Consider the following 72,089-nt stretch of genomic DNA (forward strand, 5'->3'; position numbering starts at 1 on the left):
GTAAACCATCTTATCAGTGAAATAATCCTGAGTAGGACGCATTGGTACCATGTCAGACTGGGCTGTTAGTTCACTGTCGGGTAATGAGGGCATACAATACTTGAATGAGGCTTACATTTTACAATCAGCCGCGACGCTGTGTATTGTGAAATAAGCATTCCTTGGCGATTTTGTGTTTTCAGCCCCAAAGAGAGACCAGCCTTCTATCTTCGCTCCCTCGATTGTCCGAAAGGTGAAGTGTGGTTTTCCTCCCAGCCTATCGGTGTTAAAACTTGGGCGAAAACGGTTGGGCGCTTATGCGAACAGGCAGGCATGAAAGGCTTCCGCTCGAACCACTCGCTGCGTGCTACTGCCGCCACCAGACTGTACGAGGCCGATGTGGATGAACATCTCATCACCGACATCACTGGCCATCGAAGTGTGGCAGTGAGGGAATACAAACGAACCAACGACGACGATATTCTGTGGCACCTTTATTATTGCTGGTAGAGTTGGTCGCAAAAATCCTGTTCCCGCAAAAATTGTTAAAATTGACGACGGTTAAACTTCGACTACATGTTTGACTGTAGAACGAAACCTTACTATGCCACATATAACTGTAAATGTTAATGTGAAAAACTGAAATAAATGTGCCCAGTAATAGGGCTGTACGTAAACTTTCACGTACATTCTGTTCACCCCATTGTATTGAAATTCAGTACTGCTTTACTTAAAATTTGAGTAATATCTGGAGAATCGTGAATAGGAATTTGAAGTGTAGTTGTAGTCCATGTTCTAACACCAAGATGACTTTTGTATTGGGTTGATGTCTTACTTGGGCAACAATGACACCCGACCCTGTATGAAAGCCATCTTGGTGTCAGAACACGGACTAGTATAGGCCCAGTTGATGACAAAACACACCTGTCGATTCGCAAACAATAATCGGCAGCGCACACAATAACGTGACGTCACTACTGACGTTTAAATAAGAGAAACGCCTTGCAAATGATGATTCTTGAAAAACAATCGGCTCCGCGCCTCGCCCATTATTTTTCAAGAATCGTCATTTACTCGGCGTTTCTCTACTACGTAAGACAAACGCATGGGCTAGAAAAATACAGATCCTTTTAAATTGTTCACATCTCGAAAGAGACTAAGCAAGCCTTTTGTACATCTAGACCAAGACTTAGCAATGTTCTGGCAACAGCACAGTCAGCTCAATAAATAGGTTCATTGTTCATGTCAATAACAAGTTTAGTGATAAAAAATACATGTACTGTTAGATTTATTTTAGTACAAAGGAAGGTCTGGTGGAATAGAAATTTGTAGATATCTGACATTAAGAGAAGAATAAATGTGTCGATTCTACGTCTGCAGGGTAATAAACAACAGTTTAGGGCCTATCTCAGCTAGGCTGTGTTGTGAATGTCATTTGCTCTTCATTGTTGATTGCGTTATAAGGCCACTGAAAATTATCCTCTTCATTGAAACCAAATAATTTGATGGTGATTGTAAGTAGGTTAAGATGCATATTTGAACTGCATGGAGAAATGTTTATTTTGCAAGCTAACTTATTTTCTTAGAACATTGTTTGTCAATTTTTAAATACAGAGAAAATATGTATATATTTTTATATATATACACGCAATATAAATATATGGATACTTTTAAGAGAACAATAATTTTCAATGATTTTCTTTGAATGTCTTGACTTTTCTGGCCTCTGTTCTGTACGTGGTTTTCCGAGTGTGTGCAATCCCTGTTGTCCAGGCTGTCTTAATATAGGGACCTGGAAACTCACTCTGAAATTGTGACGTTATAGTATATCCCGCAGTGCAGAAAAGAAAACAATGAGCTCTTCACTGATTACATCCGCTGTTTGGACAGGCAGAGCCCCAAGGCGAGGGAAGCCGTTGTAATGGTTTATATTAAGTTTAGTTCCCTCTCAAGAGTCCGTGTATTAACCGGGACCATCGCATAAAACAGAAATGGGCATGCCAAAGGCGTACAGACCGCTGGGGTAAGCTTTATTATTCCAGGCTAAATTGATATCCGATTGCTCTGTTAAATTGTTGTTACAGTCCAGGACACAGAATGATCTAATGATTTGCCGTCTTGAAATGACGAGCGTTGTAGGAATTGCCCGCTGTTCAGTTCCGAGGACTACAGGTACATGTGCCTCTTGACATATCATACTCACAGGCGTACCGTATGATCTTTTCCGGTACCTTATTGAGATCTCACGTACGCAGTTGTTACTCTCCGATAAACATAGTTAGCTTAATTCACTGAAGTTTTAATATTTAGGACATGTATAGAACGAAAAACCACAGTTGGTTTCTGCTTGTAAGTATTCTGTATATCGCGCCTAAGGTAAAAATATAACCAGGTAGCCTGCATATTCCTCGCGTGGGCGTAAAAGTTCAAAAGCTTCAGGTTGTACGCCGAATGTACGCTGTGATTTTACCATTTTTTAAAAAAACTTTCATCTCTAATTCACCGTCATCACCCCGGTTGAGGTGACAAGTATGTAACCTTTTTATGACATTGGATGGCTTAGTCCTTAAGCACCAAGGTCGTTAAGGAAACGGTGAACTGATTTCCTAACGAATAAAATTTATTGGCGCGGCAATCGTAATGTGGCGTAGCAAACCGCAAATCTTTAGCAAGCAACTGACGAGCCTCTCCGCGAATGTCTTAGAAATATTCACATAATATTAATCAAACATAAGTAGTGTTCAATAAACTTTACAGAGATTACACAAATGGGCACACAAGTGTTGCTGACCGCTAAAACTCACCCATATCCTTTCGAACTGCGGCAGCGGGGATTCTGCTCGTTCCCAGCTCAAAGCTAGGTTTGAACCCCACCTTCGTGTTTCCTTCCTTCACAAATGCATGTGAATAGGACCTGAGCGAATGACTATATCACTAATCGATGATAATTTTAGTTCATATTTTTGTTACTTTTTGGGGCAGTGAGTTAAGTTTTTGAAGCTGCACTTTAAAAATGATTTCATAACTAAAATAATAGGATCTAGTGATACTTCACGGCTGTTTAGATATAACTATGTATTATTACGTGACTTACACTCAAAACAATCCGTTAGTTTTAACAGAAAGTCTGTTATCAGAGTGATATATTACTTCTCTATAACATAATACCGTGTCATATTCAACATTTTCAGTCTCATAGAATCTTTATGTTCAATAAACAGAAATTTGTGCTGTGTTTAACAGAATAATCTGCTGCAATAACATAATACATTCTAGCATAACTCAGTCAACCGATTTTCTGACAGATTTAACAGGTTATTTTTTTGAGCATACATGAACTTTAAGGCGTTGTAAGAGTATATTCTGTAATGATCTTAACGTTACAAAACATAAGGTATCACTGAACCGAAATGTTGAAAAATAAATGTAAATGAAAGCATTCAACTATATTTTTGGCTAAACAGATAATGTGAGCATAAATGATGTAGCGACGCCAGTACCATTTAAAGAGCCGGAGAAAACTTTGCCCAAAACTAGCTTCATTTATTTTTACAATTTTTATTGTGCAATAGAATGCATTTAAACTAGGACAAAATATGGTGGCCTGTTCGTACCACATCTAAGTGATGTGACGTCAAATAATTTTTTTCAAAAGAATCTCCCCTACTTTTCTTGAACATTTTGAAAATTGCTAAATCGTTAAATAAAGCTAAAAAAGACCTTGTTGCAAAACTACGACTTTTCTCTAGGGATTAAACGCGAGGGCGTCACTTTCTTATCGTCAAGTTGCTGAGCGTGTGGTAATTACCACGTTGACGAAGTTCTCGTAAATTTAGGCTGGACGTACCGTAGTTATATGCTATCTAGCGAAAATGTACCGCAATCCGTAATTCCCACCCTGATTTCGACCTCTAGCCTTCATATTATTTATTTATTTATGTATGTATTTATTTATTTATTTGGTATTATACGCCATACTCAAGAATATTTCACATATACGAAGGTGGCCAGCATTATGGTGGGAGGAAACCGGTCAGAGGGGATTTATTGGTTAACTTTGCAATTGCAATTGGGTAACTTTAGGTTTGCCACAACTGCTCCAGTAGATACGAACAAACGTCTGTACAATCGCCGCAAATGTCACCCACGTCAAATCTGCAGAGTTGACCGCCGCACCTTTCGGTTTAGCCCACACAACTGTGTTCCAGGTCAAGGCAGAAGCACTAGGGAAGGCCGTTCCCAGATCTCATCTCTAATCCGCTAGCTCACCTGAATATGTTACTGGCCATCATCGTGTTACCACCTTCTAGTGGGTAATGTGGACAAGTCTTGATTAGAGAGCGAGTTTCCCTAGTGCTTCTGCTTGATATGGAGCGCAGTTGTGGTGACGCGTGTGCTGAATTTAAAGGTGGGGATCAACTTTCAACTTTAATTTACAGGGTAACATTTACATCGATGGTACATACGTCAGTTTAGTATCCGTTCGAGCAGTTACCCCAGCACTATAGATGTATCTTCGAACCAGGGTCACGTTTCACAAAAGATTAGTTCAGTAAATTGCTTAAGTACGTAGTTTTTTGCCTGGAATGTTTCTGGATAAAATTTAAGTCAAACACTTCATAAACATAGTATTAAGAAGTTTCATGTTACTGGGGCCAAAGCAGAAAGTTTGTTTACTTAGTATCTCCTGGGAGACCAGTGACAGAATATTTATCAAGTAATCTAAGAGCATGTATAGCAGTTGCGTCACTGTTTATGTATTCTGAAAAAAAAGAGGATACTTTATAACGTTGTAGCTTTTCGTAGATATATCCCTGGGGATGGTAGTGATGTCTTTGCCATGGATGTATTCCGGAAGGCTTATATTTTAAATAATTACTGTGTACTGAGCTCTTAAGGTGATGGACACTTGATGAACCTCATACACAGATGCTGCAAAATTGTGCTGCATAAATGGCTTGAATAAAAAATGCGGGTGTGACATTTACATAAGAGAACACTTGTTTTTGCAAAATTCCACGGGGAAGGGCTAACCAGTGCTAATGTCGTGAAGTGTAAGTAACTAACTGACAGAAAAATAGATTTACCACAGCTCAAACCACTGACTTTATGTCGTTAATGTGTCATCCGGGGGAAGGAATTTGGGAAAATATTGCACTGATTTCATGTCGAAAATGCATGTACTTTTCTAACTGAGTGTACAAATATCAACCATGACGTGATTCACACAGTTATGAAGTTATCACTGTCGTATTTTTATAGCACTCACTATAACTGCGTGACTTAAGGTATTTTTGGAGACTGGGTTTGCCTTGAGTCATGTAATGTTAAATTACAGCATTCCAGCCTCTAGTGAGAAACAAAAAAAAGGAAAGAAAGTGATGTGCCTGGAAATTGACCCAGAAAAAACAACATTTTGTTCTAAGGAATTGATCAAAATGACAAAAATGAAAACACAGAATCGGTTGTCCGTGACTTCCTAGCATCTGAAATGGGCTTAGACAAAGAATGAACACAAAACTTACTGACTGGTAATGTACATCGTCTACCTAAATATAATAATCCATGGACTCTCCTCTAACAATAACAATGAAACTAGTACATGTCAAGGATAATGATATGAATCTTAAACATACTATTGCTCTTCGTAGAAAGAAAAAGAGCGTTCGAACCACCTGAACTAAAGATAGATAGGGTTAGGCTGGGCAATGTAGCATAAAACCTCCGGACATCTCAGGGCAAACAAATCAGGATAAGGGTGGCAGACACAACTGTGGCATAGAACCACGGAAAAGCCATACAGGATAAGATACATGTGCTATTATGGGAATCTTTATTGTACATGTATCTTTGATACAGTCATGGTGATTATAGAAGAATTTTCCCAACAGCTACCTTCCCCAAGGGAAAACATTTGATATCTTCTCTGAAATTATCTCCCTGCAGGGATCCTGAAAATTACTGCGTAAACTACTACCAGTCATTTATGTGTAATACTTGACGAATTCTCGACAAATAATACACTGTCATCTAATTTTGTTTTGGTAGATCTCTGTGTAACACGTTCATAACCTGAATGCATTACCCAGTGTTTTAACTGTAGCAGTGCATAAAATGACAAACATTACAATTACCTCCCTTACCTCCTGTGGTAAATATCGGTTTAGAATTGTACAGTGTCATAAGCCATATTCCTGGTGGCCAGATATTTCATCCTCGCTTCCTTTGCAGAACACCTGACGAATGCAGAACACCTGACGAATGGAGAACATCTGAGGAATCTTGACCAAATCCCTTACCTAAATATCTATTGACAACTATACACAGTTTCATACGTCACATATGCATATGGTGGGCGGATATTTCATGCCCACTTCCTCCACAGAGCACCCGATGAACCCTGACCAAATCCCTTACCTTCTGTATTTTGTAAACCATGTGTGTTATGTATGCCTGTTGAGTAACTGTCTTGTGATATGTTCAGTAAGTACTTGTAGCTGGTGTTTATGAACCCTAGCTGTGTTGTGTATGACTGCACTTGTACTTGGTGACTATCCTACTTGTATATGTCTGATAATTTCTGAGTATTATAAACATACTTACAGTAGCACACTCATCAAATACATAATAATCTGTTTTACAATTTTACTCTTTGTATGATAGCTGCGTGTATGGTGTGCTGGACATACGCATGTGGTTTGTTTACCACTGCACATAAGCCTCATGTGGTATATATGCTGATGACAGTGTATATCTAATGTCATAAGCATTCCGTGGTTGTCTCCATCTTCTTTGCATGTTGTCAAGACTAAGATATGAATCCTAGTACAGTGCCTGTATCTATCATGCCTATGCACTCTTAGTAAACATTTTATAATGCTGAATTTTATTTATTAGTATGTGGGTTACGCCATTATGACACAGCCGTTATGTCCATCAAGAATTCTACTTTGTGACCATTATGAGTGTGTAATCTTAACGTATCCCCGTGGGGTCAGTCTATTCAAATCAAAGCCAGGTTTCTTTGAAGGAAGCCCACCACGGTGCCTCTCTTGTTCTTTTTAATTATTTGCATATACGTTTGTTGTGGAATGTTATGCTGTGAACGACCCTTTTTTTGGGAGTGGCAACGCCAGCTCGTGCTCATTCAAGCATTATTCATTTCACTATGGAATACATACATGTTATCTCTCAGCTGTTTGTCACGTGCCTTGTACTGGGCTCTGCATGTGTGTGTCGTTTGCACTGAGTGTGTGCAAAACTATGATACTTGATTATTACTCTCTGTTCTCATTTGATATACCTTCCTATTATATGACAAATAATGTCTGACACGCCCACACCTTACCATTATCAACTGATAGCTCTTTTAATAGTGTTACGCCTCAATCTGAGCTAGATCTACATCCTTACAGTCCTGATGACCTATTTAATATGTGTTTTAATCCTATCCAGCTCAATAATGTTAACGACTTTAATGTAGCCCACTCCTCTTCTTTCTCACAGTCGTCGTTCCTTAAAGAACTTCTTCTCCGTAATTCAGCTGACCAACTATCCTTTTTACACTTTAATGCAAGAAGCTTGCGTAAGCACTTTACAGACATTTATGTTTCCTATATGGCCTTAACTATTCTTTTTCTGTTCTTGGCTTCTCTGATTGCTGGCTTTCACCTTGTACTAATACTATTTATAAATTTCCCGACTATAACAAATTTTCTCTGCAACGTTGTACGCGAACAGGCTAGGGCCTAGCACTGCTTATATCCTCTCTCAATGAGTCTTGATCTTTGATTTATCGATGACTCTGCTTGCTGTGAACATATGTTTGTCGAGGTCTTACATGGTGGGAAAATATATCTCCTCGGTTTAGTCTACTGCCCCCCTGGTACGAATGTTAATGACTTCAAAACTAGGCTACTGTCTATCCTAGAAACATGTCGAAGCGAAGGGAAGAAATGTGTAATTGTGGGAGATTTCAATATAGATTTGCTAAAATGAGATAATCATCATCCGACAAAATCTTTTTTCGAAGTCTTGACCTCACACTACTTTTTACCCAAATATCGAAACCAACCAGGATTCAGTCCCGTTCGGCAAATCTTATAGATACTATTTTTACAAATTTCCACAAAGATTTACTCTCTGGAATTTTACTCTCTGATATAACGGACCACTTTCCAATCTTTCATATTATAAAATCAAGCCACACCAAACACCTTGCAAGTAAGCCCATTACATACAGAAAACATATTGATGATGAAATACATAATGTTGTTACAGTGGTCCAGGACACCGAGAATTGGAAGCAATATCGAACGTATAGGGACAAGCTAAACAAAACATTTCGCTATGCAAAGAAAAATTACTTTGAGGAAAATTTTAATAAACATAATAATAATAATAATAATAATATAGAAAAAAAATCACAGAAAATTCTGAACTAACTAATGGGTAGGTACAAAAGTATAAATTGCCCTCCTCCTTCAGCATAAATGGCGCTAATGAAGAGGGCGCTGAACACATTGCCCAACAATTCAACAAGTATCAATTCCCACATCCTAATCAATGACGGTAGCTTTTTAAATTACCTTTGTGCTTACAAAGTAATTCTAATTTCGCTCCTGTAACACAAACAGATGTTGAAGGTGCCATCCACATTCTTAAACCATCTGCTCATTCTGGACTTGTTACATCCCTGTCCCATTCGCCCGTATTGCTAATCTTTCATTCTCTTCAGATTTTTTTTCCTGACTGCTTTGAAGCCGCTAAAGTTACACCTATCTATAAATCCGGTAATTCTGATTTTCTGTCAAATTACCATCCCATCCTTGTTTTACCCTGCTTTAGCAAAATTCTTTGAAAAGTTAATTACAAATATGATACTTACGTATATCAACATTAACAATATTTTATACAGGAACAAGTATGGATTCAGATCCAACCACTCTACCTCTTTTGCAGCATGTTTTCTGTACGGCAAACTGAATTATGCAAAAAACTATAAACAATTTAGATTGTTCTCCTTCCTAGACTTACCCAAGGCCTTTGATACGGTCAATCACACTATACTCTTTCGAGGGGTGTCCATTGAATGGTAGTGCGCTAACCAACTGGTTAGTAGTATTCTCCATTTTATTTTATTTTATTTTATTTGCAGATGATGTGGCTCAGTTGGTTAGCGCGCTAGCGCAGCGTAATGACCCAGTAGCTTCTCACCAATGCGTTCGCTGTGAGTTCAAGTCCAGCTCACGCTGGCTTCCTCTCCGGCCGTACAATTCTCAGTCAGCAACCTGCGGATTGTCGTGGGTTTCCCCCGGGCTGTGCCCGGGATCCTTCCACCATAACACTGGCCGCCGTCGTTGAAGTGAAATATTCTTGAGTACGGCATATAACACCAATCAAATAAATAAATCCATAAATTTGCAGATGACACTAGTTATACATGTTCTTCTAATGATGTCACTGCAGCTATTAATACGGTGTCAAAACTCCACACTTGGTTTTGTATAAACCATTTGTTCTGGAATGTAAGCAAAGCTAAACTCATGTTAATTCGGCCGGCAACAAAACTAAGGCAAACTTTGCTTCCTCAGCTTACTATTCTTGGTGTAAAGAATTGAAAGAGTTTCTAAACTTAAATTTAAAAAAAAAAATTAATAAACTTAATTGGATAGACCATGTTAAATATATCTGTTCCGGAGTGTCATGAAACAAAGGGGTACTAAACCATATAAATCATTGTGTAACCAAAGAAAACCCCCCAAAACATTACACATCCTTTATTATTCTGTAATTTATCTTTATCTTTCTTATGAAGTCACCATCTGGGTTAATACATTTCCCACCCATTATAATCCTTACAGCTTGCCCAGAGGCGGGCCATTCGTGCCGTCTCACTTTCTAATCGTCTTCATGACACCTCTCCTTTGTTTCGTGATATGCAAATCCCCCCTCTTTTAGATCTTAATATATTTTCTGTCATATTACTCACGTACAGATTCTTCTATCATCCAGAACAAATCCCATAAGTTTCACTAATTATACATCTTAACAGTCTACAGTCCACAATTATGTAACAAGGGGATATTTTTCCGATCTTAATAAGCCTATCTATAAATCTAATCTCTCATAGTATTAAGTGTACGGGTCCCCGGGAATTTAACAAATTGTCCGTCATCAAAATTTCTCTTTAAATCTAAGCTTAAATCATACTTGGTCAACAATCGAATAACTGCCAGTGACGTACAGTGATGTAGGCCTAAAACACTATTCATAGCACACGTGTTTTTGTTATTTCACAAAATCCCGCTACAACATGTAACTCCTTCGTGTATATGATATTTATGGATGTGTGTTATCTGTGTCTACAAAGTTGACTTTTCCTTTTTTTTCATTTGTACTGAATTGGTGAATAAACAAATCAAATCAAACAAACGAAATTTCTGACTCGAGTTTAATAAATGTGACACTACAGGGCCAAGATTGGGAGATTCTGTTGGTCCCACAAATGGAACATCGAAAAACACAAAACTATGCCTATACAAAACTATACTATACAAAAAATACAAAACTATGAATCAGCGAGATTATTTTTTTTATCTTGTGTCTCTTTACAGAAGCTTGAAGAAACTTAAGGATGTGAAGTAAGTCATTCGTCCTGAGAATAAAGCGCGATATTTCTGTGCAGAATGACACATACACCTTCGTTACACAAAACATATATCCCTCGCCACACAAAACAGTTCATTTTCGGAACTACACTTACTGACCAAAAGTCGGGTGAATTTTTTTACATCATCATCTACACAATTTAAACTAAGTAGCAGATAATTGTTTTTAGTTTACGAGTATGATTATCAAAAAGAAGGCTTTGAGGAGTAGAGCGGAAATCAGTGACGACACGAGTGCGCAGCGTGCATGTTTACAGTACGTATTTGAGAAAGCCAGCTGAAACGCGCCTAAACAAACCAGACAAAAACATTAAAAGACTTCAATGGCAATATTTTGACGTAGCAATTAGAAATAAAACTGATCACAGAATTTCCAAAGTATCTATAGCTATGCTGTCAACATACCTTAGAGGTTTGCCCCCAATGCAGACGACAAAGACGGCCGCGTGTCCAAAATCCAGGTAGCCTTCTAAAAATTGAAATCCCCTTGTACATGTAATATAATAACAAACATGCACAAGCAGTAAGAATTTTTTTCAGTGTAATTTATGCATAAAATTGTTATGAAAATGATGCTAAAATGATCTGATTATGTCATTACAGATGTAAGCTTCATAAACTCTGCAGATTATTTCTGTACAACCCATAGTTCTCTCAGAATGTTTCATGATATTGATTGCAGACGCGGGTGAAAAGGTTGAAGAATTAAGTAATTTTAATATTTAAAATTTCGTTTCTTGCTTATATGTGTTCGGTCAGTTGGAGATTTTTCCGTCAGTTGCCACTCTAACCGCCTCTATTATGATTTACGGAATTATATCGTCAACATTCCCTGTAGCTGTGTTTGCATGAACTCTTCAACTGAAGACACACAGGAACTACTAGGGTAAACAATAATTACAAAGAACATACAGACAGAAATTTTGGTACTATAATATATCTTGATTAACACTTCTATCTTTTAGAACTGCTATGGAAGACGGATGTGGCTACTCGCTTTCTCTAGCCGGGCGTTTTAATAATCCGCGTGTCAAGAACTCGAGAAGGCCACAACAGCTAAAACACGCGAAATTGTAACATTTTCTTGTTTTCTCTACTCTAAAAAACACGAGGGTCGAAAACTCTAGAATAAGGCAGGACAGAAAGGGCAAGTTTTCCGTGAGTTCTTACCTTCTCTTACCCTTAAATCATTCAAGAACATTGTATTTATCCGAAGTATCAACAGTCTTTCAAATTCAATGACAGTCATGCAGTTTTAACATGGATGCTTCTCATAGTCATTGTAGAGCAGTTGGGTTTTGCGTTACTATTCATAATTTATTTTCCAATGTGATGAAGTTATTTTGAAGTTTTGTTGTGGCGTGGACTGAAGAAAATCTGTTATTTCACGCTAGGCGCAAATCCCATGACGTCAGTTCGCTTCTGGTGAGCTGCCAAGTGAAAATGTTTACGAAGATAATCCCGCCCCCTCCCAAGAAAAAACACGGCTAATCTTTATTAGAAGTTACTTATACCATAAAATGTTTTTTTTTTTCATTTTTCACATTTTTTGCCTGAAATACATGCTAACATCTACTCAAATATCATGCCAATTCACATTCCATGGTGAATTCTTTCTTCTTCAGTTTAAAGCATTCACACCGAGGCTTCATACATTCTTTTGAGTCCATAATTTCCATCCTGGGGAATTGACAACTGAGGCCAGCCCACTCTTGTCGCTAAATACACGACATTCGCCAAGGTGAAGGTTAAAGTTGAACATCTCACAGAGTTCGTTTGCATCACACATCCTTGCGCATACAGTGGCCGCGTGCACATGCGCTATGAAGATTGGGGTGGCGCGAACTTCCGGATGAACCCACTCCGATGAACTGACCACTGGAAACCGAAGGAATTGAAAGTAATCATGAGGTTAGACATTTGTTTGAAATACGTGAAAATAAACCGCCAAATATATTTAATATGGAAGCCGATAGGGACATCCCGCTACCTCGACCTTTCTAATACAGGGCGAGGCAGCACGGTAAAGAGGCAATGAGGCAGCGAAGCGAGGTAGCAACATGATCTCACTACCTCGCTGCCTCGCATCACTACCTCGCTGCCTCGATACCTCGTTACCTCGCTTCCTCTTTACCTCGCTGCCTCGCCCTGTACAAAGATCGAGGTAGTGAGGTAGTGTCTATCGGCTTCCATAATTTAACTCCATAATACATTGGTGACAGCTAGACTAAAATAAGAAACTGCAGTTAAGGAGAAAAACCACGAGCAGATAGCCGGATAAATCTCACCATTGGGAACGGTGTATGGAAATAATCAGTCATGGGTAATCTGTTTTTGAGAAGCACACCCTTGCTCGGTAATGCATGTTTATTTAGCTGTCATGGTTTTATTGGCACATTATACTCTTTATATGTCATAGAATTTGTATGCTGCATGGATTTTACGGAACCTGAAGCAGATTTGTGACAGTACGTCAGTATTCACATTCGTAACCCGGATGTGCTGAGAAAGCTCGAGAGAACCGAACCTTTCTTTGAAAACATTATCAGGCTTTGGGTATTTTGAATTTAGAGGCTACTGAACCCATTGATGTGGTTCCTCCGCCTTGCACTTGCAGGGAATTTGCAACTTCCCCAGCTCTTACTGTTCCTGAGCCCTTAGTTAGAATAAGTGATCGACGCCACTCGTGTTGCAGTTCGTGCAGTCCAATGTTAGTTGTGGAAGACCACATACCCGAATACGGAGTGCGTGTCCCTATGTGACATGTTGGGAAATTCGTCTGTAACGTGCTCAAAGTTTATGATGAGCACTCCGGGTTCCTTTAACCATAAAGCTGAACGGAGTGAAACGTTCTTGAGTATGGCATGAATATAAACGACAATCAAGCAAATAAATCAAATTGAAACTGATCATCGTTCAATTCACAATTAGAGGCCTACTCCAACTGATATGTGTATTCTTATGTTACTGTTTAATTTATTTCAAGGGCGTCTGTAAATGTATTACCATGCTATCACCATTGGCATAGAAGCCTTGTCATATATTTTTTTTTTCGCGCAGCAAGCTTCTAACAAAGGCAGTAATCAAAAAACGCTAGATGGTCGTAAGCAAAGATTATAGATACAAATATATTAGAAACTAGAACCCATGGGTTTAGAAGGGGTCTGGTTATAGTGCAGCACAATTGCAGGATTGTAAGGTATTAGCCGCACGATTGTTGGTCCACTGATCTAACGAAGCACTGACGATGCCGCACTGACTAGAGGTATTAAACGGCAGACCAAATGGATCTGTGACTATCGGCTGCAAAACATTAGGTTTTAAACGATGCCATTGTTAGATTTTTCAGACCTACATTCATGGCGTGAAGATGAATGACTATGTGTTGTAACGTTGTGGATGAAATGATTTTTTTCCTGACTCCGGCGAGGTCAAACCTGTAATAAAAACTCTTAATTTCGGTAAATCGGAGCAGTCCAAAAAATGGGTCTAGAGAGATATTGACGGACAGACAGACAGACGGTCATGGAAATACTTATAATTTTGAAGACAGGAAGAGTAAAAAATATTTAACTTATATAACAGCGGACTTGATTTTATTATCACAGCTAAACACATATGGACTATAATATACGTACTCAAAAATATTTTCTCTTTGCTGTTTCTCGTTGCTCGAGGAACTTTCGGTTTCGGTTTCGTTTTCAGGGATGTCTGTTTTTTTTCCGGGACAGCTACATCATCCAACATCATTTAACCCATGTGGATACAAGAAACAAGCAAACAGTAAGAAAACAGGCAACAGTCAACCTTTAGATTCATGGTAACTCTTACCTGTGCAATGAAAACTTCCACTATGGAATTCTTGTTGGTAAAATTGTTACGATTTCTGCGTATCATAAACTTTCAACGTACAATGGTAATAGATACATACGCATTTTTATATATTCCCGAAGAATTTCTGGTAAAGAAGTAAATCTCCAACGTGATTTCTTTTTTTGATGTTTATTATAATTTACAATTATAAAGTTGTATGGTATCAGTAATACATTTGCCTTGGAGCAAAGATACCGCGCAGTGATATAAATTAAAGTAAAAAATAATGAGTGCCTCAAACCAAAGGCAATGGAGAACTTGTTTGTTTGTATTTTAGATTGAGAGAAATCTACTATCTTTGAAATTTTATTGGATAAAGTTATGTGTTTAAGTACGTCTGTACTTGTAACAATCGAATGCAGGATACTGCGGCTCAAATTCGAAATTATAAAGCATGTCATCCTTTATCGAGAATTATCTGAATAGCGATGTGTGAGGAGATACCGGTTATAGTTGTATTCACTCGCCAGTTGAAGGAGATACCATGCAGTTATCACGTTGGTGATATCAATGGTCTCCCTGCATGAACCTTTATCACGTGATTATACAGGTATAGCGTGTGGGTAGCAGCCGCTTGTGGGTCGATGGTCTGGAAAATCCAAGGATCACGCAGGTATCTTGGACTTGACTAAATTTACAGACTGTAGTGCACTTCAGTTGTATCATATTTCATCTTTAATTTTTAATTCTTGCTCTCTTTGATTTTCGTAACCGGCATGCAGGTTATAGAGATCACGTTGAGATGTAGGGTCAGGATCGACAAGAAGTGCAGACAAATTCTAATAGAAATCCAAAACTTTGGAAGCCCGGTAATACCATCATCGTATCATCGTGCCATCGTTCCATCGCCTCGATTAACGCTCAGTACTGAGAGGCTAGAGCAAAGGAAACAGGACAGGTTGACCCGGTGTCAGTATAATGTGACATGATGGGTGTCTGGTGACGGTCTTCGGTATGAAAGTTCAGTGGCTCCAGCACTATGGCGGCATGGACTTTGCCGGTCCTGCCACAAGAACACACAGTATATGTACACACTTCAAAGTAAAACACTAGTAGAATGCCGAACACGACCATTAAATACTGTCCAGGAAAAAGGTTTGATTTATATTTTCACAATTTTTCTAACCCAGTAAATTTCATTCAAAACATAGGATTCTATGGTCGTCTGTTGGGACCCAGGTGATAGACCTATCAGTGACGTCACAGCAATTTTTTGGCTTGAAACAGTTCGTTTCAACGTCCATTTGTTGAATGAGTTCGTTCTTCCCAGGCTCTGGCCATATTTTTCCAACCATAATGTTGAGCGCCGTGGTGTAAGTGAAATACACTTACGAACCAGTACCTGCTTCCAAGCTCTCACACAAAAACATACTTTCCAAACACACACACACATTGCCCATCCCCTGTGTACAAGCTTACGCAGCATTTCCAAGAGCTTGTACACCTAAACACACCCATATTTTATAAGCTCATGCATAAAGGAAATGACTTTAAAGATGGTACTTGCTGCTGCCTCGTTTGGAGCTCAGCCGTGAGGGGTTAGAGCAAGGAAACATGACTGGTTGGCCCGTTGTCAGTATAATGTGACTGGGTGAGGTGTCATGTCTGGTGTCTTCGGTATGATACTTCAGTGGCGGCAGCGCTTTCACGGCATGGACTCTGTCACAAAAGACACAATATATATACACAGTCCATGTACTGTGTCCATGTACTAATGACTCCTCGTCGCCATATGATTGGAAAATTGACGCCAAAGCTCAAGCATGCATACGTAGGTCTACATACATACATCCATAAAGGAGGCGCTGAGAACCCACACGCAAACACACATTAAGCGCGCAATTCTGCGCATCTGCTCGCACCTGTTATCTGGCAGAAGTAGTATAAACTCTCGTCGCACGTGTTCCTCGTCCAGGGAAGGACAGATGAGAAAAAGGTGTCCGTGCGGACGCACAGCTCCTCGCCGGTGAAAAGCGAGACGAACGAATCCAGGGTGTAACCGCCCGCTCCAAGCAACCAGTTATTGTACGTTAGGGGTGCACCTGTGGAGATCTTTCAGGTTTAGGTCAATTTCCTACAGAAATAACATCGACAACCACACCTCAACAACTAAAACTGTACATCTCCACAACCATACGTACAATCCTCAACAGCTACACCTCTTCACCCTCACAACCACACCATCACAAAGCATCACCACCCTTTACCTCCACAAACACACCTCTTCACCCCCACAACCACTCCTTCACAAAGCACAACCATCCCTCACCTCCACAAACACACTTCACCCCCACAACCACACCATCACAAAGCACCATCACTCCTCACCTCCACAAACACACTTCTTCACCCCCACAACCACTCCTTCACAAAGCACCACCATCCCTCACCTCCACAAACACACCTCTTCACCCCCACAACCACACCATCACAAAGCACCATCACTCCTCACCTCCAAAAACACACCTCTTCACTCCCACAACCACACCATCACAAAGCACCACCATTCCTCACCTCGACAAACACACCTCTTCACCCCCACAACCACTCCTTCACAAAGCACCACCACCCTTTACCTCCACAAAACACACCCCTTCACCCCCACAACCACTCCATCACAAAGCACCACCACTCCTCACCTCAACAAACACACCTCTTCACCCCACAACCACACCATCACAAAGCACCACCATCCCTCACCTCAACAAACACACCTCTTCACCCCCACAACCACACCATCACAAAGCACCGCCATCTCTCACCTCAACAAACACACCTCTTCACCCCCACAACCACACCATCACAAAGCACCACCACTCCTCACCTCCACAAACACACCTCCTCACCCCCACAACCAATCCTTCACAAAGCACCACCACTCCTCATCTCCACAAACACACCTCTTCACCCCCACAACCACACCATCACAAAGCACCGCCATCTCTCACCTCCACAAACACACCTCTTCACCCCCACAACCACTCCTTCACAAAGCACCACCATCCCTCACCTCCACAAACACACCTCTTCACCCCCACAACCACTCCTTCACAAAGCACCACCATCCCTCACCTCCACAAACACACCTCTTCACCCCCACAACCACACCATCACAAAGCACCATCACTCCTCACCTCCACAAACACACTTCTTCACCCCCACAACCACTCCTTCACAAAGCACCACCATCCCTCACCTCCACAAACACACCTCTTCACCCCCACAACCACACCATCACAAAGCACCGCCATCTCTCACCTCCACAAACACACCTCTTCACCCCCACAACCACTCCTTCACAAAGCACCACCATCCCTCACCTCCACAAACACACCTCTTCACCCCCACAACCACACCATCACAAAGCACCATCACTCCTCACCTCCACAAACACACTTCTTCACCCCCACAACCACTCCTTCACAAAGCACCACCATCCCTCACCTCCACAAACACACCTCTTCACCCCCACAACCACTCCTTCACAAAGCACCACCATCCCTCACCTCCACAAACACACCTCTTCACCCCCACAACCACACCATCACAAAGCACCATCACTCCTCACCTCCACAAACACACTTCTTCACCCCCACAACCACTCCTTCACAAAGCACCACCATCCCTCACCTCCACAAACACACCTCTTCACCCCCACAACCACACCATCACAAAGCACCATCACTCCTCACCTCCACAAACACACCTCTTCACTCCCACAACCACACCATCACAAAGCACCACCATTCCTCACCTCAACAAACACACCTTTTCACCCCCACAACCACTCCTTCACAAAGCACCACCACCCTTTACCTCCACAAACACACCTCTTCACCCCCACAACCACACCATCACAAAGCACCATCACTCCTCACCTCCACAAACACACCTCTTCACCCCCACAACCACACCATCACAAAGCACCACCATTCCTCACCTCGACAAACACACCTCTTCACCCCCACAACCACTCCTTCACAAAGCACCACCACCCTTTACCTCCACAAACACACCTCTTCACCCCCACAACCACTCCGTCACAAAGCACCACCACTCCTCACCTCAACAAACACACCTCTTCACCCCACAACCACACCATCACAAAGCACCACCACCCCTCACCTCAACAAACACATCTCTTCACCCCCACAACCACACCATCACAAAGCACCGCCATCTCTCACCTCAACATACGCACCTCTTCACCCCCACAACCACACCATCACAAAGCACCACCACCCCTCACCTCAACAAACACACCTCTTCACCCCCACAACCACACCATCACAAAGCACCGCCATCTCTCACCTCAACATACGCACCTCTTCACCCCCACAACCACACCATCACAAAGCACCGCCATCTCTCACCTCAACAAACACACCTCTTCACCCCCACAACCACTCCTTCACAAAGCACCACAACCCCTCACCTCCACAAACACACCTCCTCACCCCCACAACCAATCCCTCACAAAGCACCACCACTCCTCATCTCCACAAACACGCCTCCTCACCCCCACAACCAATCCTTCACAAAGCACCACCACTCCTCACCTCCACAAACACACCTCTTCAGCCCCACAACCACACCATCACAAAGCACCACCATTCCTCTCCTCAACAAACACACCTCTTCACCCCCACAACCACTCCTTCACAAAGCACCACCACTCCTCTCCTCAACAAACACACCTCTTCACCCTCACAACCACTCCTTCACAAAGCACCACCACTCCTCTCCTCAACAAACGCACCTCTTCACCCCCCACAACCACTCCTTCACAAAGCACCACCACTCCTCATCTCCACAAACACACCTCTTCACCCCCACAACCACACCATCACAAAGCACCACCACTCCTCATCTCCACATACACACCTCTTCACCCCCACAACCACACCATCACAAAGCACCGCCATCTCTCACCTCAACAAACACACCTCTTCACCCCCACAACCACACCATCACAAAGCACCACCACTCCTCACCTCCACAAACACACCTCTTCACCCCCACAACCACACCATCACAAAGCACCGCCATCTCTCACCTCAACAAACACACCGCTTCACCCCCACAACCACTCCTTGACAAAGCACCACCATTCCTCTCCTCCACAAACACACCGCTTCACCCCCACAACCACACCATCACAAAGCACCACCACTCCTCACCTCCACAAACACACCTCCTCACCCCCACAACCACACCATCACAAAGCACCGCCATCTCTCACCTCAACAAACACACCTCTTCATCCCCACAACCACTTCTTCACAAAGCACCACCACTCCTCTCCTCAACAAACACACCTCTTCACCCCCACAACCACTCCTTCACAAAGCACCACCACTCCTCACCTCCACAAACACATCTCTTCACCCCCACAACCACTCCTTCACAAAGCACCACCACTCCTCACCTCAACAAACACACCTCTTCACCCCACAACCACACCATCACAAAGCACCACCACTCCTCACCTCCACAAACACACCTCCTCACCCCCACAACCACACCATCACAAAGCACCACCACTCCTCACCTCCACAAACACACCTCCAGGGCTTACTTAACGAAGTGTACTTCATATCTGCACTACATACGTTGTTATGGTAGTTAAGAGCTTACTTAACTAAGTGTACTTCATATTTCTACTACATACGTTGTTATGGTAGTTAAGGGCTTACTTAACTAAGTGTACACCATATCTCTACTACATACGGGGGCCTCCGTGGCTCAGTCGGTTAAAGCGCTAGCGCAGCGTAATGACCCAGGAGTCTCTCACCAATGCGGTCGCTGTGAGTTCAAGTCCAGCTCATGCTGGCGGCCGTACGTGAGAAGGTCTGCCAGCAGCCTGCGGATGGTCGTGGGTTTCCCCCGGGCTCTGCCCGGTTTCCACCCACCATAATGCTGGCCGCCGTCGTATAAGTGAAATATTCTTGAGTACGGCGTAAAACACCAATCAAAAAAAAAAATCTACTACATACGTTGTTAAGGACTTACTTAACTAAGTGTACTTCATATCTCTACTACATACGTTTTTATGGCGGTTAAGGGCTTACTTAACTAAATACGCTTCATGAAACCGAGGCCAGCTATCCAGAACAACGAAAAACACCCAAGAAGGGTTGGGTTTAAAGAGACAATACCAGAAATTTTGGCAAAAATCAGCCAGCGGAAGTCTAAACGATTTTTTCCTATTACTTTACAATACAGCTGAAATAATTACCTCCCACGCACACACACACACACACACACACACACACACACACACACACACACACACACACACACACACACACACACACACACACACACACACACACACACACACACACAAAAAAAAAAAACAGGTAATAAAACCTGTTAATAACCTTGGTAATAAAACTTTGTAAAATGTAAAATGCGGGTCGTTTTATAATTAAAAAAAATTAGTATCATTTCAATATAAGTATATGTGACTGTATATAGCAAAAACACGAATCCAGTATTTATGAAAGGCGATAACGAGCTATTCTTAGTATCGGTAAATAGAGAAAATTTGACTTGATGAACAAATATTGATTTCTGTTTTAATAATGAGCATATGTTATAGTTGTAATTTTGTTTTGTTTTTGATAGTAAGCAACTTACCACTTGTCCATACCACAGTGCCGCTTTCCTCTTTGGCCCCAAGCCAAAACACTTTGACGTAGTATGGGAATTCTGTGTCGATGAAGTTATTGATGTCCTCGCTGTAGATTTCTATTAGTGTAGCACCCTGCTTCCGACAAGACTTCTGAGATTCCGACCATGATCTTCGATCGCCTACTGTGAAGTAGCAAGTGTGCTCAAAAACCCCTGATACTTCAGACGCTAAATCTTCAGGACATACAAGTTTTTCAGCCTCTGTGGACGAAATGATAAAAGCTTATATACTGGCAGGAAAACGACACAAAATCAGAAAAAAGAATGTCAAGTTCACTTTTTAAGTTGGTTTTTTTCCAGTGGACTACATTAAAGGAGAAAGACATACATGAACATCTCTACAAATATCGCTAATTAGTATTCTTAATGTAATATTTAATATATTAATATGTCTCGTATATAAAAGGTTGTCTACATGTAGATACAAGCGTGTCTTGTAAACTAAAAGAGAAAAAAAAAACAAAAAAAAAAAAACAAAGAAGACCAAAGACAAAATGAATGATTATCTAGACTAGAATTTTGCATATTTTAGTTTTTTTCTCCTTGCTTTCGAGAAATTCCATTATTCCATACCCTAAGACGTTACTGCAGTGAAAGGCAAGTTTGCCTAATAGCATGATAACATTTTGGGAATGGTTTTAAACGAATTTCGAAGTTTTTGGTAGACATTTTTTTTGCAGAAAATTAGAATCCCGATTTCTGAAATATTCCCTTCCATCCAAACATATAAAAAAAGAAACTAAGAAAACTTTAAAAGAAATGACACCACGTCAAGTTGCTTAGTTTCGTTTCATATAAATTGTATTAGTCAGAAGAGAATACGGTGTACTGTTATTGCATTAATTACCTGAACAGAAGTAATCATGAAAACAATTAACAGATTGTAATTAAACTTAAGCATGCACAATTCTGATAATAGGTAACATGTATGGTAAGTTTCATTAAAATCGGCACAGTAGTTTGGGAGGAGATGCATGGATAAAATTTGAATTCATGGGCAGCACTGTTACGCAAAGTCCTAAATGAAAGTAATTATCAAAACAATTCCCCTATTGCCATTAAACTTAAGCATGTACAAATTCAAGCACGAAATAAAGTAAGTTTCATCGAACTCGGTCCAGTAGTTAATTGGAGGTGATGCACGGGAAAAAATCAGGACTACAGACATGAGAGACAGGCAGACGGACAGGGTGATTCCAGCATGCCTGTGTACCCCCTGCCCCCTAACTTCGTTGAGGGGGTATAATAATGGTTCATAAGGAAACAGCAAATTGCAGAAATTGTGGGTTGACGAAATTAGACGAAAGAGTACACCTATTACTATGGCTACATGTATGTTGTCTTGTAGGTTTGGTGCAATACTAGCCACAGTCTCCATCAAAACAAGGCGATGCCACAGCGGATGGTGTCTGTGAGTTCATATAGAAATGCAAAAATTTAAACCCCCAGGTATGATAATAATACTGCTGCAGATTGGATTTAAATCCTTTGCTGACAGTTGACGATTTGGTTATCACTTTTATTTAAATAATCCCATATCACTATATAAAGGACATATGCTTACTCTCATGTTGACGTCACACTCAATATATAAGTAACCTAATAGAACTTTTATAACAATCACTTGACGTGCCATACTGTAAAAGATTGGAACCCAAACAAATCCATAAATTCCGTTCAAGCCCTTTTAATGTCTACTCAAGTCAGGCAAATCTAGATTAGGTTATACGCACAACTCGTGGAGAACAAAACACCTGTAGTGACAGGAACAATACAATTCGTACCAACTTGCATTTTCCCACCATTACAGCGTTACACAATGTGACTGTACCTTTGAAGCATAGCAGTTACGCACAGTGTGAGATAGTGTTGCACTAACTTTACATTACATCCATAACATCATCAAAATCACACTTTCACTTTACAAGTAATATGCGCAATAAACTTTTACAGCGTATTACATGTATATATAGGCCTGTGTCGGGGCCTCCGTGGCTCAGTTGGTTAGCACCCTAGGGCAGCGTAATGACCCAGGAGTCTCTCACCAATGCGGTCGCTGTGAGTTCGAGTCCAGCTCATGCTGGCTTCCTCTCCGGCCGTAAGTGGGAAGGTCTTCCAGCAACCTGCGGATGGTCGTGGGTTTCCCCGGGGCTCTGTCCGGTTTCCTTCCACCATAATGCTGACCGCCGTCGTATAAGTGAAATATTCTTGAGTACGGCGTAAAACACCAATCAAATAAATAAGTAAATAAATAAATAAATAAATAAATAAATCTAATATGAATTCATTACCATATATAACATAGCATTGCACATAACTGACTTTATAAACTTGACGGAATTTTATCATATGTCTAATAGTAATGCAACACTAAATACTTCAAAATCTAAACGTAAAATTGGAAACAAATGAAATGTAGAAGCTAATACTACATGTAGTATACGCCAGGATGGCACTAACTAATTAATCCTATCACTCACAGTATCTGACTAACACAATATAGCTCATGTACAGAACATCATGGCTTACACCCATTCGTCACACAGGGGAAGCACTACCCAGCTACACACAGTACTGTACCAACGTGGCGTCAGTAACAGCCAACCGCCATCTGAATCGAATACACTCAATGTTAGTACTAATGCAACAAAAAACAAAACAAAGAGAAAACAACATAAAAATAAAAATGTGGACCTAGAAATGTCATGCACTACTATCACGAGCATGCGTTTGACTAGAAAGTACATACAGTAGTACAGACCATTATATTTTAGGAAGCAGAACATTATGTGTATTAATTCAACATAATGTTCCCCGTACACATAACATAATAGGCATATACAACTGAAGTTATTCATACAGATAGCTTACCCCCTCTCATACAGATAAAGTACTAAAATACGGACAGGTCAGCACCAGGGAATACGGTAGAACAGGGCTACCATAGATCTGCAGTGAATTCCCATGTTGAATATTATGTAATATAATGGAATCATCCCTCAGTACAGACAATATTACAGAATAAAATGCCAAAAAAAGAATGAAAATCAGTAGTCCGCAATAAATCATAGTTCAAAGAAAACACAGTTTAGAAAGAGAATAACTTGTGTACTTTACGTGTACCATCTTTTCTTATTCTTACTCTTTGTTAGAGCTCACTTACGTATACAAGCAATACCAACGTAGTTCACAACTTCTGCGCATTATTCCAAAGGGACGTAACTTTTACTCGTACTTCTGTAACGCGCTTCAAGAGTACCATCATACTCGAGCAGCTTTCAGCGTAGCTTACAAGAATTTAAAAGTGTATCATTGCTTAACTTTAACGTCGCTCGGAAGTTAACTGCTTTCACAAGATAATTGCAAAGTAACTTACACCATGAAGTCTTGTAAATCAACAAATTTCTACAAAATTGGCAGCGAACACGCCGTTCCAAAACACACACAAACTGGCGCCCTCGGACAAGCAACACGTGACATAAAGTTTTCAGGATCTAGATTCAACTATATATTTCGTACCCCACAATCGCAAAATGCATCTGTTCACAATGAATAAAGGTACATATTATCAAAAGTTAAAAGTGCACGCCCGATCGAACTTCTGTTCACATCAGTGAAGTGAAAAATCAAAAATGCAGATTTAATTAATGTTGCAAGGCAGAAATAAAAAAAAACAAAACGAATTATGAGTCATCTATTACAATATTGTTGTGTCCTACTCACATGGTATGGTATTTACAATATAGTATGATGTCACTCTACACGGCACTGTATATGTCATTCTATGACGTATCACGTGTTGCGGAAAAAAGCCTTGTCTAGCGCTGGACGGAAGATATAACAATATTGGAAACCAATATATATATGCTGCGTTGAGCTACTCTTCTACAAGCTGCTATAATTTGGCGACGAGAATTCCCGATTGCCTTATGGGGCAGTTTTCATGGTGGATAGCTACGAGTTCGTCAGGTGCATCATCGATTGCATCTCCTGAGAAGGCTTTACAGATTCCTATACCAGCGCCATTTTTTCCTACACCGGGCCAGCCTTGCATACCATTGTCTCAGTGGAGGAGACATTTTAATAACTAATTACTTGCCGCTGGAACTGATCAAACGTTTGATGCTCGGAACGAGCAAACTCAGCACATTTTCTTTACTTTAGAAGGAGATTGGTAATGACGATGACGACGTCTACGTTAAAGCTATGAAAATGATGAATGGTTATTTCAAGCTTCCTGTCAACATACCTGCCGAACGACACCGATTCCGTGTTCGAGCTCAGATACCAGGTGAGACTGTTGACACGTATATTGCTGTGTTACGTGATTTACTTACGTGATGACTCTTTATGTGATCCTGTGAAATGCTGTGTGGTCAGCTGACTGAGAAAACCAGTGCAACTCGTATTCGACAGCGATTATTGCTAGAAAACGACGCTCTGGAGATTATCTGTCTTGTAGAAAGTGCGGCGAAGGAAGCCAAATCCAGGATAAATCAGTGATCAGTAGAAACCGAACTACTTCAAACTTATACGTCAGTTCAAGTAGAAACAGTCCACAACCGATGGATTCAAGGAAATCCGATGTCTCGGACAGAAAATGTTACAGATGTGGCCCACCCAAACACCTTGCCAATTTCTCCAAATGCTCAGCTCTTCATAAGAAATGCGCAGCTTGTGCATGTAAAGGCCATTTTGCCTTGGTTTGCCAGCATCTGAAGATTTATTTATTTATTGATTGGATTGGTGTTTTACTCTGCACTCAAGGATATTTCACTTACACGGCGGCGGCCAGTATTGCGGTGGAAGGAAAACGGGCAGAACCCGGTGCAAACCTACGACCGCAGGTTACTGGCAGACCTTCCCACATACGGCCGGAGAGGAAGCCAGCATGAGCTGGACTTGAACTCACAGCGACCGCATTGGTGAGAGGCTCCTGGGTGATTAGGCTGCGTTAGCGTGCTAACCAACTGAACCCTCGCCCTCGCATCCTAAGAAGGAAGTCTAGCAAGTGCTTTATGTCTCAGAGTTCGATGATTCTAATGATGCTCAGGTACTTTGTACGGACTCTGCGGTCCAGAAGGAAAAGGTTTTACAATGTGTTGTAAAAGTGACCTCTATTGACTTGAACTTAGAGCTTGATACAGCCTCTGATGTTTCTTTGCTTAGTTTGAATGTGTTTGATAAATATTTTGTTAGAGAAGCACTTGAGCTATGCAATTCAAATGCTCCAAACATCACCAGTTACGCTACTCAAACCATTGAAGTAACATGTTGTTTCAATACTTCTGTGTCTTATAAAGGTAATTCTACCAATGCAACATTCTATGTCGTACCTAAAAGTTCCAGTCTGATTGGTAAAGATGTACTTCAAGGTCTTGAGATAAACATAGAGGGCAATGCTCTTACATGCAAAACAGTTCATGTGGATACTAGCTGTTCTAAGGGAAGTGTGAATTGTAAAACGCCTGACATGGTGTCTACCTTGCCTGGTAATGTACCTCCCAACAGTAGTTCTGATGTATCTATTAAGGGTGAGTTTTCAGAGTTGATTAGTTCCAAAAGCTCTAAGGTAATAGGGTTCAAACACTGAAAACGGTCAACCCTGATGTCACCCCAGTACAAAAGAAGTTACGCAGGCTCCCTCTTGCGATGCGCGACACTGTTTCTAAAGAACTCAAACGTCTTGAGGAGGCCATTAGTAGTGAGAAAATAGACATCTGAGTGGGTTTCACCAATTGTTGTAGAGTGGAAAAAAGACTGCGGCTTGCGCATATGCGTTGATTGGAGAAGGCCAAACGAATCCATTGTTGCGGATAAGTACCCTCTACCTAGCATAGACGAAATGTTAAGTGAAATACACGGTGCTACTTGCTTTTCTTGTCTGGAATTAAAATCCGCCTATCATCAGCTTGAGTTAGCCACTGAAAGTCGTGATTTAACAGCCTTTATCGCTCATGACGGCTTGTTTCGTTTCGAAAGGGTTTGTTTTGGTCCTTCGTCTGCACCGTCTTATGTTCAGAAAATGAAGAGCAGTCTGTTAGAAGATTTGCCGGGAGTGAAAGTGTTCATTGACGACATCATGGTATACGGTGAAACACCAGCCGAGTGTGACCGTAACTTGCGCGCAGTGCTACAGCGTTTGAAGAATGCGAACATTACCTACAATGAGAAATGCCAGTTCAGAACTGACTGACTTGGCATTCTGGGGTATGTGATTGATTCACAGGGAATTCACCCCAACTCTGAAATGGTACAAGCAATCACTGATACACTTGTTCCATAAAATAAGGACAATACCTATCTTACGCGAAATTTGTGTCAAATTTTTCGTCTGAGGTTCATTCAATTCGCGATTTACTGCAACCCGACCGGTTTACCTGATCAGATTCCGCTCATCACGCATTCCGCTCAGTTAAATAGATAGTGGACAGTCCTGTTCTATCTCTCCTCGACCCGAATTGCGAGACCATAGCCACGACTGACGCAAGTGGCTACAGTCTAGGTGCCAAATCATGAATGGTTCTGATTATCTGATCTCTTCTATATCGCGTACCTTAACGGCACAGGAGAGAAAATATCCTTCAGATGAACGCTAAGAACGTGGACCGTTAAAAAGTGGCATACTTATTTATGGGGTCGCAAGTTGGAATCGCGATCAGATCACCAAGCTCTAACTACGCTGTTGTTGTCAAGAGGTCAAGGTCACAGATCTATGCGTATTACCAGATGAAATGCCCTTTTAGGCGCAATACAAATATTTAGTATCGCACAAGCCGGGTACGCTGAATAAGGTGGCTAACGCGTAAAAGCGACTATCCTTGAATCCCTCTACCCTTGCCATTGAGGAAGATTGTGACGTAGTTTGTGAAATTGTTCTAAATAACAAAAATAGTGTCATTTCCGCTTCTGAACTCCGCGATGCTACGGTATCGGATGAGACATCTCGCAAGCTCATTTCCCACATCCACGACGGTTGACCTCAGACAAAGAAACAAGTTGATGTAAATCTACAGTCGTTTCAACAATCCGGCTTAGATTGTAACCGATAATGGCCCTCAGTTGATGTCACAAGATTTTGAAGATTTCCTTAGATCGAGAGATATTAAACATAGACTTTCGTCTATATATCACCCGGAGGGAAAAAGAGAAGTTGTGCATTTCAATGGGATTTTGAAAGAGATTATTCGGTCAGCTCGATTTCAGAAACTGAATGTTAAAACTTACGAGTTTTTAGGTTCATATAGAGCTACTTGTCATACTACCATGGGAGAGTCTCCATCCATCATATTACACGGTCGACAAATGCGCACAGCGCTTGACATACGAGACCACAAACTCCACACTTCGCAGAAGCCATGCGCACGCGCTTGAAAACGTGTCAGTCCAAAAGCAAGAAGTACTATGATCAGAAAAGGAGTGTCTGCTCACGAGTTCGTAATGTAATGTTGTCCGTGTTAAAAGGCCACAAAAAGTACCCAAACGTCAGAACAACTTTTCTGACCCAATCAGAATAAGCAAACAAATAGGTCATAATATATATGTTCTTGAAAACGTATAGAAGTTGAATGTAAAGTATTTGTTAACCTCTCATACGAATTATAACTTCTGTCAAAGTGTGCCTGGTGGAGTGAAGATCGATAGTTTTAGTCTGAAGTCGGCTGCGAATGTTAACACGGAGACAAGAACACCAAATACAAATCAGTCTAGATACAGCGCGTAGGCTAAGCCTTCTAGAGTATCTCTGTCTCCAATATGGAGCAAGGAATACCTTAAGTATTAGTTAATCAGCGATTTTCTGTTAGCTTGAAAGTTTGTTACATGTGTTACTTTATTAGAAGTCACAAAATTATTTTATTACTCGGCAGTTGATACCGCGCCCTTTAAGAGGAGAGGAAATGTTATGTCCTACGCACATGGTGTTGTGTTTACAATGCAGTATGACGTCATTGTACATGGCGCTATATACGTCATTATATGACGTACCACGTGTAGCGAAAAAAAGCGTTGTCTAGGTCTGGACGGTAGATGTAACAATGCATTTTTTTTGGAAAGCAATATATCAGTTGGGCATAAAAAATGGGCCGTACTTTGACACTCAATATCCCCGATACCCTTTTACGTCAGCTTCTAAAAATTTACACACTCAAAACCCATTATGTCTTAAAGGTACAAGACCAAATTTCATCCTAAAACTAAATACTTAATTATGAGTGACATTTCATAACAGTTACCTGCGGAGGATGCCAGACTTAAACCGATGAAGACATAAATCATAATCCTGTGTATCATGCTGTATTCGAAGTTGCCAGCTTCTGCGCTAGTCGACAGGTTTATGCGAGGGGCTTCGAAGCTGTACGAGAATTCATGAGTTCCGGTGACCTTTATGTGCAGGTGTGACCTAGTGACAGTTGTGTTCTGGACAATCAGCCCAGCGCTCGGTGAATATATATGAAGCTCTGGACATTTATTTGTCGGTGAAACAACTGATCAATAATTTATCGAGCATCACATTAAACATTGGACGCGGGATATCGTATTTCCAATACAAGAGCTAAAGTTAAAGAATGAAGTTAACTTTGCCTGACTTCGGATATCAGCAATATCTAATGAAATTATTGTTTACTTGTTTTTTTTTTACTGTTCTCAAGCTGTGTTCAAATGTGGACTTCACTGACTTTTCATATGTAAGGTCATCGCTATCGGAGAGTGAAAATGAGAAACAATTGTCTTGTTTAACTCTCAGATCAACCACACACAAGATCAAACAAAGAAAAACGAACACGCTTGAATAAGTTCAATACATGTAGTTAAACAAAATAAGCAAATAATACAACTGACAGCAATATACAAAACAATACATATAATTGCAAAATATATAATGCCTTACCAATGACAGCGTCTAAATCCGGATAGAATATTTCAAAGGCGAGTCAGTCCACGTAAATAAAGAATCCACAGTCAAGAGGAATTCCCAATCGACGGATGACAGGATGACAAGCTGTCGTGGGCAAGGCACGCTGACGATGGTTTATTCCCTAACTGCCCGTGAAGGTGTAACTTAGGTCGGGCAGGTTAACAGTAACGTTCGTGATGCCGAGCTGGCGATGTGTGTTTCACTCCTCGGAAACATACACAAAGTCACCTTCAGGGTAAACTGGGATGAAATGTACGTAATCGCACAATGAGCGATACAAGCTCCAAAAAAAACTCTCAGAAATTAGCAAGTGGCTCAGAAAGTGGAGTACAAATAACGAACGTGGGATGGCGTGAAAGCCGATACCTCCAAACCCAGCAAAATTCTTCACAGTGAACAGCAGTAAATATGACTGCCCTGAAATGGACTTGAGTAAATGACTGCTCTCAAATGGATTTGGGTAAAAAAGAGCTTCACAACTTCGTCGATTATATTTATAGATTAAAGTAAAGAAATTTCTGGATGGTTTGATCGTAAACATGTTTACAAGACACTTTACATATTTCCAGGATGTTTACTCCATGTACAATGACACTAAACTAATAAACACCGAAGCCTCGAGAACACGCGGCTGAATTACAGCGCAGACTATAGGTACACAGAGGGAAAAGTGTAGGTCAATCACTAATTCAAGAACAAAAAAAAAATAATACAATATTTAAAGACGGGGTTCGTTACACAACTGCTTCAGCATACAGAGCAAAAACGAAAAGCAGCGACGGTAGCTGCGAAACGTTCACACGTGTCCGGTGAAATGCAGCCTTTTGTCACTTTACCTCGGGGTTTTATTCTTACTGTTAATGTAAATACTTAAATATTAGAAATCTATACGCCAATTAGCTTCTTAGCTTAAGCTGGATCACGTAAAAATGTAGTGATGTTATCCACAGTTTGGTAGTCGTCATGCACTGGTCTAAGATTCCACACATTGCTGCGGTATAATCACATTTAATAAGCAATCAGGCGATACCGTGTATAGATAAGGCATATAGACATGTTTGTTAACACCCTATAAAATCCCATGTGCCTATCCAAATTATGTGCTGATTTTAGTCTTCTTGGAAAATTGGAAAAAAAAACACCTATTTTTATTCACAAATTGCTGGATTTTTTCATCTGTCTGGCCTGTGATAACTACCGTTGTTTATCCGAAAGGAAGGAAGGCACTCCGTGTAGCCTATGACAGTGACCACATAAACACGATGTACAAGAGTCGAAGATTTTCACTTCCACACCGAAAATTTCCCGAATTTGTCGGAGGTGTACTATACGCGTACGATCTAAAAACGCAGAAAATTTTAAAAAAGCTTATGCAATATCATGAACCCGTCCTATATGGTCATTTGTTTATATGTAACCAGTGTGGAGTCGGATAATGAACATTGAAAACGGACCCAGTTTAAAAAACCTGAATAACCTGCCTGTTATCCCCACTGAATTTCAACAAACACGTAATCAGTATTTTACAATTCATGTTATATGTTCATGTCAATTTAAAGACATTTGATTTGAATGTCATCTTGTAGCTCAAACCCTTGACAGCGCACGGACAGCTCTCTACTTCAATCGCTTTACATCACTGCCACCACTGGCAAATTTTGTTCAGAAATCGTGAACAACGCCGAGCCCACTGAGATCACGGTGATGAGGAAAAAAATACACATACATACATTCTCAATTGGAAAATCTTAACTACCGTGTGCCGTAAACCGTAAACTATGGTTTTATACTAATGATAACTATATCAGGTACCACCTCGCAGTCGGGGGACTCGGGATCAAACACGTATTGGACAAACTTTAAAAATGGTACTTGTGCTTGTTGCTGCCTCGCTTGGCGCTCAGTACTGAGAGGTTAGACCAAGGAAACATGACTGGTTGGCCCAGTGTCAGCATTATGTGACTTGATGAGGTGTCATGCATGTCTGGCTTGATACTTTGGCGGCTTGAGCTCATCATGCTACAATGTGTAATACAATGTAAGACGAAACAGCAATTTCAACCATACAAGAAATTCTTATTTTATATTTTGTCAAGCCATATATTAGATACGTTTAAATATATTATCGTAAATAAATATGTATGATATATGGTATTCTCCCAATGAAAGTTCAATGCGGTCAAAGTACGTGGTTACCACATTGTCAATCCGAGTCAAAATGTCACGCGTTGGGTCTCGAGAGCAGGTCTGTCAGAATATCGTTTGACTTATTCTTTTAAACAGCCCATACGGATGTTATGTTGGCTTTAGTCGTACTGATCCTGTGTAGGGTGATGGAGGTGGCGGTGGCATACAACAGAGTGAAATGTTTACTTTGTAAAAAAACACACGAAGTTAGGCCAAACAAGAAAAGTCTGTGTTGCACAATTTGACTGGATGCAACCAAATGGCCATGATTCGGCTCGAAGAGATGGTGAAAGATTTATTTATTTATTTGATTGGTGTTTTTACGCCATACTCAAGAATATTTCACTTATACGATTTTTAAATCCCTTTAAAAATAGTATAACATTTCCTGCGAATTAAAATTTATACTCCAACAGCTTGAGTTTTGTTTTTAGAATTTGTTTCTTATAAATCTGGTTCATCGACACATTTCAGGAACACAGTAGCAGGTTGTCAAAAGAAACTCGACTGGATTTTGCTAATATCACTTATACTGACATAGAACATTGAAAGTATATCATGTGCTATATAATAATAAACATAATTGCTATGGCGTAAAGAGATGTAAATAAATTAAATCTTCAAGTATTTAGTAAATAATTAAATTGACTTGATTTTTTTCTCTCAGCCTGAGCAGGAAAACAAAAATATCACTAGTTGTATGTATTTTGCCGACGTTGTTAGTTTAATCTTCTGTAAGTCTTCTCCTCGTTAATTATCTCCTTGACAAGCCACTTCTCCTATAATACATTATTTAAACTGAGCGATTTACACAGAATTGCCCATGGCCGACGGAAAAAGATAGCTGCTTAGCTGGAAGTGGAAAACCGAATGTCTATGGGCATAAAACATAGTTTTAGCTCTGTTTTCTTCAAAGCCAGAGTGTCAATTACTTCGCCATCAACTCCATTATATATTTATGTTGTCAGACTGAGAGCACCATGATCATCTGTAGCAATTTTGTTGTTACAATGTCAATGGAAAGCAGATCGTCTCCAGCAAACTGCATGCAAAGCTTTCGATGTGATAGCTCCCTGGCTATTCGCTTAATGTTGAAAGACTTCTTTTCCAATCAACAACTGCAGCTCATGCTGGCTTCCTCACCGGCTGCATGTGTAAAGGTCTGTCAGCAACCTGTAAATGATCGTAGGTTTCGCTCGGACTCTGCCCGGTTTCCTTCGACCATAATGCTGGCCGACGTCGTATAAGTGAAATATTTTTGAGTACGGCGTAAAACACGAATCAAATAAAGAAATAAAGAGTCAACATTTGTCACAGACAGCGAGATTTTGAGATAAAAATCCCATTTGAAAGCGGACGAAAAAAATTAAACGAATCGCATTCCAAGCCACATGATAAACTGGGATCATTCTTTCCTCGATCACGCAGACCTGAAATCTTTCTCATTTATCTCTATGAGGGGTTTCTTCGCTTTTGGCCCCTAGATTACCAAGTACAAGTTGTGCGTCAGTGTGTTCCCATCCTTCTGGACTTACCTGCGATGTATGCACGACCTTTAACCATTGAACAGTTTCCTGTTTGTATGTGCTGGTGGCAGTGGTTTGATCAGTATGCATTTGAAATGCTTTCCAAGGTATCAGGATGCATAAAACTTGGACATTTGAGAGCAGTGGTGAATTTGAGGAGGACTGAAGTTGACCTGCAACAAGAAGAATGACATACAGGTATTCAAAGTATCCATACAACAAACCAGACAAGAAGCCAATATGTTTACAAGTGGAGACACCCGACTGATCTGTGTTATTTCCAGCCTGATGTCGAGATCTGCAGGATGACCAGCTTGTTTCATGGTGTGACATGCACTCTGACTGACGGACGGACGTTGGACCGAAGATGAACTGAAAACAAATAGCTTATAACATACAGGAGCCGAATGATTTAATACAAAATATGTAAAGGCCGAGTCCTACCTATATCTGAATATGCACTCTAAATGTCACAATAAGTACAAAACTGTTTTGTCAGCCACTGGATGAGTGCTGGTATCGAAATGTGTGGGGCACATAAATAGGGAAAGAAAACAACAGAACAAAAAGAATTTTTTTCTTTACATTTGAACTGTTTGTAATTCGCGTGTCTTAATACTAGACACATAAGGTCGCTTTCTTTCCACAACACATCAGAGGGGAATTGATACTTACCTTGATACTTCTTAAGGAGTTAACATTCATCACCATACACTCAGGCAAACAGACGGATGCCTCTGCTGAATTACGTATAACTTCAACGATCCATGGTTAACAGGCCATAGGCTGGTTCCAGGAGACTATAGCAGTATGTCTATTATACGATAAGGGTGGGCGTGTGTGTGTGTGTGTGGGGGGGGGGGGGGGGGTAATGGTTTATCTAACACTGTCAACAATACTCCTTTAATAGGCGCTGTTACAGGGACACGCTACAAGGTTTGCTGTGGCCTGGGTGGCATAATTCCCACTTGCTACATATTCTTTTAACTGTTAAATAAATTATTCTGTGTAGATTTGTCTGTGGCGTTAGTTTAATTCTAGTGCTTTCAGCTAGAGCTAACGTTGCTTTAAGGGTTTATCACCCCCGTAGCGGTGTTGGTGGTGTAACCCGATACCGTTGAAGATGGTTTCGTACCTCATCATATCCTGGTAATACTTGATTTGACTCGGTACGAAACAGGGTTCAGCGGGATCGGGTTACACAATAAACACAAAGACGATGGCGTTAAAGTCTATTCTACCCCTTAAAATTAAGAAAATATGGTCAAACCGCATATTTCATGCTGCCTTTCTGTTTTACCTCCTCCGCAGAGGTCATGCATTTTAGACCAATCAACGGCAATCTTCGGTCATGACAGACGTGTCCTATTGTTGGGAAGGTCTTTCAGCAACATACGGATGGTCGTGGATTTTCCCGTTCTCTGTCCGGTTTCCTCCCACCATAATGCTGACCGCCGTCGTATCAGTGAAATATTCTTCAGTACGACGTAAAACAGCAATCACGTAAAATAAATACATAAATAAAATTACTGACCTGGATCAGAGCGATAACAGTTAGTACTATTTCTGTGAATTGTACAACATAACTACCGCATGTTGTATGGCGTACGCTGAAACGTAATGGTCAAGGTAAAAAAGTTGCTGGACTACCAACTCTCTAATCCACCTTTGTCAGGTACATTCTGTTATCCAGCTTACGTAAGCCTGTCTGTGCATTGTTTATGTGTACTTAAACATTGTTTAAACATTGTTTAAGTACAGGAAAAAAACCCAAAAACAAAAACAAAACAAAAAAACCCCAGTTTTTATGCAAATTTAGCATGGGGAAAAATCCAAGCTTGCAGTCGAGTGGCTTTGTGAACTCTGTAGACCAACGATTTGATTGATTGATTTATGTCGATATCGGTATTTGTATTATTTTGTGCGCTTAACAATTGGGAGGTGTATGACGGACGTGTTTTTCTCCACGATTTCCATCATCCTGCACAATCTATTATTCTAATATCTTTAAAGAACAATTTAATTTAATTAACATCAAATAGCGGTACATTATGTTGTGTGGGTAGACAGAGTTGTTTACATCACGACATCAAAATATTTGTCCCAAGTTGGTTTTATTATGTTGGTAATCGCAGCCTATAGGCTTGTCCTGTTGTCCAATGCGTAAGTATGTGCTCGGACGGGTCAAAACTTTTCACGTCGTGTTACACATCGATCAGATTTTACTATTGTACCCTTTTGTCAAATTGGACAATTCTGTCTGGTAACTGATTACGTCTGAAGGCGTTTATTGACCAGAAATTCCAGAATAACGAAAAAAAGGCACATAATCCAGAATTCAAAGACATTGCTAGTTGAAGTAGTAGGCACTAAAGGGATTTTGTTGCCCATGAAGTTTGTGAACGATTTCTACGGATAAAGCATAGACTTCATCTCAAAGCAGAATGTCTGAGTTTCGATTTAATACAGTAGATTTTTATGCCGAATGTGCATGGCATGTCGGCTTAAACAAGACAACTGACAAGAAGTGGTATTTCACCCGTTTCTTGTGACCGTTTGTCAGCTATCATACTGACCTAGCTGCTTTGGATTTACTCTCTATATCATACGCCTATAATTACAATGTATTTCAGCATCCCCGTACCATGTCTGCTATCTTTGGAAGTCTTTTGGTTGACTGCGTGGTTTACGTTGACAGTCGTTTGCTTTTTCTGTGTTTTTCATGTTTTACATGTATGATTGTTGGATTTGGCCTTAATCCTTTTAGCAGCTGTTCTGTGAGATTACGACTGTGTCTCCTTGTGGCAGACCGTAGCCAATGTTAACGGATTTCATGAGCTTTCTTTCTGGAACTCCTGTCGATTATCGAGTTTAAAATGTCAAGTATGAGTTAATGAGTAGGTATCTTGGGGTTGAGAGACAGATGCAGTCTTGCATAAGCAAATAACCTGGCGCCAATTTAACAGATGTTATATGAGGTGAAGAATCAGGATAAGGTGAAAAATATTTAATGTCCTTGAATCTTCTTAACTTGAGTTATTCATATATATTCAGAATATTATGCCTCGTCATGTTAAAATAATTGCAGATTCTTATGAAAAGACATGAAGTACAAATGATAAATCCTCAAAGAAAAGCCCATAACTTTGCACAGTTTAGTTCGCTTTTGTTATTAATATTTCACAAGAATAGCTCATCGCCCCAAGAGGACTGAAAATGAAAGAAATCAGTGTATCATTTCCATTTTGCATGAGGTGCGGGAAAACTGCTCAGATCTTTTCATGCATTTGAAAGGGATTAAAACAGTGCTTTCGTAATGTTACACGGACAAGAAACAGGGCATCGATTATTTGCTGGATTTGCGATATTGTTTCCTTGAGCATCGCCTGGCGTGTATTACGTAACTCTGGGGTTTAATTTGATTAAAGCGGAAGTGATCCGTTGATTCGTGCTTCATTATAGCCTTTAAATTTCCTTTTTTTTCTGCCACGTTAAACGTAGTTTTGTGTTGTGGTTATTTGTGACACGGATACTACTACGTTATACACGGAGTTGCTTTAACTCAAGCATTATTTCTGCTGTGCGATTTTTAAGGCTTGGCTACAGAATGGTTTCCTGTGGAGAAGATTTAGTGGCTTTTTTAAGTTCAAATACAGCTGGGTATTTAAAACAATGCAACATTGTCTGGAGTCCCAGTAAGTCTCACATGCCCAAGCCACAAAAAGGCACATCTGCCCAAGCCACAAAAAGACACATCTGTGACAGACACGACTAAATCTTTTGAATGGAGTCAACGATACATCCATGCCAATGTGTTCTTTCTTTATATATATATATATATATATATATATATATATATATATATATATATATATATATATATATATATATATATTACTTTGACATGATCGTGATTTTAATTATCGTTGATCACTATACTGTTTCACATTTTTCCAGAGAAGGCTTTATTAATGGATTCTGATCGAGAGTTAAAAACCCTCCCAAAGAAACGAGTGCATGAGGATACTCCATATTTCAAAGTAAAGTACCTCCTTTTAATAAGTTAAATAAAGTTGTACTGTTTCTGAGAGCCTTATTCAGTGCCATTGGTGAGATCGGAGATAAGAGGACTAATGTATTCATATGTAAGGAAAGAAGAATAATAGGAATCTTTTGTTAGAAGTTACAAGTTGAACTTGACGTTACAACTTACATGTTTGTACTTATAACTTCTAACTAATGGTCTATAATTTCCACAAAGATGGAGTGGAAAAGCCCATAGCACCTTCTGATAAAGTGTTAAAATCTAAACGAATGTGGACAGGTCTACCTTTGATTTGAAAATTTACTTCGGTTTCTTTACTACTGTGTACTTGATAGACCCCATTGCTCACATTTTGTTATAGTGTTTCACTGGAGTAAATGCCAAGGCCAATAGACTGATGTTGTCCAACCCATCACAACAGACTGCCGACACTGTGCCAACCAACAGATGACATATCTATTTATTCTCAATGCCGAGTGAGCTTTCGTAATACCCAATCTTACACAGAAAATTATTCTTTAGTCAGAAATACACTTGAAACTCATAGGGAGCGTGTACTGAGTGAGTTATCTGCCATCAGTCCTCTGCCCGGTTTCCTCCCACCATAATGCTGGCCGCCGTCGTATAAGTGAGATATTCTTGAGTAAAACATCAATCAAACAAATAAACAAATCTGCCATCAGTCAAACTTAAAACTGAGAAAGGGATACAAAATCACTTTCCAATTTCCAACGAGTCCGTCTGTGACAGTTCAAAAAGATTTTATCCATTTATAATTGGTAATATATTTTATAGCAAGATTCGCTTCTTTCAAAATCAGGTGTGATATTCTATTTACCAAAACGAAAAACAAGGACGATTTTGGAAAGCTCAAAGCAGTGAGCATGAAATGATGCTCAGTGGCATCATTTACCTCATTTACAAAATATCACGTTTTCTCTGAAGTACATTTTTATAGCTTTATTCTGTTTTTATTTTAATGCATTTTAAATGCGCCTAATGGAGCGACATATTCCGTATACACTGTAGCTACTTCTTGCTTATATCACTTATACTGAGAGAGAAGATTGAAAGTATAATATGGGCTATACATTTACAAGCCAGCGCAATTTCTTTATGCAATAAACATAATTTCTATGGCGCAAGGAGATGGAAATGAATTAAATTTTCAAGAATTTAGTAAATAATTAAATGAACTTGATTTTTTCCCCACAGGCTGAACAGCACAATTTAGAAGGAAAACGAAAACGTCGCCAGTTGTATGGATTTTGCCGACGTTTTTAGGCTAATCTTCCGTAATTCTTCTCCTCGTTAATTATCTGCTTGACAAGCCACTTCTCCAGTAATCCGTTTTTTCAACTGATCGATTTAAATAGATTCTCATGACCGACGGAAAAAGATAGCTGTTTAGTTGGAAGTGGAAAACCGAATGTCTATGGACATAAAACATGGTTCCTCTGTTTTCTTCAAACCCAGAGTGTCAATTACTTCGCAATCAACTCCATTATATTTTTATGTTGTCAGACAGAGAGCGCCATCATCATCTGCAACAATTTTGTTGTTGCAGATTCCCGGTTTCCCGGTTTCCTTCCACCATAAGCTGGCCGCTGTCGCATAAGTGAAATATTTTTGAGTAAAGCACCATTCAAATAAATAAATAATCAACGATTGTCAAAGACAGCAAAACTTTGAGAGAAAAATACTAGTAGAAAGCGGACAAAAGATAAAACGAATCGGATCTCAGGGCACATGATACACTGAGATCGTTCTTTCCCCCATCATGCACAAATGAAATATTTCTCTTTTATTCTTATGAGGGGTTTCTTTGCTTTTGGCCCCTGAATTACCAAGTACAAGTTGTGCGTCATTGTGTTCCCATCCTTCTGGACTTACATGTGATGTATGCACGACCTTTAACCATTGAGCAATTTCCTATTTTGTATGTGCTGGTGGCAGTGGTTTGATCAGTATGCATCTAAACTGTTTTCCGGGGTATCAGGATGAATAAAATTTGGACATTTGGGAGCAGTGGTGAATTTGAGGAGGACTGACTCGTACTATGATTAAATTGGTGCCTGTGTGCAACACTTTCTATCGTCATAGAAAAGTGACCTCACTAAGACTGCAGATTGTGGAAGTCTTTGAACCATAAAAGCTGGAATGGCGTTCTTCTGTTTATGGGCAATCGAAAAGCGTGCAAGTTTTCCCAACACCTTTTATACTACAAAAATTGGTCTGTATCCTATTAAATGCGGATAAAACGTGGGACAAAGTCTAAGCATACTGACCTGATGCTGGCACAGGTAAATTGACCTGCAAAAAGAAGAATGACATACAGGTATTCATAGTATCCATACAACAAACCAGACAAGATGTTTACTATTTGAGACAACCGACAACTCTGTGTTATTCCCGGCCTGGCGTATAGACCTGCTGGGGGACCAATGTTTTTATGATGTGAAATGTACTCTGACTGACGAACGGACCATGGACAGAAGATCAACTGAAAACAAATGGCTTATAACATACAAGAGGGATTTAATACAAAATATGACAAGACACAGTTCCACCTCTAGCTTAATATGCACTCTAAATGTCACAATAAATAAAAGACTGCTTTATCCGCCACAGGGTTAGTGCTGGTATCGAAGCGTAGAGAAATAGAGAAAGAAAACAATCCCATAACAGGTTAACCCATAGCTAACTGTTACCTACCTGAGGGGTAACAGTCAGTACTATTTCTGTGAACTGTTCACCACGTTATATCGTGTACACTGAACCACAAGGACAATCTTACCAACGCTCTAATCTACCTGTTTCAGGTATATACTGTTATCCAGGCAGTGTAAGCCTGTACGTGCATTGTACTTTTTAGATTTTTAAAATGAACTTAAATTGGTGTGAGATCATGGACTCTGTGTATTTGTGTGTTTAACTCGAATAGCTTTATTGACACACACAAATCATTTGTATGTTGAGCGATTCAGATTATTAAATGTTAATAACAACAATGACAGCTTCTATCAGCAATCTGGTGAATCCATGATACATAAAAACAAACACTGTATTGATAGAATTTGTCTTTTAAAATTCAGTCAGAGCGATCAGTAATGAAGCGGTGTTTTGTGAAGAAACAGGCTGTCCCATTACTTTCCCCCTCCCCAAACCTAGAAACAATGCTCTTATGTAATATTTTCTAGTTTATCAAAAGATGTAAATGTGCCATAGTTAATACGATTGAAAGTATTTGCCCAGTTCAACCCCTTAACCAAGTGTGAGCTACCTACGGTATGACAACAGTCGCCATACTCAGTTAGTATGATAAATGTACAACATAACGCACAAATCTGACAAAAATAACCACTTTTTAGTAGCAATGTAGTTTAGCCCAACAGAAATTGTACAGTGAATTTGAGAACTTTGTCTTATGTTGTTCCGTTTCTACTAACGATGTTCATATTAATATTGTTATGTTATGCAAATAGGAATTTAGTTTAAAAATGCCGTTTGATCACACATGTAAGAACCTTTTCCCAAATATTCTGCCTTGTTCATGTGGTCATTGCAGTATGAGGAGGCTAACATTAAATGATGGCCTGTGAAATAAAACGTGTTATCTCCCTTTGGGAATAGGAGCGAAGAGGTTTACTCCAAACCATTTTTTCATGTTCAGTGTTCAGTTTGGAAGGTCCGCTTTTAACAAAAGCACACGATAAAAAATGATGGAACTCTTTAGTTTTTTATGCAACGTTTAGCCTAGTGAAAAATCCGACCTTGCAGCCGAGTGGCTTCGTGGAATCTTTAAAGCAACGATTTGATTGCTTGATTTTTGTTGATATCGGTATTTGTATTATTTTGCGCAATTGACATTCGGGAGGCGCATAAAGAACGTGTTTTTTTTACAGTTTTCATCATCCCGCCAAATCAATTATTGTAATATTTCTAACTTCAAATAGCGGTGCAATATGTTGTGTGGTTTGACACCTCGACACCAAAGGATTTGTCCCAAGCTGGTTTTATTATGTTGGTGATCGTAGTGGACGTGTAGGCTTGTGTGCTGTTGTCCAATGCGTAAGTATGTGCTCAAACTGATCAATACTTTTCACATCGGGTTACACATCAATCTGATTTCACTACTGTACCCTTTCGGTTGAATCAGTTGTTCTGTCAAATTAGGCCTGTGTTTCCGTGTGGCTGTCCGGAACCAAAGTCAACGGATTCATCGTGCTGCCTTACTGGGACTCCTAAGTCGGTTACCGAATTTAAAATGTTAGGTATGAGTCGATTGGTAGGTACCTTTGCCTTGAGAGACAGACGCAGTCTTGCATATGGAAAATAACCAGGCACCAGTTCTTATGTAACAGGCGTTACATGAGATGAAGAATCAGGGCAATGTGAACAAAAAATGTCATTCAATCTTCATTGTCTGAGGGATGCTGGTCAAGTATCGTTAGGTAAAAACAATTGCAACATGTTAAGAAACAAAATTATTTATTTATTTGTTTATTTGATTGATGTTTTACGCCGTACTCAAGAATATTTCACTTATACGACGGCGGCCAGCATTATGGTGGGAGGAAACCGGGCAGAGCCCGGGGAAACCCACGACCATCCGCAGGTTACTGGCCGGAGAGGAAGCCAGCATGAGCTGGACTTGAACTCACAGCGGCCGCATTGGTAGAAACAAAATTAAAACTACAAAATAAACCCTCGAGGAAAAGCCCTGGACTACCCACAGATTAGTTTGGTTTTGTAATGAATGCTTCACAGGTAAGGCTACTCGTCCAAAGAAATCAATGCATGATTTGTGTTTTGTGTGAAGTTTCTTTACATCCTTTGATGCATTTAAATAGGACTGACACTGTGGTTTCATAATGTCACACAAAGAAGATATAGAACACTGCTAATTTGCCATCTTGTTTCCTTGAGCATCACCTGCGGTATTTTACGTAACCCTCTCGTTTAATTTGATTAAAGCGGACGGGATCTGTCTATTCAGGTGTCATTATAGCCTGAAAGATTTGCCTTTTTTCTGTCATGATAAATACAGTCTCATGTTATGGTTACTTTTGATATGGACACTACTGAAGAACAAAGAAGAGAAGCGAGAAGCAAGTTGCAACTCAAGCTTTGAATATTTCTTCTGGTTGATATTTGAGGCTTGGCCACAGAATGATTCTCTGCTGTGTCGGTTCTGTAAGGCCTTCAAAGGACTTCTGCTCAAACACAACTGGGTATCAAAAACAAAGCAGGAAACTCATCCAGCCCGTTAAGCCTAAGATGTCAGAGCGACAAGAAAGCACATCGGCGGCATTCACGATTAGGTCTTTTGATTAAAGTCAGCAATACGCTAATGTGTTCTTCGATGTGAATATATTACTTCGACATGATCACGATTTTAATCATCGTTGAGTGTCACCCTGTTTCACATTTCCCTGAGAAGGCTTTATTAATCGATTCTGCTAGAATGTTAAAAACTGTCCCAAAAGGAGGAGAGCAGGTGATTCCATATTTCAATGTTAAATACTTCAGTTGAAAAAATGCTAAAAATAGCACCGTTTGTGAGAGGTTATTTTATCATTGATAAGATCGGAGATAACATACTCTTTTCATTTTTAAGTAATAAAGAACAATGTCTGCTAATGTTAAATCTTAAAAAAGCTCCTAATAAAATGCTAAAACTAAACATGTAAAGACAGGTTTCTCATCACACTGTTGTCGATGCTGTGGATTTACTCTCTATTGTGTACGTCTTTTAGAATATACTAATGGTGTACTCACAAGCAGTCTTTTGATTTACCCGTTTCTTCACTTCTGTGATGGGCCCCACAGCAATACTTTCTCATTAAGGGGCTATGCCAAAGACACTAGACTAGACACTATGTCGTGAAGATGGCGACAGTTGAACTGATAAAATACATAAAGTGACTGGAGTGCCAATGGTGTTAAAAATCAAGCAATGAATGAAAGAATGAATGAATGAATGAATGAGTTAATCAATCAGTCAATCTGCGTGAATTTAAAAGTAAAATAGGGATACAAAAGCACTTGGCTGATCACAAACGAGTTTCCATCTTTGACTTTTTTCTGACACTTTCATTCATTTACAATTTAAACAGTATTTCACACCAAGGTTTGCTTTTTTTCCTTAAAAATCAGGAAACATGCAAAAAGCAAGTGTGATTTTCTATTTAGCAACATGAAAAACAAGGACGATTTTGGAAAGCTCCAGGTAGTGAGCATTTGATGATGCTCAGAGACATAATTTACTTCATTTAAAATTTTAACGTTTTCTTCGCATTAACATTTTTATTCCAATAGCTTGATTATGTGTTTTTTTATTGCAGTTTAATGTACGTCTGGTGGATCGACATGTTCCCTACTAGTTCAAAAGGTAGCTTAGATTTAGCGGACATAAAACCTATCAAAGCTTTGACTGTTTGATGCGATGTAGTTATCTTTCCTGACTACAGCAACCCTGGTCTTAAGTGCAGCCAGTGGTGGGTGGGGTAGTGGGGCTCATTTTAATTACACTAATCCAGTTTTTTTTGACCTAGCGCCTATAAGGTTGACACCAGTGCTACATAAGGAAACTCACACTAATTATGAATCTGCAACTTAAGATGAAATTTTGAGGTTAAAAGGCCACTTAAGACAAAGACTAACTACCGCTGATTTATTTGACCTATAACACTGAAATCAGATGTAAGATGCTGAGCATGGTTTAAATAGCAAGATTCACAAAGTTAAGGCAATATTATGTGGTAGAACGGTCAGTTAAGACAAGGTCAAAGGCCAATTTGCACTCTATTTTAACAAAGGCCCTTTAGAACTGAAAATTGGTGGAAAATGTAGGGTTGATCTCGTCATCATTAATCACCAACTTAAGGCAAGATTATTAGGTGAAAAGGTAACGTAAGACAAGATCAAAGGTCAATTCACACTGAATTAATTAACTAATTAACTGACCAACTTTAATTGACAGGCATGTATCACCTGCAGGTCTGATCACGGGTGGAAAATGTAGTGTTTGATCCCTTCATCAATAATCAAAGTACTTAAGACACTTGAGACCAACTTATGTGGTGGAAAAGTGATTAAGACAAGGTCAAAGGTCAGACAGAGGGTGTGTTATTGAACCATTAAGTTTGTAACTCGCCCTATTAGAGATCGAGCCTCAAACAAAAAACAAAGCGTAGTGTAAGAAATATTCCTACTTTGCTTCGTATACGGACGTAATACACAGTTATGAGAAGTGACCCATGGGGAGAATGTTATTTTATCATAAACGTCTATATCCATCCAAATTTTGAACAAGAATTACACTGACAATAATTTTGCCCGCATACTTTGGTAGTGCCTGGGTCTGGTTACATGATGAAAGCATTCAATAACTACGATTTATTTACTTGAACAACAGCTGGTCATTATTGCCTACCGCTAATTCGGGCTTTCAAAGCTGATTTTCAGCGGGACAAGGGGTCAATGACGCCAAGCATTAAAGAAAAAAATGAAAACAAAAACGGGCGGACTGAAACATGGCAAATATGTGCACCATGCAACATGGGGTACATGTACCTCTGAATGTAGGATGTGGCCAATGTGCCTCTGTTGTACAATCCTGCTTTCTCAGTGTGTGTGGTCCACTCTCCAATCTGCTTTTCATGAGAATAGGCAAATTATCATTGATGCCGTGTTTTTTCCTGCATGGAGTTTCCTTCAATTCCACAAACAACATAGTATGTTTTACGGTGTGCACGTGGGCCCATGGACTTAAATATGAGATTGGCCATTCGAATGCCGTCCTAATACAGACCTAGCAATGTATACATGTACCTCTGTTTCAAGATGGACAAAGAACGCAGTAGTTTAATCTGCCGTTTTTAAGATGTATCAGACAAAAGCACCCGCCACTAAAACCACAGCTAAACATGTACGCGTTATTGGTACTGTATTTAGTTAAGTCTTATGAAGCATTTTAACATGGGCATGTTTAAAAAGTTTCTGTGATCTTTGAGGGAATATGAATGAATGATTATGGCTTAACGCCACATCGTTGAGGACATATGAGGGTATATGGCTATCGCCGCATAACTCAATCATACCGATCATTTGTGTTAAATATATTGATTTTTTTAAACGTCTATCGCTGGTCTCTACTGTTGATTATATGGCTAACGAACTCATATATCTATTATACAGTCCTCACATTCACATGGTCAAGAACTTAAATTTTTTCTGTTATCGCTTGCAGATAAACCAGATGTTTTCTGTTTACAGGAGACGGTTTTAAAACCCCATCCAGACTTCTCATACCGTGGCTATGGAATATTCCATGGTGATCAATCGTGCTGGAGGAGGGTTGGTAACGTTTATTAAGAATTCTTTGTTTTTTTTACAGAAGTTGTGCTACCTAATCTGCAGTCAATTGAATGTCAGGGTTACAAAATTGCATTGTGTGATGAACGTTTTGTGAACATTGTAAATCTGTACAATCCCTGCAATAAGATTGAACCACGTGACCTGAGCAAAGTACTTGAGTCATTGAAGGGCTCAGTAACATTATGCGGAGATTTTAACGCGCATAACTAACTATGGTGAAGTGACAACACAGATATTAATGATCGTACAGTTGCTGAGTTTATAGATGAAAATAATCTAGTTCTCCTAAATGATGGCTCAGGTACTAGGCTTGATATCCGTACTGACAAAGTATCGGCACTTGATCTTACCATCTGTACTGCAGATCTATGTCCTGCCTTCACTTGGAACGTTGACAATGTCTCCTCTTGCGGAAGAGATCATTATCCGATGGTTATTAACTTTGGTTTGTTACCGCATTGCAGCTCTGGGGTAGGCCTCCTTAAATGGAAATTGAAGAAGGCAGTCTGGCACAAATAAGGAATGTGAGACGAGCTTTTCTGAAGCAACTTTTGACAATGATATTGATACTGTTAATTCAAACGTTGCAGCTGAGAAATCAATTCCTCAGTCGAAGCCTAGTCTAGGAAAGACACCAGTCCCATGGTGGAACAGGAAATGTAGCTCAGGTATAAGGGACACGAAACGGACAAAGAATAGGGCATGTCGTACACTTCTCTATAAAGGTATCATTGAATCTAAACGTTGTAAGGCTGTTGCACAGCGTGTTATTAAGCAAACACAGAAAGCCTACTGGCGGAGATATTGTTCAAATTTAACCAATCGCACTTCTCTTAACACCGTGTGGTCCCAGGTGAAAGCAGTCAGCGGAAATCGTAGGCACTCAACTATTCCTACACTGAGTACTGATATGACATGCTCCGTTACAGACAAAGAAAAATGCAAAATGTTTTAGCAGATAACTTTGCATATGTATCAAGTTCAGATAACTACGATCCGCAATTTCTGGAACACAAGAAAACATGAAAACTCCAATTATTTTGAGAACGTATTATTCGATGATTTGGCAATAAATGAAGAGGTTTCACTCCCTGAATTAAAACAAGCTCTTTCGGCTAAGAAGGACTCTTCTCCCGGAGAAGAGAATATAAGTTACTCAATAATTAAGAACTAGCCAAATAAATGTTTGAACGTTTTGTTTGTTCTGTAGAATTCTGTGTTGAATAAAATGTATCTCCCCTTAGCATGGAAGATGGCAACAAGTAGTTCCAATTGCCAAACCTGGAAAAAAGGCATCGCTTCCGTCATCATACCGACCAACTGCACTGACCTCTTTGTAAAGTCATGGAGACTGTGGTGAATTCCAGGTGGGTTTGGTTTCTGACTAAAAACAACATTTATTCGCCCACCCAAAGCGGATTTCGAGCTATCAGAAGCACAACTGATCATATTGAGCCCTCAATCTGATGAGAGCTGTATCTGGGAAATGTTGGGGGCGCTGACACTTATTGTCTATTGTTAATGTATCGAGCGTTTATTCGTTCACGGTTAGATTATGGATGTGAAGCCTACCATTCTGTATGTGGTTCAGTTAAAGCTAAGCTTGACAGTATTCAATGTTCAGCGCTCCGTATTGCAACAGGTACGCTTAAAACAACTCCCTTAAACATATAAGTAATGAATGGCCTCTTTTCGAAGACAGTTTCAATCATTGCAATTTGAAGTGAAGTTGATGGCTTCACATGGGAACTCAGCAACTGACATTTTCAGACCATCCTATTATGATATTCTGTTTGAAAGTACAAGCAGAAAAGGAGAGCCCTTTAGTGTACGAGCGAAATGTATGTACGACACAATGCATATCGTCGGTATTCAAATGTTGTACAATTTTATTCCTGCGTTTCCTCCCTGGAAGTTACGTCTACCGAATATATCACAAGCGTTACACAGAGAAGTGAAAAGGTCAGAAAACTCAGAGTTTGCCTCCATTTTCTCTAGGGATTATATTTCCAGAACGGGGAGCCACTATCTACAGGGTTTTACAGATGCCTCAAAGTGCCCGGATACTGACAAAACCGGCTGTGCATTTTGTGTCTCAGAAATTCACCATAGTAAGGCGTTTAGACTGAGGGGTGCGGCATCGGTATTTACTGCTGAATTGACTGTGTGCATTGCATTTTTAGCAGATTTTAAGCCAGCAAGAGCCGTTATCTTCACAGATATTTGCTTTACAGAATTTTACCCCAAGGAAAGGCTCTCCATTCGTTTTGATATACTTCATTTATGTACCTGTTTATTCTACCAAGGTGTGGAAATCAGTTTTGAGAGGGCCCCGGCCATTCTAGTATTGCAGGTAATGAATGGGTGGAAAAGCTAGCGAAACAAGCGCTGTATCATTTACATATTGCTCAACATGTGTCTGTGTCTGTTTCAGAAGCAATATTTAAGCGGAATTTTATTTCAATTTGGCAGGAAGACTAGGACACCTCCACTAAAGGGAGATATTTTTATAATTTTAATAACAGTGTTTCTAATTCTCACCATGTTAGTCTTTCTTCCAGGCGAGCAGAAATCCTATGCAACAGATCAAGGACCAGGCACATTCAAAAGAATTCTTATATAAACAGATTTCATTTACATGATACGGGTGTTTGTAATCATTGCCAGGTTGAGGAAACAATTGAGCATATGTTGTTCCGATGCCCACAATATACTCTCTAGAGACATCGCTATTATGCGGAACTACTGTGCTGGCACTACAGACCCCCGCCTAGACAATTTTTTAAGGCCTGGCAAGAAGTCTGGTAGAATCTTCGAAGCTAAAGTAAGGTTCCTGCTTCCATGTGCTAGGAGAAAACTTAGAGTTTAGTTCATTCTCATCTCTATGTTATAATGCATTAATATGAACACTACTTGGTTTCAGCACTGATCGTGGCGTGCATCATTCATTAGAATGGAAACGCCATTAAACAAACTACCACCACCACTCATATATATCTATTTGTTACGTCATAAAGGGCGGGGCGGCTGAAATTATCGACTGTAAACGGGTTTTGGGAAAAACCCAAAGCTGACCAACACACTAAAGAAAACTCAACCTTTCGACCTACTCACTTTTGAAAACAATATAACAAATTTTTACTTTTTGTTGTTAGGGTATAGATATAATAAGCCAAAGCCAATTCCCGATAACGAGCCTAACCTGGGTTAAACAAAGTAACACTCTCAAACACTCAAATGGTTGGTTTAACACTTTAATAAATCAAACAGGAAAATAATGATTTAAACTACAAATAGCAACGCACGGGATATAATAAATGTTACAATAAATGGCGACAGCTTACTCGTGAGCACAAATACTTCAGACCTGAGTTAAGCTACAGTCATTAACTTGACTTTCCGTCATTGTCCAATCGGTCCTGGAGTATTCAAATCCTGTTTCTGGACGTCTGTTTCCTCTTTACTGGCGCAGTTGGTTGATTTCCTCCTACCTTAACACGGCTGAATCCTCCGACTCGTCTTACTCTTCAGGTATCGAGACCACAAGTCCTCCAGCAAGCAGTTATTATATACACGATAATCACAGTTCACAGGATGTCCGCCAACAGTCACCCGTTGGTTCTGGTCCGGCCAATCCAAATTGCACCGGCTTTTCCACTCCAAAAGGTAGTAACGATTTCTTCTAACAATAGCTGTGATGTATCACCCGCAACTCCGTCAAAGCACTTTATGGCTCTCCAAATATCACTGTCGTATCACCGTCTATCTCTGTTTATAACTGTCACCGACTCTCTCTCTAAGCCTTAAATCCGTCGCCTTATATGTTGTCATCGAAGCTTCGAGAAAGAACAAAGAAAAAAACATAAACAAGGTCATTTTCCAGAAGCTTCGGTAAATCGAAACTGATTGGCTAGAAATTTACAACATGTTCTATATTTAGACTACCCGGCTGCGACTGAAATGAACACGTCACGTGACTAAGCCGCGCTAGGAAATGCACAACTATGTAGATCCAATGTATTGTTACGTGACATTGTTGACATGAAATTTCCCTAGACTAGGACTTTAAGCTGGTGATTATTAATGAAGAGAGCAAAGTCTACATGTTCCACTACCTTTCAGTTCTGCAGGTTCAACATGTCAAATAATGTAGAATCAGAGGTCATTCGGTGCAGTTGACCTTTGACCTTGTCTTAAAGAAGAAAATTTAAATATCAGTAAAATACCATTGAAAAGAGTATGCTTTCCTCGTAGGTGCATGCCATAAAAAATTCTAATGTAAGTTGATAAATTATAAATAAAGTCAGCGCCAAAATCTGCTGTGGGCAACTCCATTTTGCCTAAGAACTAGTCCTGAAGTTTTCTGTGTTAGGAGGAGAATTGCCGTCGGAAACCGCCGAAGTGCAGTTCGTACATTTCCGGTAGAACTCTTCTTCCCAGAAGGTAGCGAACAGTACAGTTCGTTTTCGGCTTGACGATCGGGAAACCGGAATGTTGGACGTAGGTTCCGAGTTTACACGAACAAACCGACAGTTTTAACGACTCTCATTGGCTGAAAGGCAACACAACACCGCATAAATTACAGGGTGTTAAAGATGGGGGATGCAATGGACTCAGCGATTTATGCCAGCTTTGCGATTTTCAGGCTTTACGTGTATGGCGAAGGAAAAATGGCAAAATTATACAGAAGGCACCACTAGATAAAAAAAAATGTGCTTTTTTCAGCCTATAGTGTCATATTTTTAAGTTTTCGTCTCCTTTAACTGACCTTTCCACCACATAATTTTGTCTTAGGTTGCAGATTCATAATTAGTATGATTTTCCTCACTATTTAGCATTGGTGTCAGCCTTATAGGCGTTAGGTCAAATAAAACTGAATTGAGGGGTAATTAGACAGAACCTCACTGCCCCATCCATCATTGACTGCCTTTAAGGGTTTGTGCAATCAGGTATGCTACCTCTACCTCATCAAACAGCCATAGCTTTCATGGTTTTTTATGTCAACTAAATCTCACTTAGTTCTTGAACTATATACACTGTAACAGGTTCTGAATAGAAACGCGACTTGATTTTGCTTATATACCATATATTAACAATGGAGATTGGAAGTATATTATGTGGTATACTAGTATATTTACACACCAGCACAATTTCCTTATGCATTAAACAAAAAAGGGGGCCGTAAAGGGGTGTAAATCAATGAGAATTCAGTAAATAACTAAATGAACTTGATTTTCCCAAAGCCTTAGTAGCGCAATTTCAGACGAAATCGAAACCGTCGCCCGTTGGATGGGTTTTGACGACGTTTTAGGCTAATCTTCTATAAGTCTTCTTCTCGTCAATTATCTCCTTGACAAGCCACCCCCCAGTAATCCGCTATTTAAACTGAGTGATTTAAACAGATTGCTCATGGCTGACGAAAAAAATGGCTGCTTTGTTGGAAGTGGAATACCGAATGTCTATGGACATAAAACATGGTTCCTCTTTTTTCTTCAAACCCAGAGTGTCAGTTACACCGTGATCAATCCCACTATATATTTATATTGTCAGACAGAGAACGCCACGATGAACTGTAAAAATTTTGTGGTTACAAAGTCACTGGAAAGCAGATCGTCTCCAGCCAAGTGAATACAAGCCTGACGGTGTGCTTAACGGTGAACGGACGGACATATCTGCTGGTCAGCGATGTCATAGTTAAAAACGGAAGAAAAATAGATTCGTACACCACGCCACATGGTACATTGAGATCGTTCAAAATTGAATTCATTTATCCTTTTAGGGGTTTTCTTTGCCTTTTGTGGCTTTCGTGGCTGAGAGGTTAGCACACCAGAGCGGCGCAATGACTGAGGAGCGTCTCACCAATGCGTTCGCTGGTAGTTCAAGTCCAGCTCATGGCGCCTTTCCTGCCGTACGTGGGAAGGTCTGTTAGCAATCTGCAGATGGTCGTGGATTTCCCCCGGGCTCTGCCTGGTTTCTGCCATATTGTTGGCCGCTGTCGTATAAGTGAAATATTCTTAAGTATGGTATGAAGCACCAATGACTAAAAATTAACAAATAAATGGTCCGTGGTCCGTGGAGTACATATTTAGGCAATTTTAGATGACCAAACCTGCGACATTCCTGCTTTGTAATTGGCAGATGTCAGATTGCAGTCCCTTTCATACGTCGGAAACTTTTAAAATAAGCACCTTTTAATTGCAAAAGCTGAAATGACTGTTTATGGACGGTCGAAAGGCGTGCAATCTTTTATACTGTAAACGGCCCACGAAATGTTTTAAAAATATTGTCTGTCTTGATTTCATTATGTTGGGATAAGTCTGAACATATGTTAACATAGACTCACGCAAAGACGAATGTCATACAGGTTCATGTAGTCATGGTAAAGTATCCATACAACAAACCAGACAAGAATGCGACATGTGTAAGAGGAGATATCCGGCAGAAGTGTGATATTTGCCGCCTGGAGTGGCGAGGACCAACTGGTTTTATGATGTGACATGTAGTCTGTGTAATTTTGTGCAATTGACGGACAGACCTTAGACCGAATATCAGCTGAAAACAAATAGCTTATAATATATGGAGCAGAATGATTTAATAAAAAGTGTGACAAGAGAAAGTTTCTGACTATACACTCTGAGCATCACGTTATATAAAACGCTGTTTTGTCAGCGATTGGATGAGTGCTGGTATCGAAACTTGATGTGCACATGAATAGAGAAAGAAAAAAACAAAATAGAACATTTCTTGTCTTTGATTTCAAAAATGTGACTATGTCCACAAGACACACTCTTTTTATAAAACATCACTTGACGTTTAGTACTGTTAAATAACATATTTTATATAGCTTTGTCTGTAACCTTAGCTTAACCCCAGGGTCTGCTTTCAACTACAGCTATATTTAGTAATCCTATAACAGGTAACCTCAGAGTCAGCCGTTATACCTACCCCAACCAGAGCGATGGCAGTTACTAGGCTACAATTACTGTGAAGTGTTATTATATTTATAATTTGTCGAGGTACGGCGTAAAACACCAATCAGATAAATAAATAAATCAATAAATATAATTTTTCGTGAGTAGTATACTGCGTCTAAAACGTGTCGCATTGCGGAGGAGGGGAATTCCCTGGGTATACTATACCATACTACACTATAATAGTATATACTATGCAATTCAATATGTACTGTACTGTACTGTACTGTACTGTACTGTACTGTACTGTACTGTACTGTACTGTACTATACTATACTATACTATATTGTACTATACTATACTATTCTATACTGTTAAAGCGCGGACTAAACGACACATGGCGCAGTGCATGGGTGAAATAAGTCGTGTACTCCATGTATATAGAGGAAATCCACAATTCACATAGTATATAGGGGAAGTTCACAAAAAGTACCTACATAACTCGATGCACCAAGCCACGTTATGCAATCCCCAGGTATTACCTGGTTTTGTCCCCATTTCACAAAACATTGAAGTATACTGTAGAAAACAACAAACAGTAACAAACAGCATATTATACAGTATACAATGCCATACTATACTATATTATAGTATAATTATGCTATTATATACTATGCAGTATACTGAATAGCAGACAACACTACATAACACACTGTACTATATAACATCACAGACTGCACTACACTGTGTACTACATTAAACTGAGCTACACTACACTCTGCTATACTTGGCCATATTGTGCTATATCATAGCATATCATATCATATCGTATATCCTATGACATCATAAATAATATCATTTCATATGAACAACATTCGCGCGGGAACATATGCGTTGACCATTGGTCGCTTTTAGTGGAAGAGTCCATCACTTGATAATCTACAAGCCGATTTGGTTTGTCCATCTACCAGCCCACGTGTTGTTCAGTCCGCGCTGTGAAAAATGAAGAACGTGTCATTTTTTGTTTTATTTTTAAGCATGTGTATACTTCTATGAAGCGGCAGCGCTGCAGCCCGGACTTCCACGATCTGACCAGCAGACCCATCCCCAGCAGCAGCAGCAGCAGCAGCAACGACACCGGTACTACGTGAAGAAGAAAAAGTGGAAGATTCGAGTGAGCGATTTCCATCCCAACCTATTCCAATCCCCGTACTATCTCCTGCATAGTAGTGCGCGCGACATAAGGCAAATGTACTGCCAGCAATGGAGTTCCATTCGCCACCAATTTCATCGCGGCAGGCCAGCGCAGCACTTCTACAACTACCGGCTCAACGATCTCGGAACTTTGGGCTAGTGTTTGAACGCTGTCTACGATGATCAGCTCACAGCGTTCACCGTCAAGAACACCTTCTATTACATCCTACGCCACAAGGAGTAGGGCAGGTGTGTTAATGTTACGCCAGCACTAATATCGCGTGGGGAGTCGGGCTGACATGAGTGCACTCCTCATCCATCTCCCCACCATTGACCTGCTCACCTGGGCCCAGCAACAGTGTCCCGACACGAAATGAACCGTGTATCTCCTGACTAACGTGTTGTTTATTGTCCACAAGCTACACGATCAGCCCATCGGAGCGGGCGAAGTACGGGTACCACTATCGGGGAATGAAGATGAGAAACAACCGGCTCGTTTAACTCTCAAATCATCGATAGGCCTTACACAAGATCAAACAAACACGAAGATGCTGGAATAAGTTCTATAAATATATTCTTACAAAATATACAAACTATAAACTGACAACAATTTACAAAACAATACAAATAATTACAAAAATATATGGTCTTTTACTAATGATAGTGTCTAAAGCCGGATGGAATATTCCGGCTTCCAAAGGCGAGTCAGTCCACGTAAAGGTAGAATACACAGTTAAGAGGAATTCTCCAATGGAAGGGTGACACTCCGATAAGTGACAAGGACACGGCCGGCTGACGATGGGTGGTCCACAACTGTCTGCAAAGGTGTAACTTCTCAGGGAGGACGGGTTGACAATAATGTCCGTGATGCCGAGCTGGCAATGTATGTTTCACTCCTTGGAAATATACACAAAGTTACTTTCAGGGTAAACTGGGCACATGAAGACAATGAGCGATACAAGCTTCAAACTAATGTGTCCAAAAATAGCAAGTGGCTAAACACCAGCGCACAAGGTGTTCTGTACAGAAAGTGGAGTACAAATGACGAATGTGAAATGTCGTGAACGACGATATCTCCAAACCCAGCAAAATCCTTCACAGTGAATAAATATGACTGCTCACAAGTGGACTTGAGTGAATGACTGCAAGCTTCACAACTTCGTCACTCATATGTATAAACCAACGTAAAAGAAAATTCTGGATGGTTTGATCGTAAAAATGTTTACAACACCGATATATTTCCAGAATTTACACTGCATTTACACTGACACTAAACTCATAAACACCGAAGCCTCGAGAACGCTCGACTGAATAACATACACAGGAGGAAAATGTGGGTCAGACACTGACAAATAAAAAAAATATAATACAATATTTACAGGTGGGGTTCGTAACAGCGGTGACGTTACCACCCTACCTGGAGGATAACAGAGGACTGAACGCCTTAGTCAGAGAGAGTGACGAACCTTATAACGACCATTTGTGATTATTTCAGTGTTTAGTCGTCCTTCTGGGCAAGGCCAACCTCAAAGGCTGCGAGAACCAGGTCAGACATTACCATCGAGCTTATCTGGAGCCCAGGCATTTCCGCGTTGTTCCTCTCCGTGCACTGGACAGGGTCGTGAGCCTATTCGACGTGGACATTCAAGTGTACCAACTCGTCCCCATGGAGAACTTTTACCCAACCCAACTCCTCCATCGAAGTCCGCAGCGCTATGATTTTAGCTACATCAAGGACCTTGCTCGTTAGGCCCATTCCTACTCGTGCGAAGAGTGAGATAAAGACGTTTCGTCAGGCGTACCTATTACGAGGGCACGGTAGGACGTGCACCGACGTGATTCCCCGTAAGTACGTGGGTGGTGTATATTCCGCAACCAACCCACTATTTTCGAAGAGTTGGCGGACATGAGTATTTACCTCCGGCAAGGCGAGGACGGAGTATTCCCTTATCGACTGCGTTACGACTTTCAAGCTTACCTGGCTTCTATGGACGAAGCGACTACCGGCTCAACGAAATGGACGTCCCACCACATCCCCACTGAACTTATGTGTTGCCGTGAAGGCGAAATAAATATAAGTAAAACACACAGTATGTGAGTGTCGTCTCATTGTTTGGCCATTTATTCATAGAAAGGGGTTAATATACGTCGAACAGTAAAACACGGAAAGTTATTACCACCAACTGACTGGTTGAGATATAAAAAATGTGTGCTTGACTCCAAGACTGGCGGTCCACCTAGTCGGACACCATTGAATCGTTATCGTACGTCGTGCACGACGTGTCGAGCGTATGTACAATTGCGTCCATGGGTCTTGAGCTAGCTGGGTTAAGTAATACACGCAATACTGCCCGCACAGAGCCGTGTCCAGACTCTGCAGCCGCCGATCATTCCACTTCCAGTGTTCTCAAGTTGAGTCAAGCGGAGTGAGTTCGGGCACATGTCAATGAAGACGGCCATCAAGTGTTCCCTGGGGCAGAGGCAGGCGTAGAGTAGACATTCTCGAGCACGGCAAGGGTAAACGCGTCCTCTTGTAGGGCGCGTTGCAGTTGCGCCGTGTCAAAGTTGCTTAACTGGCAAAGTCACAGAGCGCATTCGGCTTTTGTCTACTTCTATGATATTGTGGAACTCGGCGTAGCACACCAACTTAAAGTTTTCGGACGGTAATTTGGCAAACCGCATCTCCAGGCGCAAATCGCCTTTCTGGACCACGTTCAGTTGGTGATGGTCGTGGAGATTCGTTGCCAAATCGAAACAAAACAGCGTGCTGCCTCGTCGTGGAACACTTTCCCCGTGTTTGTAAAGATGTTCATGTACCTTCTGACGAAAATCCCGACCATCTCCTCCTCCAAGCATTTCTTTAGTCAGGTGCAGTCGTTTGTAAAACCCGCTGCTCTCATCCACGCCCTGGTCGCGTCCGTGTACCACAAGGTGGTGGACAGCTATGTGTTCTTGGTCTCTGTGCCGTAAGACAACAACGTCTCTAGGTAGGCGCGTACGGGTGGAAGCGGTGATGAGTTTGACATTCAGGGAGACGTCGACCTGTTGCCACAGAGAATTCAGCCACAGGCTGGTCAGTCCTATGCTCTTGCCGGCCTCTAACGCCTCTCCATGGTCGTCGTCTATTTTTGCCTTCAGGTACAGCATCGTGTTGGCCAAGTCCAAGCAAGTATCTCCGTTCGCGTTCATGGGTCCCACGACGCCAAGGCTGGCCATGGCGTTGCCGGCATCCCAACGACCCTCTCGGACGCTGGTGTCGGCAGGGGGTAACGTCTACAAATTAAAGTCAGTGCTTACCGAACGACAACACTGGGCGCAGGGAGAGCCATGGTGATATAAAATATCCGACGACGGGCGTGGTTTAGTGCGTAGGTAAACACCTGTATTCCACCTCCACCAGCTTACTTGGTGTAATAGTCGAGGTAGGCTTGAGGACACATGCGTACTGGTTCGACAGGGTCATTGTGAAGGTAAGGTGCGCCGCTGACGACAGTGAAGTGTCAACACCACTTCACCGCGTGCGAATGGCACCAGTCATCCTTTATATAGATTTCCACCGTTAAGAAATGCTTGTGGCGCACGGGGATATTCCACGTATTGGGAGGTCTTGTGCTGACCATGCCTCCTTTTCGTGGTCACCAGCAGCAGCATTTGGCGCGAGCGTGTCTCACACCACACGTAGCTCGAAAATGTCCGTGCACACGTGCAACGTTGGCGTAGTCGCGTGTAAATCTTCGGCAAAGACGTGTATCAAATCCGCCGACCCCATTACCCAGCTGTACGGCAAATTCAAGAGCTGTTGGAGGCGTGGGCTGAAAGCCTCCTTTTCCCTTGACGTGATAAACAATCTATCGCCATCTTTGTGTATCTTATGTGAAGACTAAAGAGCTAACGGTTTTGCCGAATGGGCAAACAAGCCTATATGTATCGGTCGGTAGCCGTAGGAATATGGGTGCTTGCAGATATCGTGTAGGGACCAAGTGGTTCCCGTTGTCATATACACCAAATACATGTAGATGACAAACAGTGTCCAACTGGTTATATATGTATATGGTATGACCTGTATCTCTCGATGGAGACATTTCTAACGTCGTACTTGACGACGAAGGAACCCCTACCTACTTGATGACGAAGGAACCCCCTGTGCCTCCTTGTTGCAGGACGGATTTCCACCGCTCTTTTGTCTAGTGCTGCCTCACTGAGGCGCCTTACCAAAGGCAAGTAAGCCGGCCCGCCCGAGCCATTATACTGATCAACGGGTCAACCAGTCGTTGCACTATCCCCTTCATGCTGAAGCTGCAACGTCCTCTTTTAAAGTCTTAGGTGTGACTCGACCCTGGATTGATCCTGGATCTACCGGTCCCGAAGCGGACGCTCTACCAACTGTGTTATCGGGGCCGGTAGTAGTATAGTATTGTATAATATACTATCCTAGGGGATCCCCTGGACCTCCGTGGCTCAGTTGGTTAACGCGCTAGAGCAGCGTAATGTCCCAGGAGCCTGTCACCAATGCCGTCGTTGTGAGTTTTAGTCCCTCTCATGCTGGCTTCCTCTCCTTCCTGAAGGAAGGTCTTCCAGCAACCTGCGGATGGTCGTGGGGTTCCCCCGGGCTCTGCCCGGTTTCCTCCCACCGTAATGCTGGCCACCGTCGTATAAGTGAAATATTCTTGAGTACGGCGTAAAACACCACATAAATAAAAAAAACTAAAATTGGGGATATCCCTCCTCCTCCTCCGCGATGCAACAGTATACTACTGTCGTGTTGTATACTATACCACACTATACAGCACTATACAGCACTTTACAGCAACACTAGTGCTGATCTCTTGTAGTTCTTTTCGGCTTATCAAAAGAAGAGAATGTGCCATGGTTAATACTATTGAAAGGATTTGCTTAGTTCAAGCTTTAAGCCAAGTGTGAGCAACGTACGGTTTGACAACAGTCGCCATACTTAGTTAGCATGATAAATGTACAACATAAACCACAAATCTGACAAAAATAACCAATTAGAACCAATGTAGCTTAGCAGAAACTGGATAGTGAATTTCAGAACCTTATCTTAACTTCTTCGAGGTCTGTCGTCCCTTCATACCCTGTTCATATAAATACAGTTATGTTGCCACGGAAACCACAAATCTGGCATAAAATTAAGAATTCAGTTTAAAAAAGCCGTTTTATTACATATAGGAAACTTTTCGTAAATTGTATGAATTCTATGCTGTTTACATATTCTTTGTGAATGAGTATGGGCAGGCTAACATGAGCAGACACAAGATGGAATGAAGCGTGTTAGCTCCCTTTGTGAATAGGTACAACAGTTTTCATCCAAACCTCTTCTTCGTGTTCAATATGGAAAGTCTGCTTTTAAGAAAAACATGCTATCAAAAACAACGCGAACAATATCGCAAGGAAATGCATTACAACTCGTTACTTTTTCTTTATACAAAATTTAGCATCAGGAAAAATCCGAGGTTACAGCCGAGTGCCTCTTTGGAATCCGTAAACTAAGGATTTCCTGGCTTCATTTACGTTGATATCGATATTTGTATTCTTTTGCTCTATTGACAATCGAGAGTTTGGATGATGACGTGTTGTTTTGCGGTTTCCATCAACAAGCGCAATGGATTATTATAATATTTTTAATAAATTCTTAACATCCAGTAGTCGTACGTTATGCTGTCTGGGTAGAAACTGTGACATCAAAGGATTTGTCCCAAGTTGGTTCCATTATGTTGGTTATCGAAGCGGAAGTATGAACTTATGTGCAGTTGTCCAATGCGTAAATATGTGCTCAGATTGATCAAATCTTTTGAGATCGATCTGATTTCACTTTTGTACCAATTTTGTAAAATTGGATAATTCTGTCTGGGAACTGATTGCGTCTAAACGCTTTTATTGGTCGGAAATACCAGAATAACAAATAAAGGACACTTAATCCGATACATTACAGACATTGGTAGTTGAAGTAAGAGGCACTAATGTGATTTTCTTGCCCTGGCGCCGCACGAGTGATTTTCTTATACTGGTAAAACCTAACTTGTTTGACTGGGTTTGATGATATACCACGGAGAAAATATCGACCTCATCTCTAACCAGAATCTTAGGTCATGTCTCTCCGATGTTGATCTCAACATCGTGGCTCAGTCGGTTAGCTCGCTAGTGCAGCGCAATGACCCAGGAGACTCTCACCAGTGTGGTTGCTGTGAGTTCAAGCCCAGCTTATGCTTCCACCCGGTTTCCTCCCACCGTAATGCAAGCCGCCGTCGTATAAGTGAAATATTCTTGAGTACGGCGTAAAACTCCAATCAAATCAAATCAAATAAATAATAACTTTGCAAGGCCTTTTGTTTTACTGCATGGCTTACGCTAAAAATATTTGCCTTTATATTTCTTTTTCATATTTTTTTGTTGGATTTTCATTTGACCCTTTAGCAGTTGTTCTGTCATGTCACGACGGTGTCGTACAAGGATTCCTTGTGCTGCCTTACTGGATCTCCACCTTTGGCTTGAGAGACGCAGTTTTGCATGTAGAAATAACCAGGCACCAATCCATATGTAACACATGTTGAGATGAAGAATCAAGACAAATAAAAAAATAAAATGTCATTTAATCTTTGTTACCAGAGGTTTGCTTTTCAAGTATCCTTATGTTAAAAAAATGCAAAACCTGAAAAATAAATAGCCGAGGAAAAGCCCGTAACTACTCGGGGTTTAGTTCGGTTTTGTTATTAATATTTCACAATATACGCAAATCACCCGAAGACTAATAATAGAAATCATTTTGTTTTAAGGGTGGAAAAACTGCTCACATCCTTTCATGCATTTAAATAGGATCCACCCTTTAGTTTCATAATATAACTCGAAAAAGATATAGGACACTACTAATTTGCCCAATTTGCCATCTTGTTTCCTTGAGCATCACCTGCGGTGTAGTACGTGGCTGTGTCGTTTAATTTGATTAGAGCGGAAGTAATCCGTCGATTCGAGCCGTTAAGATTGACCTTTTCTTCTGCCACGATAAACGTAGTTTCATATTATGGTTATTTGTCACATGGATGCTAATCCGCTGTACGCGGAGAAAATCGGACAAGATGCTATAACTAAAGCTTTTAATATTTCTTCCATGTGATATTTGAGGTTTGGCTAGAGAATGATTTTCTGCGGAGAAGATTTAATGCTGACATTTCGTGCTGACAATCCCCTGCTCTAGTGTTACATGCATTGTGATCAATATTTTAAGACTTTCAAGGGACTTCAGCTCAAACAAAGATGGGTATATAAAACAAAGCAGGAAAGTCCCGTTAAGCCTCAGAACTCCGCGCGACAGGAAACCACATCTGAGGCAATCACGATGAAATCGTTTGATTAAAGTCAGCAATATGGCAACGTGTTCTTTGATATGTATATGCTACTTTGACATGATAATGATTTTAATCATCGTTGAGTGCAACGCTGTTTCACATTTTCCCTGAAGAGGCTTTATTAATCGATTGCTACTGAATGTTAAAAACTGTAAATTATATGTCTTAACTCTTCAGACCAATATACCTTGGAAGCTAGTAGGTCGCTTCTGCAGAATCATTTATCTGAGATCAGATTTTAATTCTAATAACTCAAATGATATCGTAACGTTTGTAAGAGTGTTATTTAGCGTGACTGATAAGATCAGAAATGACAAGACTATAGCAAATCCACTCTATTCACTTGTAAATCAGGAAGAACGATGTCCACAAATGTGGAATGGAGAAACCCATTTTAGCTCCTAATAAAATGTTAAAATCTAAACGAGTATAGACAAGTTTTCTAACTGTTTTCAACACTGATTAAGTTTCTTCACGATTGTGAAGACCTTCCCTTGTCCCTTCCTGATTGGCCCCATTGTGCACATTGTGCAATACTTTCTCGTTGGAGGGGGTGTCAAAGACAATAGACTGATGTCGCTCAACCCATCCCGACAGAATATCCACACCGTACCAACAAACTGATGATTTATCTATGGTTAATACCAAAAGAGCTTTTGTAGTATTCAATGTTATACACAAATAGTTTTCAAAATAGTTGCAAAATAAACATCTCAATTGATCAGTTCAAACTACCTTGGAATCCCCGAAGGTAGTTTCTACTGAGTCAGTTATCTGAGATCAGATTTCATGAATGGCAATCAAACGCTTTGTTTACAAAGGTATGGGCATTCGTGGCGATGTCGACAGGTGAATTGATGTAATATATAAAGCTCGTCTGTTCTCAGCCCTGAGATCGGTTGGAAATATTCCCAGCTTTACGTCCACATTAATCACTCTGAATATTTACCGCATTTGATACTGTTTTCCAAAATGTATTGTCTAACATGTTAATGGTATACAGCTTATTTGTTACTGCAATACAAACGTTCCACGGGTTCATTATATTTCCGGACTTTGCCGCATATAGCTGACGTGATACGATACTGATGACCGGCTAACGTCTGCTGTTGTCAATGCGCCCTTTACATTTGTGTTTACTGTGATGCTATGAGTTTTTACTATTTTCGAATAACTGTATTCCATAAAGTGAGAATCACTTTAGGATTAATGGACACCTGCTTTTTTAGAGTATGGCTTTGACATCCTGATGACAGCACATGAGAATAGGCGGTTGATTTTACTTTTCGTTTGCACCTGGGAAGGGCTCTTTCTGGTTTGTACAGACTGCAGAGTGTCGTTGTAAGTTTTATTTATTTATTTTTTTGATTGGTGTTTTACTCCGTACTCAAGAATATTTCACTTATACGACAGCGGCCAGCATTATGGTGGGAGGAAACGGGGCAGAGCCCGGGGGAAACCCACGACCATCCGCAGGTTTCTGCAGACCTTCCCACATGCGGCCGGAGAGGAAGTCAGCGAGAGCTGGAGCTCACAGCAACCGCATTGGCCAGAGACTCCTGTGTCATTACGCTGCGCTAGCGCGCTAAGCAACCGAGCCACGGAGGCCCCTCGTTGTAAGTTTTAAAAATGTGGCCTAATCTACCTCACTCACTTGAGACTGTAACCATTCTGTAAGTAATGCGGAGGAAAAAGCAATAATGTTTGCTAAGGTGTTGGTAGGTGTAGTTTTGGGTTTACTGGATCAATTCGCCGTCCTTATATGGGATCTGTCTCGTTAAGACGTCTGTTACGTGATTGATATTTGCCCTATCGGAGTCATCAGAACACCCCAACAGCTGGCCAGCTTATCCGGTAGAGACTGAAGGCCATCGGTTATCAGGGGAAAAGTGGACGCTCTCTACACGCTATAGACATGGGGAGAAATTATAAGTGATTAATTTAATTGTAAGGAAGTGAAGTCAAAGTGAAATCAAAAAGCCATATGATGTACGAAGATAGTCAGGTTACCCGTGCTATGTGCGTCACTGACCTTTCAAAGTAAGCGAATGAACACAATTGAACTGAGATTTGTATCAGATTTCAGAAAGTATTTCAATTAAATGAGAATAAACATATTTTGAATATTTCATAGAAGCATTGAAGCTGAATGGATTGTAATCTGAGGTAGATTTATTGATCACATTGTCCTTGTCAGGAAATGATGACGTCGCCGCCGGCTTTATTCTGGTTCAAACAGAACACCTTGTGTTAGATGTAGAAGACGGATCCTGCCGCTCACGCTCTGGAGTCGCTACTTTTAATGCCCGCGTGTAAGATAAGGAATAACCGTGCGATCTTTTAACGCGCAATTCTTTTCAGTGTCGACTCTCGCATGCAGGATGTACAGGTGGAGAACTCGATAGTGCAGTGAAAACTCCACCATACACTGAAAAATACACGTTTCTGTGTTTGATCAATCCCCTGCGAAAGCTCGACCATGCGTTCATGAAGGTTCCTTAACCTGATTAGGCCAAACGAAAGCTCCACTATGCATTCATGAATATAGGCTTGTATATTTGATCAACAGCAAAAGCTCCACCATACATACATACTTACATACATACAGGTTTCTATCCCTTATCAACTTCCATGCAATTTTTACAGGCCTCTAAAGAACGTAACGAGATAGAATGTCACCTGTCATCTCCAGTGCCCGAAGTATGAATATATATTGAGAATTATTGGTTTTATTATGGTGAAATAATTGCCAAATCGTCACAACGACTTGTGGTCAAGTAAAGGATGAAGGTGAATTGCACATTCAGGCCACTACGACGCATTGATGCTTACACATCTGCGAAGCCCCCGGCGGACAGACAAAATGTAGCGGAAGACACACATAGAAGCGACTCACCGCAAGAGGCATAAGTTGCCAAGGCCAAACATAAAGAAGTCAGCGATTTATACAGCCAGTGTTATCATACACACCGTTTTTCCTTAAGCACTGAATGTGTAAACCACATTTTTTCAGTGCCAGAGTAAATTAGGGCAACGGCTGATCATAAGTGCTGATTTATTAAGCATAATATGAAATCAAACGAACAGTTATAAATCTGTAAAACAAATACAAAGGTGCAGTCCTAATTAACTTTTGTTGTGTATTTCAACCTAGAAACCACCTTGAAACAAGGCATTTATCATCTTGGTCCCGAGTGATCCGAATGGTTGGATGGCCTTCAAGAAACAATATTTTTAGTAAACAGAAATTTGTCTGTTTTGATTTATAAGGTTTTCAAACAACCAGTGTCACACATGTAACATTTTTTGCAACTTTTTCATCGTCCCGGTATATGACAAATACCAGCTTTATCGTTCCTCATCCTTTGCACTAGTTTATGGTAAGTTCTACATGTAAGAACGATCCGGACAGCTTTTGAAAGATTTCCCTTGATAAAATATCCTGTTATTATGTAAGTAATAAATAAGTGGACTGCATGAAGGAAATATTCTCAAATGATAAACCTATAGGAAACTGCTAATAACCACATTAGGTTTTATTACCATCTTGTTCCCTTAGTTATCTATCTCGTTTAATGTAATTAAAGTGTAAGTGATCTGTTGATTTGAGCGCCATTACAACGTTCAAATAAGACTTGATTCTTTGTTCTTCATCGTTAAATTCGGTCTCATATTATTGTCATTGTCACGACTGTACAGGAAGCAAAGTGACTTTCATCTTGTAAATGAAGCCTTACATATTTCTGCTGAGTGAGACTTTAGCTTTGGCTGTAAAATCATTCTCTGAGTTAAACAATTATTGGTCACGTTGGGCTTAACAGATGACCCGTTGTAATTTGCGTTTCGGTCAAAACTTTACTGGGCTCTGCGCGGCTTCTGAGAGACGCATAAGAGACTTCAAGAGCAGGTCAGATAAATCTCCAGTTTTCATGTGAAGCCCCAGGTAAATGAAATTTGTGCGCATATTTCCGCTTTGTGATGTTGAAATTTGTTTACTCTATATTTTCAAATATTACTGATGACATTTAATGAACATGCATCGGGTTATTATCCTAGTTAAAAGCACCGCTTAAAATACAGCTTTTTTCATGATGACGTCACGTGTAAACCTTTGTATGTTGCTCTTGGATTTTTGACTGAACAACAACAACCGTGTTGTTTTATAGACAAAAAGATATGCTTAAATGGCAAACCACATAGAACGACGTTCCTTTGGAATGGCTTTGAAATATACAATGGCATGATATGGGCTTGGTTGTGTGAGAGATTGGTTGTGGACGGGATTGCCATGCTTAGAGGTAGATTTGTGATGCTTTTCTCGCAATGTCATTCAAAATGCCGATGTTATACCCCTTACTGCGCATGCGCCACGCTACGTGCTTTACATCACCGCCACCCATTTTGTAAGGAAGCGTTGAACAACGCTAAGATTAAAGAGATGTTAGATAGTGATGCCACAAAAAACAAAAACTTTATTAATTCACGACACAAGTGCATTCTTGTAATCGATTCAAACGGACACCTGAAACATTTTTATTGCTAAATGGCGATTATGTGTCCGTGCAAGGACATCAGCAGCCAGACGTGTAAACAAGTCTGTTCAAACAAGACTAGGTGCGTCCCGCAAGGTTCAAAGTTCAAGCATGTCTTCTGGTGGCTGTGGTGTAAACCGAGCGTAGAGAGTTGCCCTGTAAGAAGTATGGCCCGATGTATTATGACTTCGCATAAATTCCATGTCTGATTTCTCGAATAGCATCAGGTGTGTGCACTTAAAAGAAGTCAAATGGGCCATAGTCACGATAAAAACTCCAGATGAACCTTTCGCTCTGTGCCAATATAAATCTTTCATCCATGAAGATAGATGTCTATATCTGTCCATAGTGTAAACCTTAATGGAACTTCAACTATGTATCAGCATCCATGAAAGAAAAACACACTAATCTTCGTAGCACCAGGTGATTCATTGAAAGATTTTTATTCAAACTACCGGCTCTCTGTTAGAAATCTCGACAGGCATAACATCTCCTCATTAGGACACCCACTTGTTCATCTGAATGCAAGCCAGTCACCACGGGCTAATAACCTAGCCAGAATTGTACTTTATCCCTCAGTTAGCTGATTCTCAAATATAATTATAATGCCAATGGAGAAAACATATGAATTAAAAAGAACACCAAAAAAATATAATAGATAAATAAATAAATAGATAAATAAATAAATAAAAGTCATTTTAAAAAATTTCACTTATTTGTGTAGCAAGCCTTCAATCAGAAGCCAGCGCATGTGAGAGAAATAATCTTCATATGTACCAAAAGGCTATATCAAGTAGTTCTTCTTGGTATTATGTTTCAAGAAAACAGCAAGAGCCTCCATTTACGCAAAATAGAAAATGTCTAAAGAATAAGGTAGAGAGGTTCCTAATTAGGAGAGTAAACAGTTTGTTTGATTAGCCGGTCAGAACTGGTCTTAAACTCACAGGGGCCACATTAGAGAGAGGTTCTTGGGTCATTACGCCACAAGCGCGCTGACATTACTGGTCGCTGAAATTTGAGTGACGGTCGTGTTGAGTGATGCAATACACCCAACTTACACACGGTGTATGCCTGTGCCTGACCCTAAATTAAGTATAACAACTTCTCCCCACCTCACTGCCTCGTTACCTTGCTGTCTCGCTACCTTGCCGTCTCGCTACCTTGCTGCCACACCACCTCGCTGCCCTGCTACCTCGCTGTCTCGCTGCCTTGCTACTTTGCTGCCTTGCTAACTCAACTTTTGTAAAGATCGAGGTAACGAGGCGAGGCACCGAAGCAAGGCAGCAAGGTAGCGAGTTAATCACGCTGCTGGCTCTCCCGCATCGCTACCTCGCTTCCACATGTCCTCTATCGGTTTCCATAGTTAAATGTCAGCCAGCTTGGAGTATACAGAAGCATCATTCGAAGTGTGAACTTTTATCGAAAACATATTCACCCATTTATAATTTCTAGTGTTTGTTTTATCTTTTTGGATTATAACACAGGCGCTCGAATCCAGTCCGTAAATCCCATATATGCCATATACCAGCCTACTACATATATATAGGTGTAAGTAAAGGTATGAAATGACTTTCGACCGGCACCACTCAACGTCTCCGAAATTCAAGAAATAGCGGCTTTAACCTGCAATTTTTTCACTCGTTTTCCTGCCTGGAGCTCGAATCCACCGTTAGTGTTTCAATTTTATTATGTCCCAGTGGCACTTATATGTGCTATCTGAGCCCATAACACATCGGTGGCATGGACACCACTGTGACACAGTACAACTGATTTGGAAATTCTAATGGTTGATTCGAGCAGATAATAGCTCCTGGTAGGTAAACCAGTGCACAACCTTGTGTGTCCATTGAAGTTGACTACGTGGAAGGTCATCATGTTTTTATAATAGACAGTCCGTAAAAATGTCAACACTGCTAATAAATGTGGATGAAGGTACATATGAGCTGAGTCAAATATCTTAAAACTGACATCAGTAAATGTACACTACGTTTACAAAATAAACTAAGCCAAATATGCGTGCTTCTGCCATTGCTTGACATTTTCATTGATACAAATAGTAAGAGACTGAAACCTGTGCCGCTGTATTTATTTATTTATTTGATTGGCGTTTTACGCCGTACTCAAGAATATTTCACTTATACAACGGTGGTCAAGATTATGGTGGGAGGAAACCGGGCAGAGCTCGGGGGAAACCACGACCATCCACAGGTTGCTGACAAACCTTCTCACTTACGGCCAGATAGGAAGACACAGCCAACGCATTGGTGAGAGGATCATCACGTAGAGTATAGGAACAGTTGTTGTCAAAGCTTGACTGAGATACATATTTCAACTAGCGTAGAAAACTACATGGTTTGGACAATGATTTCACGAATTTGCCCATTCCTTGCGTTTTTCAACATCATTGTTAATGGATTATTGAGCCAGAATATCCATTACGGTATGTCTGTTTCGATTTCTAGGTCTAAGAATTTTCACTTCATGCCAAGATCAGTCATTCATTGTTGACGTAAAAACTGCAAGACGAGGGCCAGTATATATCGCCCTTTTATACAGTCAAACGTGATTGTTGCATAAAAGCCCTTTACCTATCTCCTATAACCCCAAGCAACATGTACATGACGTGAACAGGGTAGAAATTGTAATTTACCAATCTTATAATGTTTAGAGCAGCATGTCCTGGACGAAACCTGACAGTATACACTAATCGCCCAGAGCTGGGCAATTGGGATGACGGCAATTGCCTCTTTGTGGCAAGGCAAGGAAGGTGAAAGCCGATCGACTTATGACTGCCTGGAGGCACAAATCGATTGAGTTTCCAAGAAACTATTGGCTATAACAGGTACTACTGGCGAATTTACCGCAAAATAGAGATTGCCCGGGCCTATCTGGGTAATGTAGATGTCTGGCTAGGCGTGCGAGAGGTAACAATTACCGCAGGTGCCATGTCTGTGTAAAGACCAATACCTGATCGTCTTAATATTCGCTCTTCCAATCAAGAGATAAGCTTCTAGTTCCAACAGCTGATGTAAATTCATAAGGGATTCCATATACTTGCTGAAATCCCGGCTTAAAGCTCAGAATGTTGTTATAAGGGCTTCCATACCTGGTCATGTCGTAGCAAAAGTTTCGCTTTGAACATACACAGGTTTGCTCTAACATATCTGTTGTCCGAAACAGGGCGTTACCCAACATGCTTAATATAATGGAAATCATGAGAATTTGTGATATATTACAACAGAGATAAATAATTTTTTCATGATATCGTGTAGAATATAGGACATGGATGAGTGGAATATATGCAACATACTTCGACAATAGTTCTTAGCTTATACCCTGTTTCCGAAATGATATATAGGGACCTGACTGCTCAAGTGAAGTCCGTCATTCGGTTAAAGAATAGATCACTACATGAACTCATCTATCGATAAATCAGTCAGTTAAATACCTTTGTTGCTGTTCTTGACAACAGATTCTTTAAACTTAATGGTCTTTGTAATTGTCATCCAAAACAATTAACCTTACGGTCACTGCATGACATGATCACATTATTCATATAGGATCAATTCTTGACACAATTATACTGTTCTTGAACGTTTGCTTTGTTCTCAAGACTGGCAACCCATGACACAAGAAAATTGTCCTTTGTTGATCACACTCAAATTGTTCTAAGACATTTAATCCATGTTTCAACTACACTGTTATCAGGCGATCTATAGCTATCGAGTCATGCTACAATCACTTTCTTCTCAAAATGTCACTACCCCTGTACACACATAGCCACTTCTTGAAACAACCACTTCGCTCTCTAACTGTTTCGACTGTAAATCCAAAGGGAATAATTTCAATGCTTTAAATCGAGGTTTAAGCGACAAACTTAAATTTTTGTTTGAAAACATTTCGACTGATGTAACTGTCGGCTTCCATTGTTAAATGTCAGCCAACTTGGGATATATATGATCCTATATGAATAGATATAGAAAACATATACATGCATTTATAATTCCTAGTGCTTGTTTTATCTTTTTGGATTATAACACAGGCGCTCGAATGCAGTCCGTAAATCCCATATATGCCATATACCAGCCTACTACATAAATACATACATACATACATACATACATACATGTAACCTGCAACTTTTTCACTCGTCTTCCTGCCTGGAGTAAAGGTATGAAACGACTTTCGACCGGCACAACGCAACGTCTAAGAAATTCAAGAAATAGCGGCTTTAACCTGCAACTTTTTCAATCCTTTTCCTGCCTGGAGCTCGAATCCAGTCCGTAAACCACATATATGCCATATACCAGCCTCCTACATATATATAAGAAATATATATAACCGTCAAGTCCGACATTCCTATACCATTCGTTGTCCGTAAAGGGCGTTCCAAGTCGATAATCGCAAAATCCATTTCCACAACAACGTTTAACACTAACTCCCGAAGACAAAGGTATGTAAGAAATTATACAAATAAGAAATAAAGCAGGTAACACACAAGAGAGAAGCGGTCATCAGTTTTCAATGATGCCGGGCAGATAATGAATATTCCAGGCATAAAACGACTTTCGATCGGTACCACGCAACATCTCCGAAATTCAAGAAATAGCGGCTTTAACCTGCAACTTTTTCACTCGTTTCCCTATCTGGAGCTCGAATTTACCGCTAGCGTTTCTGAATCAATTTTATTTTGTCCCAGTGGCACTATATATGTGCTATCTGAGCCCATGAGACATCGGAAGTGTCCTATCTGAGCCCATGAGACATCAGTGGTGTCCTATCTGAGCCCACAAGACATCGGTGTCATGGACACCACTAATGTCTTATGGGATCAGTAAGCACATATAAGTGCCACTGGGGCAAAATACATTTGATTTGGAAATACTAACGATAGATTCCAGCGGATAATAGCTCGTGGTAGGGAAACAAGAGGAAAAGTTGGAGGTTGAAGGCTTTATTTCTGGAACTTCGAAGACATTCGTAGTGCCGTTTTCATACCTTTACTTCTTATATAGGCTATGTGTAGGAGGCTGGAATGTGCCATATATAGGGTTTACGGACTCGCGCAGGACGGTCTTTTTCTGACTCTTATAAGCCGTATCATTGGATGAAAAGTTAGTCCAGTGTCAGTAACTTCAGTTGATTGGACAACGATTGAAAATATAGTTATGTAAATACTTTCAAAAAAAGTACTGGTTTTCCGGAGATAAACATTTTGCTTTGCAACAAACCACACGTGTAGTTTGATTGATTGGTGTTTTACGCAGTACTCAAGAATACACGTGTAGTTTGAAGATTAATTGAATAAATAACATGGTACATGTATTGGCTGTAAATGTTGAAGCTAATGGCAAAACTGACATTTCCTTCTAAAGTCTTGTCAACATCACATGTATACCATGCAAAGCCTTGTGGGTCCATTGGGGTTGAATAACATGCCCGTAAAAATTTCAACACTGCTCATAAATGTAGATGAAGGTACATATGAGATGAGTTAAATATCTTAAAACTGACATCAGTAAATATACACTTCGTATACAAAAATAAAATAAGCCAAATATGCGTGCTTCTGTCATTGCTTGAAATTTTCATCTTAACAAATAGTAGGGGACTGAAACCTGTGCCGCTGTAAGTAGAGTCATTAATTCCCAATTGGAGTCAAGTTTCATGGATTAAGAACAGACGGCAAAATTATGTGCATCTCTGACCTTTCAGTTCTCGATGTCACACGAGTCTAATTCAACATCAACCTCGTGTTAGAAAGTTCACAATATCACAGTGTGACATCTGTAAACAACAGTCAAATAATGCTAAAA

General features: G+C 40.4%; 1 protein-coding gene across 1 annotated transcript; it reads left to right on the forward strand.

Annotated features, from left to right (window-relative positions):
* Positions 1-15,238: 15,238 nt before the first annotated feature.
* On the forward strand, positions 15,239-56,130 carry LOC135475690 (uncharacterized). The gene is made up of 4 exons (XM_064755621.1): positions 15,239-15,266; positions 16,676-20,110; positions 54,224-54,360; positions 55,876-56,130. Exons 1-4 carry the CDS (start codon positions 15,239-15,241, stop codon positions 56,128-56,130), a joined length of 3,855 nt encoding a protein of 1,284 aa, XP_064611691.1.
* The last annotated feature ends 15,959 nt before the right edge of the window (positions 56,131-72,089 follow it).

The sequence above is a fragment of the Liolophura sinensis genome, chromosome 9, assembly GCF_032854445.1.
Source record: "Liolophura sinensis isolate JHLJ2023 chromosome 9, CUHK_Ljap_v2, whole genome shotgun sequence".
In the NCBI taxonomy this organism is placed as follows: Eukaryota; Metazoa; Mollusca; class Polyplacophora; order Chitonida; family Chitonidae; genus Liolophura; species Liolophura sinensis.

What these genes read in the sequence shown, in the direction of transcription:
- LOC135475690 (XM_064755621.1), top strand. Translation starts at nt 15,239, where the DNA reads ATGCAGGTTATAGAGATCACGTTGAGAT. An exon ending in TATAGAGATCACGTTGAGAT is followed by an intron (nt 15,267 to 16,675) that starts GTAGGGTCAGGA and finishes AATCCTCAACAG; the next exon opens with CTACACCTCTTCACCCTCAC. An exon ending in AGAAAAAGTGGAAGATTCGA is followed by an intron (nt 54,361 to 55,875) that starts GTGAGCGATTTC and finishes TGATTATTTCAG; the next exon opens with TGTTTAGTCGTCCTTCTGGG.